This window comes from Hyla sarda, chromosome 2 (genome assembly GCF_029499605.1).
Source record: "Hyla sarda isolate aHylSar1 chromosome 2, aHylSar1.hap1, whole genome shotgun sequence".
NCBI lineage: Eukaryota > Metazoa > Chordata > Amphibia > Anura > Hylidae > Hyla > Hyla sarda.
The window spans coordinates 368,137,869-368,209,957 of record NC_079190.1 but is presented as its reverse complement, the minus strand read 5'-3'; the positions used below and the strand labels follow the sequence as shown (position 1 = coordinate 368,209,957).

At 42.1% G+C, this 72,089-nt stretch overlaps 2 protein-coding genes across 3 annotated transcripts; both read left to right on the top strand.

The window, feature by feature from the left end:
* The first annotated feature begins 4,080 nt into the window (after window positions 1-4,080).
* On the top strand, window positions 4,081-15,778 carry LOC130356625 (60S acidic ribosomal protein P2-like). The gene is made up of 5 exons (XM_056558397.1): window positions 4,081-4,239; window positions 7,730-7,853; window positions 9,604-9,652; window positions 13,438-13,530; window positions 15,675-15,778. The coding sequence occupies exons 2-5, from the start codon at window positions 7,731-7,733 to the stop codon at window positions 15,743-15,745; spliced, it is 336 nt and encodes a 111-aa protein (XP_056414372.1). The 5' UTR covers window positions 4,081-4,239; window position 7,730; the 3' UTR covers window positions 15,746-15,778.
* A 6,775-nt stretch (window positions 15,779-22,553) lies between these two features.
* LOC130357962 (omega-hydroxyceramide transacylase-like) lies at window positions 22,554-69,745 on the top strand. Of its 2 annotated transcripts, XM_056560748.1 has the most exons (6): window positions 35,739-35,799; window positions 36,950-37,513; window positions 48,271-48,503; window positions 60,554-60,619; window positions 64,900-65,109; window positions 68,443-69,745. In XM_056560748.1, the coding sequence occupies exons 2-6, from the start codon at window positions 37,324-37,326 to the stop codon at window positions 68,623-68,625; spliced, it is 882 nt and encodes a 293-aa protein (XP_056416723.1). In that variant the 5' UTR covers window positions 35,739-35,799; window positions 36,950-37,323; the 3' UTR covers window positions 68,626-69,745. The 2 variants fall into 2 exon arrangements, with proteins under 2 accessions (XP_056416724.1, XP_056416723.1); XM_056560749.1 differs by lacking the exons at window positions 35,739-35,799; window positions 36,950-37,513 and adding an exon at window positions 22,554-22,601.
* The last annotated feature ends 2,344 nt before the right edge of the window (window positions 69,746-72,089 follow it).

The window sequence follows — 72,089 nt, the reverse complement described above, 5'->3', positions numbered from 1 at the left end:
AGGCTAAGACCATTGATACTGGCCTTCCCCAGCCTAAATAACGCCAGCCTGTTACCGCCTAGGCCCAAGAGCATCATTTTTGACGCTCCGGGCCCCAAGAGTGTCATTTTTGACGCTCCGGGCCTGTTGGTACCGGCTCTTCCCAGCACCCCTGGGGCAGTGGGTACCGGGGTAATAATTGGAGGTTAGCGCTAGCTGTTTTTGTGGCTAACACTAAGCCCCGTCTTAGTGATGGACTCCGTCTATAAGACAGCTTCCACTACTAAGCTTGCAAAGTAACTAAAATAAAAAAACACAGCACGTTAATTAAAACTTTTATTTAAATAAAATACTCCCCCACAAGCCCCAAGGACCATTGTTACTGTCCCTCCCCAGCCTAAATAACGCCAGCCTGTTGCCGCCTAGGCCCAGGAGCGCGATTTTTGACGCTCTGGGCCTGTTGGTATTGGCTCATCTCGACACCCCTGTGGCGGTGGGTACCGGGGAAATAATTGGGGGTTAGCGCCAGCGGTTTTTGTAAGACGGTTTCCACTACTAAGCATGTCAAGTAAATAGAAAAAAAAAACAGAAAACGTTTAAAAAAAACTTTAATTCTAAAAAACACTCCCCCACAAGCCCTCGTTAACCATTTTAAGAAAAAAATAAATCTGAAATAAGAAAAAAAAACACGGAAAATAGGTTAGTACATTTATTGTCCCCCGCCCGCACATCTCCCGCCTGCTCCGCATGACTACAACTCCCAGCATGTCCTTACTGTAAGGGCATGCTGAGAGTTGTAGTAATGCGACGACGGGCTGGTACTACAACATATCTCTAATATACTTGCATTATTTATTTTTATTTTTTCATGGTGAAATTTACGTTTAAAAACCGGCCACTAGGGGTCACCCTCCTAGTGGCCAGCTGCAGCCTGGCGTGACGTCACGCCAGAAAAAGGACTGTTTTTGGCTGGGCAAAATCAGTCCTTTTTCTTTTCGGCTGTGCTCGCTCCCTGCCTGTCAATCAGACAGGCTGGAGCGAGCGCATTAAACGCCGGGGCTGCGCGGTTATAGTCGGCAGGTGTCTGTAGCTATGCAGGCTACTCCTATACTCCTCCTCCCTGGGTATCACATGTACAGATAAACAGGGAGGAGGAGACCCCGGAGCAGCCTGCCATGCGATTGGCTGATCATCTATGCGCGCTCCCGACGCGAGCGCAGCATAGATGAAGTGAGGGCGGAAGTCTTTGCCTAGCAGGTGTCAGTGACGTGATGCCTGCTGGGAAAGCCGGCTTCCGGGAGAGGAAAGAGCAGCAAGCAAGAAGACCAGAAGATGACCGCTATGTAAGTCCCCAAAAATGTTTTAAAGGCAGGGAGGGGGTTAGGGATAGATTACCTATAGGTAGGGACAGAGTAAAATAAATATGAGATGGTGGGAGCTACTCTTTAACAAAAGAATGGGAGAAAAGCCAGGGAGAAAGGGGGAGAGCTATGATAGGTGACATCCGCACAGCAGCCAACGCTGGTCACTGTTTTAAAGTGGTGCTGCTGATCTTTTAACAAGCAGCCGGCGCTGCGGCCACTTTTTATCAGTGACCAGCGGACTTATCGGCGTATAACATGCAGGCAGGGTTTTTGCCTGTTATTTTAGCTTTAAAAGTGTGTGTTATATGCCGATAAATACGGGTATATGACGGAGTCCAGGGCGGCTGCAGAGTGATGCCAGCACGGGCTCCTTTTAACATTCCACACCGCCACATAGTTTTTCAATCCCCTACTGTAATATCAAATTTCCCGCCGGGTCCCGTGATTGACTGCACGGTCCTGGACAATCATGTGACTCAGCGGGAAATGTGAAATTACAAGAGGGGGTAGAAAAACTCTGCAGCGTTGTATGTTAAAAGGATCCCGGGCTGGCATCTCTCTGCAGCCGCCCAGGCTCTGTCATATTTTCTCCCCGCTATCCTCACTTCTAATGATGGGACAGTGATTAACATCCCCCCCCCTCCTTGTCTTCCACCCGCCCGCACCGCACATCTAATGCGCCCACAACCTGCTACAAGGCTACAACTCCCAGCATGCCCTCACTGTATGGGCATGCTGGGAGTTGTAGTCTTGCAACAGGTAGCAGACAGATGGGAGATGTGCAGGGTGAGCGGGTGTGTTAGACAAGTAGGGGGATGTAAAGCAGTGTCCCCGTCATTGTAAAGGTAGCGTCGATAATATATGACAGAGCCTGGGCGGCTGCAGAGTGATGCCAGCCCGGGCTTCCTTTGTACAGTTGTAATACCATATTTCCCGCTGGATCACGGCTGCCAGCGGAAAATATGAAATCTGCTCTCCAAAGCCGTTTTGTAAGCAAGGTCCGGGCTGGCTTACATTTACAGAGTTTTTGAGGTGTTGCGACTTTTTGTGCGACTTTTGCACTTGATAAATCCCTGACCACAGCAAAGTGAAAAATGAAATTCACTTTCGCAGGCTCTTTTGTAGCTTTTTGCTTACAGCCAAAAGTCGCCCAAAAATTTACTTAGGTGCTTATGCGACTTTTTATGCGACTTTTGTAAGCAAAAGAAGAGCTCTAAATCCCTTGTTAAATGTCCACCCCATGTTTTCCTATTAAAAATGAACCCTAACTTTAAATGGGAACTCTCATTAAAGAGTAGCTCCCACCATCTATATATATTTTATATTTCTGTCCCTACCTATTGCTAATCTATTCCTAACCCCCTCCTGCCTTTTACATTTTTTTTCCTACCTTCTAAAGTGTTATATTGCTGTCTCTAATCCTGCCCACTGAGGCCGAGCAAGAAGCCGACTTCCCCAGCAGGCACAACATCACTGATGCCTGCTGGGCGCCGACTTCCGCCCTTACCTCATCTATGCTGCGCTCCTGTGTTTTCCTAACAAGCTGCCTACAGCTGTTTCACAACTACAACTCTCAGCATGCCCTGACAGCTATTGGCTGTGAGGGCATGCTGGGAGTTGTAATTGTGAAACTAGAGGCAGAATCTTAGGAAAACACTGAGGGCAGGTATATATATATAGTTTAGCATATAATTTGGCCACAGAATCATCTGAACAACCCCCCTCCATGATAAATCCTATTTGGTAGACTTTATTCATTTCCCCAAGTGAAATAAGACCTCAGATCAGACTTACCCGTACAGGACATGTACAGTGCGCATGCTACCTCCAGACTGTACATGCCGGGGGTGGGGACAGCCGGCGAGTGAGGCCAGTGAGCCAATGCGCACAGCCCAGGCGTTCACAGCTCTCGCTCCCACCTGTCTGAGCACATTTCCCCCTATCTCTTGCACAGACTTTGGACTCCTGCTGGCCTGGCAGATGTCCAAAATCGTGATAACAAAATTTAACAAGATCATGAGAGGTACTCTTTAAAAAAAAAAAAAGTTATGGATCCCGTAATGTGGCGCCACTAATTACTATTTTTTTAATGTGTCTAATTTTGCAATGTAGTAAAAAAATATATATAAAAATAAATGTGCTATCGCTGTAACTGCAATGACCCACAGAATAAAACTGTAATGCTATTTTTACCGTATGGTGAATGGCGTACATTTAAAATGCAAATAATGAATGACAAAATCATATTCTTCTATATGACCAGCAAAAAAAAAAACATTGGGAAAACGAAAAAAAATTGCTTTGGCATCAAGGCCCCAAAAGGCATGCCAGATAAAGGGGTTAAAATCAGCACATGAGAAATAAGACAAAATATTTTGCAAATGAATTAGTTTCTTATATAAACATTATATGGAAAGCTAAACATATAGGGCAGCTCATAGACGTCCTTTTCATATTTTGTTATACATTATTCTAGACATGATGCACTCTATACTCACTATCCTAGCGCCACCTAGCGCTTATTGGCCACTACACCACGCGGTCTCAGTGTTACTGAAGATTTCGCGCATGCGTAAAAAACACCTTCCCTCTCGTGACGCAACATAGGAGGTTGAATCCCCGTACTGCGCATGCTCTCCGTCAATCGCCGTCCTCAGTTCACAGAGTTAAATAAAAGTAATATTTACGCGAAACTCTTACCTTTGGTTAAAAAATTTGATGAAAACACAGAAAACGCCACTTTATTTAAAATATGACACGGCGTTCGCAATTGACCTTTGAACTGGACGGCCCCCTGATTGTTTGACGTGGAAACCCCGTGCGTCGCTCTCTCTTTCCCTCTCGGAGTCGAAGAACAGGAGCGTGCACATCGTTTCGTGTCTTATACAGACTTAAAGTGAGTGGTGTATGCGGCTCCTGGTTCGCGCCAAAGCTAGCGTTCGTGTGTGAACGGGGCAGAGGAGCTGCGGTTTTATAGACAGGCTGCAGGGATGTGATATATTATTATTCTAAGTATATAGTGTGGACTGGCAGCATGGTCACCAGCATGGGGAGAGGGAGGCCATGTTCTTTATGAAAATGCTGCATTGACTGGACAATCCCTATGTTCCCTGTTCACATAGATCATGGGTTATAGCCGCACTCTCCAGCTGTTGTACTAGAACTCCCAGAATTCCCTCACAGGCTGTCTGGGCATGCTGGGAGTTGTAGTTTTATAAAAGCTGAAGAGCCACAGGGAAGAAATCACTGGAGTGTCCACCTCTTAAGTGTTTCCCAACCAGTGTGCCTCCAGCTGTTGTAAAACTACAACACCCAGCATGCCCGGACAGCCGAAGGCTGTCCGGGCATGCTGGGTGTTGTAGTTTTGCAACAGCTGGAGGTGCACTGGTTGCAAAACTCTGATTTAAGGATACAGCCAGTATACACTTTTACATTCCTTTTTTTCCTCCTTGCCTTCTAAGAGCCATAACTCTTATATTTCCATCTGCAGTTCATATTTTTCCGAGGACCTCCTTGTATGTATTTATACCATCCTTCATTTTACCATAAAATTTTAAACAAAATGACTGTTGATCAATACCCCCTAAAAAACCCAGAATTTTGCAACTTTTCCAGGGGTTCTACCATTCACCATGTGGTAAAGCTGGCAGTGCATGTGAACTCTCATGTTTTGCCCAGTGATCTGTATATATATATATATATATATATATATATATATATATATATTTAATTTTTTTAGTACCACTTCAAGGTGTGTGTTTTTATTTATTCTTTTTTTTTTTTGTGATGTAAGATGACCAAAATCTGCAATCCCCCCACTAACCCATCATTTATCGCTGTTTAAAATAAGATGTATGAATTTTATTTTCATTTTGACTCATTTGGATGGGACAGTTTCCCATCATCAGACATCTCCTTCATCTGGTGTCAGACTGGAGAATGTGTCTTGCTTCACAATTACGGTAATAAAGGCCGGATGCTTGTATTAGATGCGGCAGTTTTAGGCTGAGTTTGCTGACTTAAGGGGGGGGGGGGAGATATCTCTTCTTTTGAACTTATGTTACTTCACTTTTTTTTATTATTTTTTTTATTTTTTGACAACCAAACAGCACCCCACAATTGTCTGGCACAATTGTATGTTGCAGTCTCAGCTCCTGAGCTCGCTACATATTCCCTGAATTCGCCAGTTTTTTATTAATTGGGTTATTCCAAAATTACTTATCCATGGGGGTCCGCCCAGTGTTTGAATTGGGCACCACACATGTATGCATACTGCCACTTCAATCAAACTCTATGGAATTGCCATAGATGGCAGAGTACAGTGCTTTGTTTAGTCCCTAGGACACACAGAATGTACATGTATGCCCTGGTACATGGGGCACTAGGTAGTACTTGTACGTCCTAAGTCTCATCCAAACTGTGAAGCAGCCAGGGACCCAACACTAATGGTGGACAAAAGTGATCATGCTGATAACCACCATTAACCAATACTGATCACAGCATCTCAAGTATTGGGGTACGTTCACAAGTGCAGATTTTGCTACCCATTGAAGTCAATGGGCGGCAAAATCTGCAACATCAAATCTTCAGCAGATCTGCATCAAAAATACGCACGTGCAAACGTACCCTTGGGGGGGCTTTAGGAGACTCCTTGGTAGGGATCGATCTATTATAGGTTTGGCCGATATTATTGTCCGATAATCACGATTTTGGGCATTATCTGTATCAGCAATTACCTTGCCGATAATGCCCTGCCCCATTGCCTCCCCTGTTCCCGGGGTCTGCGCTACTTCTGGCTTCTGCGGCGTTACGCTGTGCGCTGCGCAATGACGAGTGACGTCCTCAACGCAACGTCACAGTCAGTGCGCACAGTGACGGCTCAAGACTCTGCCGGAGCCAGAAGTAGCGCGGACCCCGGGAACAGGTAATTATAAATCTGGGGATGGGACAGCGGCAGTGGTTAAACTCAGGACAGGCAGGGGGAGAGAAACGGGTGGGGGCCCCGAAAAAGCCGCTGCAGTTTATTGATTTAAATCATTGATCTGCAGCGGCTGCTGGGGGGGGTGGAGTGGTGAAGTAGCCGATAATTTATACTGGAATATCGGTATAAGTTATCGGCTATCGGCCGGAAAGTCCACAGATTATCGGTATGGCCCAAAAAATCTATATCGGTCGATCCCTACTCCTTGGACCAACTGTGGCACAATGGGTGGGGGGAGGGGGGGTCTAGTGAGTAAAAATGGTGTCCAGAGTTCAACTCACAAGCTCCAGGTCTGCTTCGGGGGTCAACTTGTATGGTGGACCCCCCAAGTAGTTCCCTGATATCACTGAAGTAGGTCACTAATATCTCTGATCAGTGCTGTGCCTATGCATAGCACTGAACGGTATTTGCTATGAATATATTGCTATAAATAGATTTTTTTGTTGCATCACATCCCAGAAAAAAGGAATAAAAAAATTAGATATATGCAAAAAATGATACCAATAAAAACAACAAATCACATTGCAAAAAACGAGCCTTTATACAGCCCTATATAAGGTTATAGGGGGGTCAGAATACAGCAACTTTAAACATGCCTATTTTGTTTAAAAATTTTTATTTGAAAGCAGTACAATGATAGAAAACTGGTACGTTCAAACTAAGGAATTTCCAGATAGACATTCTGTCCCTAGATTCCGAGTGTGTCCAGTGCTGACTGAATCAGGACTGTATGGTTATTGCTGTCCCCCAAAGACTGCAATGTCTGTGGCACGGATTCCGCATAAAGAATGAGCGAGTACATTTTTTTATTTATTTATTTATTTATTTTTTGTGGTGGAATTTCAACAGCAGAATATCTGCCCATAAGACTCTATAGTGGGCACTGTGCTCGAAATCCCTTTGCCAGCAATTGAATTCTGTTGCTCCGAAATTCTGTAGTATGAACCTAGCCTAATTGCATTGACCCACAAAATAAAGAAATATTTTTTATTTCCTGCCACAAATAATTTCTTGGGTACACCATATGTCTTATGGTTAAGTGAAAGGTGTCCTTCCATTACAATTGATCACACAAAAAACAAGCCCTCATGGGTCTGTGAATGGACAAATAAGAATTTGCTTTTCAAAGGCGGTGAGGAAAAAAATGAAAATGCAAAAATGAAATTTGGCTGTCCTCAAGGGCAAAATGGGCTTTGTCAGTATGAGGATAAATAGAAGCTCTTGGGATCCTCCTTTTTGTGTGCAGTGAGAGTCGCTGTGGTTGTTCCATCACCAGATACTCCTCAACTAACTTTCCTGTGGATGTGCTATAATCTTGGGATAACCCCCTGAAGGTAGACATGTTTGCCTGTTATTTTGTGTTTTTTCTGCATGATACTCACCATGGTTTTCCTTGGAATTGCAGAATGCGTTACGTGGCCGCTTACCTGCTTGCCACCCTTGGTGGTAACAGCAGTCCATCAGCAAAAGACATCAAGAAAATCTTGACCAGTGTCGGGATTGATGCTGATGAAGATCGCGTCGACAAAGTGAGTCGATTACAATGTATTGGTTCATGTATGTTAGACTACTCCAGCTATGTAACTCAGCAAAGTGGTTTTCTGGCATATTCTGCTGCAATGCTATTCAGTTCAATAACCAAATGTAGCCTACTAGTTTATTGTCTTTCAGAATGTATACTGTTATTTTGTAAGGCCCAAAATTAGTTACAATATGTTATCTCAAATGAAAAGAACCTAGTCAATAGTAGAGTACGTTCAGTGCATTGAACTGAATGGACATGGTGGCGGTACACTATAGAACGCATTAGCATACCAGAATGGAGACATACATCTTGAATGCACATGTGAAGCCTACTAAACAAGGGTGAAACTAGCAAAGTGCATTTCACCCCTTGATGCAGTCTTGCATAAAATCTTATTTTTTTTATCATCTATAGTGTAGAATGCTAAATTATGGCGGCAGAATAATGCTATTGAAGAGCTGTTGTCCTAGCCTTGCAGGGACTGTGCACGCTAGGTTTTTTGGGGCAGTTTTTTGTTTTCGCTTGGTTGTCAGTGATATTATTTTTACATCTATAATTAAGGACGTAAAATTAAAAAGTACCTGTCACAAAATAAAATGTTTCTGAACTAACTCAGACTATGTCCCCTAACTACTCCTTACACTTCTCCCACCCTTAAAAAAAAAAAATAAAGAAATTCAGAGCTTTAAAAAGCTCTGTCATACCTTTTATTCTTGCTCATTTAGTGCCTGCTGGGGGACCATTCCTGCGCTCACATTGTTGCAGTGCTGTGATGAATAGAAGCCTTCAAACTATGCGCTGCAGCAGCTTTCAGTCTGTATCTTTCAGTGAGGCTCTGTGCAGCTGTCAATCAAGCTCATTGCAGAGAAGCACTTCCTTAGTTTGGTCTCCTGCCAGTCCGGGATGAGACCACACTCACTGTATTAATTGTGGCAGTGAACAGAACAGAGCCACCTAGTAGCCGTTTTTTCTCAGAAATTTTAAAGCTATTTGTGTTGAAATTTTTTGAAAGCAAGTGAATGGGAAAGTGTCTGCTAATTACTCAAGGAACACTATACTAAAAGTTTTTTATATTAAGTTTGTGGTGACAGGTACTCCAGCCCTAAGACATCTTATCCCCTATCCAAAGGATAGGGGATAAGATGTCTGATTGCAGGGGTCCTGCCGCTGGGGACCCCCGCAATCTCATGCAGCATCCACTTGTCAGCTGCACGCAGCACTGGAGGCTCCGTGTCTGAAACCTCACGACCACGGTAACGGAGTATCGTGATGCCACAACTCCACCCCCTTGTGCCGTCACGCCCCGACCCCTCAATGCAAGTCTATGAATGGGGCATGCGTTGAGGGGTCGGGGCATGACATCACAATGGGGCGGAGTCGTGGTCACAGTATTCCGGCCTTGTGGTCGAGAGACTCCAGACACGGAGCCTCCAGCATTGCATGCAACTGAAACAGGTGGGTGCTGCATGAGAGATTGCGGGGGTCCTCACCAGCATGACCCCTGCAAGCAGGGATAAGATGTCCTAGGGCCGGAGTACCCCTTTAAGTGTTAGAGACTTTGTTTTATTCCGAGATACAACTTGGCACTTATTCTTCAACTTAAACATCTTATTTACAGATGCCATATTTTAGGCTACAGGTTAAAAAAAAAAAAATCATTGGTCAAAAAGTTAAGATGGCCAGTGGGATGATCATGTCCCAGGGCTCTACTGTTCTTTCACTTTCATTTAATAAAGAGCGTTTTTCTCTTTTAGGTGGTGTCTGAACTCGGTGGGAAAAACCTTGATGATGTGATCAATTCAGGTATTTAGAAGTACTTCCAATAGCAATAAATAAGTATTTCTTTCTCATAAAGACACCGAATATTGGTAGGATATGCTATCACTTTGTGATTGATGAGGGTACAGCCTCTAGGACTGTACCCACAGAGAGTGAGAATAAAGGAGATGCAGCGCTGCTATGGGTCTGGCCTTTGTGTCACTGTGATTCCATTGTACCCAGCTGAGCTAAAAAATTTCGCTACCTTTACAAGCTGCTGGGCAGAGCTGACACTGTAGAGTTCAGTGCCGAGAGCTGAAGTGGTGTGTGCGGCCTCAGCCAATCACACTTTGATCTGCTCTTGGCTGTGTGTTCAGAGTCAAGCAAGGAGTTTACCCCAGTAGGTCTTCAGATGATGTCACGCCTGCTGGGGAATGCTCCTTTCCAGTCTGTGAAGCTCACTAAGACTGAACAGAAGATACAGAGCAATATTATATTAAGGTAGAAAACTAAAATATATTAAAAATAAAGGCATGAAATGCATGTTCTCCCTGCGCTCAGTTGACAGTGAAATGTCCGCATGGAATTTCCACCATGTGAACATAGCCTAAGAGTTTCTGTATGTTATGGAAGCACAGAGAGCTATATGAAAGGTACTGAAAGCTTCCTAATGTTTGTCAGCCATTTGGAACATTAATTGCAGCTGACAGATTTCCTTTTAAGGCCATGTTTACATGGCAGAATTTCGTAAATTCCACTGCAGCAGAGATTTCAATAGTATTCTGCTGCACTGTGCACGGGGTAAAATCTTCCACAGAAAACCTGATGTCTATTCTTTCTGCGTAAATCCAAATGTGTATTTCTGGGGATTCTGCACGGAAATGTATTGCTGTCTATAAGACTGATTGTAGAGCCTGCTGGAACATTCAAATGTGCAGAATGTCAGCCTGTGTTTTCCAGGCAGACAATTTGCACATTTTCGGTCCTGTGAACCCGGCCTAAAGGGGTTAACTGACGCATTGCTCAGCACAGTGTTATTAGTGCTTATCTGGCTGCCCATTTCATTATTTGTCCTAGAATCCTTTGTTGCAACATGTCTATAGCTCCATTACCCCAGTCTGTAAATGTATTTGACATATGTATTTGCAGCTGCCCAAAACTACAACTCTGGTTATTCCCTGCTACCTCTGCTCAGTACACTTAATCCCTCCCTTCAACACACTTCACTATTAAAGGGTTACTCCGCTCCCCAGCATCTGGAACTCAATGTTCTTTAATGGCCTCCGTGTCCATGCCCACCCCCTTGTGATTTCATGCCCCACCCTGTGACATCATGTCCCGCCCCCCCTCAATGCAAGTCTATGGGAGGGGGCGTGCCGGCCATCACGCCCCCTTCCCATAGACTTTCATTGAGTTCCGGACGCTGGGGAGCAAAGTAACCCTTTAATAGTGAAGTGTGTGGACTGCAGCCACATCGCCACATATACGCACAGCATTGTGTAGCAAGTTTGGTCTCTTGCACAAATATTTGATATGAGTGAGAGTAGATGGTTGGAAGTCTTTGATCTAATTGTAGGCATTAAAAGTTATGTTTTAATAATTAACTGGTGAATGGTAAATTTATAATTCTAGTGGTCACGGTAGTGACCAAATGTAAATAGGGATTGACAGACTGACGCCTGCTCAACTCTGAGCGCACTTCATAGTTCTGGCGAGAGACAAGGGCGTACATGTATGCCCTGTGTTCTTTAAGGGGTTAAAAAAAAAGTGCTTAGCAATGTACTGATCTAAAAGGTGTGTAAAATCCTCTCCTTTAACTCCTAGAGAACACAGGATGTACGTGCTAAGTCATTGGGGCTATGAAGTAAGCACAGGAGCTGCTAAAGGCAGACTTCAGCGATCATGCCGATGCCCAACATTAACCCTTCAGATCCTATGATAAATACTAATCACTAGGGATGCACCGAAAGGGAAATTTTGATCTGAAACAGAAAATTTATGCTGTGATTGGCCGAAAATGCATTGCCCCGCCCACTTTTTTCAAATATAGTGTTAATACAATTGTACTATCAGAATTTTTAAGTTACTGATGTACTGTACTTGAAGGTGACACCGGAACACATGCGGGGTGGCTATAGAAGGTACTGGCCCGGGCTTGGAGCCACAGCACTGCCACTTATATTGACTCCAGGACACACTATAGGGCTACATACCTATCTGGTTGCTATGGGCAACTACTCCATTTTTCCTCAGCACATTCCGATATATCTCCCCCTTATATCTTAAAAAAAAAAAAAACTCTTCTGACCCCTATAACTTTGTTTTTTCCCATATATGTGTTATAGGGGCAATTTTTTTGCGCTGTATCTTTTTTGTGATCTTTATCTTTATCAGCACCATTTTTATTTTGATGGGGACTTTTTGGATTCCTTTTATTTTATTTTTTTCCAGCTACATTAAGTGAACATAATTCTAGATGTTGTGTTTATTTATTTATTTATTTTTTTTACATTTCCGCCATGGACCATGCGGTTTCATTTAACATATTTTAATAGTTCGGACACTTATGCACACGGTGTTACCAAATATGTTTATTTTTAAAAAGGTGGAGGGGATTTAAACTTTTATACTGGAAAGGGGCTTTTAAATTTTTTTTTTTTTTTTTTTACACTTATTGCCTTTATTTTTTGCACATTTTTTTCACAATATTTTTTGTCCCCATAGGGCAGTGTTTTTTCTGTGTGCCTCCAGTTGCAAATTTACAACTCCCAGCATGCCCATGGGTCAGTGATGTCCGGCATTAGCCAGTGTGAAGCGAGCTCAGCTCCTGAGCTCGCTTCATACGGCTGCGCCATATACACACGGTGGTCAGCCGTGTAAGGGCTAAGTTACCTCCTCCCGGGACTCTGCACTGCTGGGAGGACTGACAGTGGGCCAGTAACGGAGGGGCAAAACTGCGCTGCACAAGACCTGGGGAAGAGCCTGGACCATGACGTAAGAGACCCGGGGGAGGGGGACCTGGACCGTGCTGCATGGGACCTGGGGGGGGTGTTCTGCAGCCTCACACCAGAGGGTATAAGGTTAAAGCCATGCCCCTATTTTAGGCCACTCCCACCAAAATTATCGGCAGGAAATCCCATCGGCCGAAAGGGGCATTTTCGGCGGCCAAAATTTCAGTGCATCCCTACTAAACACAGCATCTGAAGCATCGGGGGCGTGGTGTGAGAGTCATCAGGACACCCGCAGCAGGATTTCCAGCATCCGATGAGTCAAGATGGTAGATGGAGCACTGCTCTTCCACTACAGGGCCACTTTGTCAATCCTCTTGTATGATCTGCCTTCTGGCTGACTATACAAGTAGATCACCAATATCGCTGATCAGTGCTATGCCACATGCATAACACTGAACAGTAATCTCTATCAGTGATATCTATATATTGTCTATGGGGACTAAATAAATTGTTTAAGAATTTTTTAAATTGCTAAATTTGTATTCGTTTTAAAATAAAACTGACCATTGATAGCAGACTACTGTAAGGATAGAGGCTTGCTGGTATGTTAACACTTTAATGTGCATATTGACTCATGCAGGTGATGCAGTTCAGTCAGTCACATCAGAGGACAACTTAGATGTTACTGTTAAATAGATGCTCTTTATGTATAGACATTAATGTTCACAAATGATGCCATGTAGATAGTGTGGTGGACTTACACTACCAGTTTTCTTAAAAGCATAGCTGCTACATGTAAGTCTTTCTTGCTGTTGAAGAACTGGTAATCTCTGAGATAAGTTGGATTGGAAGATTAAAAATACTTTCTTTTTTGCTTAGGTCTTTCCAAGCTTTGTTCAGTACCATCTGGCGGCGCTGTGGCTGCTGCTCCTGCATCTGCTGCTCCAGCTGCTGGTGGAGCTGCCGCACCAGGTAAGATCAATATAGCTAAAGTATAAAAATTTTTGATATAGCATTTTCAGATACATTTTTTATTATTTTTTTTATTTATTTATTTTTTTTGCATATATTTGTCCAGATGGTCATAGTGAAAAGATTAAATTTCTGCTGACTGCAAAAAGTTAGCTTTTTATAGAACTTGGTAGTTTTACAATGTACATAAGTCATCAGGCACCTGAGCGCTCCATCCACATCTGCTTGTCTCCAGCTTATTTCAAAGCCACAAGTTGTAAAACAGCCCCCACCTATCTACTGAATTATGGAATATAACTGCAAGGAATCATGTCCATTTGGCCAAAAACACAATATAATTTGGGCTATAAAGCTTAGCTGGTAGTCACCAGTTAATTGTTGATGGCTTTGTGTAGGAATTACTGTTGCAAAGTTACAGCTAATGTGGTGTAATGTATTTATAATAGTGGCATCCTACAGCTCCATGGCTTTCATCCCTAGCATCTTGGGGACGCAGGGCGTATGCGTACGCCCTGGTCCCGCTAATGGGGTTAAAACCATTCTCACCAGCGGAAAACGGGTTACACCTGGTGGGTCCCGGTTGCTACGGGCAGCCAGGACCCACGGCTAATATCGGGCCGATGCCCAGCTTTAACCCTTTAGACGCCACAATCAAAGTTGATTGCGGCGTCTAAAACAAATCCAAAAGTATCCCGGAAGCTCAGTGGAGCTGATCGGCACTATGGCGACATAATCGTGATGTCCCGATCAGCTTACTGGACAATGGGAGGGTCCTCACCTGTCTCCTCATCGTCCGATCAGCTGCTCCAAGCCTGCTCAGCAGACTAGAGCAGCAGAGCGCCGAGAATACAGATCAATGCTATGCTATGGCAGAGCATTGATCAGTATATGCAATCAGATTGCATGGTATAGCCCCCTATGGGGCTAAAAAAAAAAAAAGTTCATTATCCCCTTCTCTATTCAAAGTTTTAATCCCATTTTTTTAATGAAATGATGTAATAAAAATAATCATATGTGGTACTGCCACGTGTGTAAATGTCCGAACTATTAAAATATAAGGTTAACTAAACTGCACGGTCGATGGCGTACACGTAAAAAATACTAAAGTTCAAAATTGTGCAATTTTGGTCACTTCATATACCATAAAAATATTTATTTAAAAGCGATCAAAAAGTCCCATCAAAACAAAAATGGGACTGATAAAAACTACAAATGATGGCGCAAAAAATTAGCCCTCATACCGTCCAGAACGCAGAAAAATAAAAAGTTATAGGGGTCAGCAGATGCCAATTTTAAACATACTAATTTTGGTGCATGTATTTAGGACTTTTTTTTTTTTTTTTAAGTAGTAAAATAAAACCTACATAAATTGGGTATCCTTGTAACCATATAGACCTACAGAATAAAGATAAGGTGTCATTTTTAACGAAAAGTGCACTTAGAGATGTGCTTTACTGCAAGCCCCAAGGCAAGAAGAAACTGAAGCTGTCACATTTAGAGGGTAAAGGTGTCTGAGCATTCTAAGTAGACTTTTCAGAGGTCACATTCTACAGGGAGTGGAGGCTGATTTGTGAGCAACAGCTATTGTGTGTACCTCTTTTATCTGTATATAGGTATAACCTTTCACTGTACTCCTGTTTGTAATACGGAGGGCACATCTGGGAAATATGTATGGAACAGGAAGCTTCAGCTTAGGTTTAGGTCTAGATAATAAAATGGAAAATTAGAAATACTCACCAAAAATTCATAAATGTTTTAACATAGAAACTTGATTTAAACAATAGGTTATTTTCTGATGAGACATTTCCTTTAAATCCATATATTTGCAGGCGTTCTGGATAAGTGTAGCAGAAAAGCTCTGAGCAGGGGGAGCAGCCGCAATGTTTGTGAGCAAACTGCGTGTGTAACTTGCAGATCCCTGTGTGTCTGCTTGTAGCGGCAGATTGCTGCTATGAGGAGACAACGCGGGACACACTCCCACAGCAGGAGGCTCACTCTGCCGACAGTCATCCGCAGCATCAAATATGTTGCGGATGTGCAACGTGTATGACCCTACCCTAAAGTAACGTTATGTCCTCATCAGTCTTCAATGAAAAGTGTTTTGGTTTTTGTCATCTAAAGTTTTCATTTTTAAATCCTTACAGAAAAGAAAGAAGAAGTAAAGGAAGAATCTGAAGAGTCCGATGAAGACATGGGATTTGGGCTCTTTGATTAAGTAAATCTTACAATAAAGGAACGTTCCATCAGAGTTACCGAGTTGTCTATTACTAAAGCAAAGTATAATTAGAATAATGCTTTATTTTCCTAAGGCCCTATATTAAATTTTATAGTAGGAGTTGGGTTCTGTAGGAGCTAATAGCTTTCATCGAAATCCCGTGTGATTTTTAGTGTTACTTTCATATAGAAATGCCTTTGACATGTCTTGCATACACCCCAAAATCTCAACGGCGTCAAACAATGTAGAAAAAAAGTTTAATAATCCATCCAAGGTGCAAAAAACTTAATTTCAGCCTGCAATAGGCCTTTATTAAGCATGCAGTTAAAAATATAATGATATAGATAAAAGAATTTGTGCAAACATGAATCACATTTTAAAACCACCCCCACAGACACAATGACCCAGATTTAGCAAACTGTGTGAGAGAAAAAGTGGAGTGATTTCCCCACAGCAACCAATCACAGCTCTCTTTCACTTTACCAGAGCTCGTTAGCTGAGCTGTGATTGGCTGCTGTGGAAAATCCCTCCACTCTTTCTCTGACAGTTTGATAAATCTGGGTCATTGCTTCCATCACAATACTGACATCAGTGTAACTGATCAATCATGTATTAAAGGTGGCTAGCCAACTTCTCATTATATATGTCTGTGCTAATTCCTCCTAGTAGGGTCTTAGAGGGTGGAAAACATGCTACACATGTGCCGCCATGCCTGACAGCTCAGTGCCCATCACTGCTTTGTATAGAATTCAACCAATCAGGTCAACTTTCCAGGAGTCACACGCATCCTTAGCTTGCTGTGCCCAACCGCTCTTTGCATTTAAACATTTGCCTGGTCTCTAGGAAGGAATGCACTCCAATCCATAATACAAACTAAAGCACATGGCTAGTCCTATGTTGCTCTAAGCTAATAAGAGCTAGACCTGCCCTGTTCTTGGATCGCTCCATATCAAACACTTAAGCAATCTACCTATCGGGGGACCGGTAACGTGTGCAGAAATGAGGCTAAGAATCAACCTCTAAACGTATCTGTAGTGAATTAGTGTATACTATGTACTAAGGTGGTTAATTTCAGGTAACTGCCACATATGACTGCATATAGAAGTGGACTCTCACCAGGACATGAGTGCCCCATGTAGATGTCAAGTATATTAACTGAATTCTACAATAAAAGTGGAGGACTGTGGAGTTCCTGTTCTGTGGAGACATACGCCATGTAAGGACAGGCATGCCTGAAAGTGTCAGCTGCTTACCGCTTCTGGGCCCTCAAAGGGCTTTACCTTTATGTTACTGCACCAAACATTGCGGGCCCCTGTCATTTCCTCCAGAATTTCCTAATGCTAATTGACTGGTTTGGTTCATCAGGTCTCATCATGTAAATACTTGTCAAAGAAAGAAATGCAGGAAGATAGGAGGCACTCGTGGTACTGTAGAAATGCAGGATTCTTTATTTCTAGTGCCCAAGTTCAGCTGACTGCAGGATGCCGAAGCGCAAACAGGTCAGCATGGTGCTATTTTGTGCTTAACAGAGCGTTTCTGGAGAAGTGGTAACGGTCCATGTCAGGAGCTCTCCAGAACAGGAGCAAATCCCCATAGCAAACCTGTTGTGCTCTGGACAGTTCACGACACAGACAGAGGTGTCAGCAGAGAGGACTGGTCAGACAGAAAAGAAATTCAAAAAGGAAAGAACTGGAAGGATCAAGATTTTTAAATAGAATTTGCTTACAAATCTGTTTAACTTTCTGGCAGTTTATTTAAAAATAAAAAGTTTTTCACCAGACTACACCTTTAACACATAATGGCCCTCATTTACTATTGCCAAACCGACAGCATTTGTCGGGTTTATGTTGTCGCACATTGTCTGCGCAATGGCGCAGACAATGTGCGACATGTTGCAACACTAATTCCCGAACCACCCGACTCGGCTTGCTGAAAAGCCTAAAAAGGGGCGTTCCCCGACAAAAACCTTACTTTCATACATATTTACCAATTTTCCCGACCACATTACTCGGGTTTTGTGTTGTTTTTTGACCGACAGCTGCAAGCTGTTGCAAAAAACGTGTTCAAGTTTGTGCAAACTATTTCCCAACCAGGGTGCCTCCAGTTGTTGCAAAACTACACCTCTCAGCATGCCCGAACCGGCAAAGGAGGTCCGGGCATGCTGGGAGTAGTAGTTTCAAAACAGCTGGAGGCACCCTGCTTGGAAAACACCGAGCAAAGTGTGCAGGGAGAAAAATAAAACATTAACATTGTGCTCACCTAGTCCCGGTCCCTGCAGATTTGTCTTCGTGTGTTTTGGAGTTTCCTCTCTTCTTGGTACAGTAGGACCTTTCCCTTTTCAGCCAATCACTGGCCGCAGTGGTGTCACGTGTCAAGCCAGTGACTGGCTGATGGGAGAGGTCTTGTTCTGCAGTAATACACTAGGTTTTCCAGGTCCCATGGAAGATTTGAAATCCGCCCGGGTATTAAACCCAGTGTATTACTGCAGTACAAGAATGTGACAGGAGGAGGGGGAGAGGGGAATGTGACAGGACGGAGGGGGTTAGGGAATGTGCTTTCTGTTTGCTGCAGCCATAATCTCCAGCAAACAGAAAGCAGTTCTTTTCTCACACTCCCGCGCTCCTGAGTGGAATGAATTCTGACAGGAATCTTGTCAGAATCCGAGAGGGATTCTGCTGCGACACTATAACTCGTATGCGACATTGTGCGGCACTCACATGCGACACATTAATAAATATGTGTGAAAAGCCCTAGCTATCAGTGGGGAAAAAATACAACCTGGAAAACTTAGTAAATGAGGGCCAATATCGTTATTACCTATTGCTTTTATGGTACCAACATATTTCCTAGCACAAAGATTGGCACTCACAACCATCCTCCTGTCACCAGTGGGGCTCTAATTTGCTTTCTAATCAGCACATATATGCTGTGGCCTTTCAACCCCTTAAGGACCCAGCCCATTTTCACCTTAAGGACCCGGCTATTTTTTTGCACATCTGACCACTGTCACTTTAAGCATTAATAACTCTGGGATGCTTTTACTTCTCATTCTGATTCCGAGATTTTGTTTTTTCGTGACACATTCTACTTCATGTTAGTGGTAAATTTTTGTCGATACTTGCATCATTTCTTGGTGAAAATCCAAAATTTGAATTAAATAATTGTAAATTTTGCATTTTTCTAACTTTGAAGCTTTCTGCTTGTAAGAAAAACAGACATTCCAAATAAATGATATATTGATTCACAAATACAATATGTCTACTTTATATTGCCATCATAAAGTTGACATGTTTTTACTTTTTGAAGACATCAGAGGACTTCAAAGTTCAGCAGCAATTTTTCACAACATTTTCAAAATCGGAATTTTTCAGGGACCAGTTCAGTTTTTAGGTGGATTTGAAGGGACTTCATATTAGAAATACACCACAAATGACCCCATTATAAAAACTGCACCCCTCAATTTATCCAAAATGACATTCAGTAAGTGTCTTAACCCTTTAGGTGTTTCACAGAAATAGCAGCAAAGTGAAGGAGAATATTCAAAATCTTCATTTTATACACTCACATGTAGACCCAGTTTTTGAACTTTTACAAGAAGTAATTAGAAAAAGTCCCCCAAAATTTGTAACCCAATTTCTCTCGAGTAAGAAAATACCTCATGTGTATGTCAAGTGGTCGGCGGGCGCAGTAGAGGGCTCAGAAGGGAAGGAGCAACAATGGAATTTTGGAGAGTGAATTTTTCTGAAATGGTTTTTGGGGGCCATGTCATATTTAGGAAGCCCCTTTGCTGGCAGAACAGCAGAAAACCCCCACATGGCATACCATTTTGGGAACTACACCCCTCAAGGTACGTAACAGGGTCCAGTGAGCCTTAACACCCCACAGGTGTTTGACGACTTTTCGTTAAAGTCGGATGTGTAAATGAAAAAAAAATTTTTCACTAAAGTGCAGTTTTTCCCCCCCCCCCCAAATTTACCAAAGGGTAATGGGAGAAAATGCCCCCCAAAATTTGTAACCCCATCTCTTCTGTGTATGGAAATACCCCATGTGTGGACGTCAAGTGCTCTGCTGGCGAACTACAATGCTCAGAAGAGAAGGCGTCACATTTGGCTTTTGGAAAGCAAATTTTGCTGAAATGGTTTTTGGTGGGCAGGAAGCCCCTGTGGTGCCAGAACAGCAAAAAAAAAAAAACATGGCATACTATTTTGGAAACTACACCCCTTACGGAACGTAACAAGGGGTACAGTAAGCCTTAACACCCCACAGGTGTTTGACGACTTTTTGTTAAAGTTGGATGTGTAAAGGTATGTTCACACTGCGAAATCCCAGCGGAGTTCCATGAGTAAAAGTCCGCACAGTGAACATTACCATCAGTGTGAATGGATCTTCCGCGAGACCCGTTCACACTGTGGAATTTCAGCGGCGGACAATTCCGCTGCTGAAATTGTTCCGCGCAAAGAAGGAACATGTTCATTTTTTGCGTGGAAGTCCGCGAGCACTGCATAGCCGTCAATGGTGACCGCGCAGTGCTGTGCGGTCCTACCACTGTTGCCGGCTGCCAGTCTGAATGTAGTGTGAACATACCCTAAATGAAAAAAAAAAATCACTAAAATGAAATTTCCCCCCCCGAATTTTACATTTTCCAAGGGGTAATAGGAGAAAATGACCCCAAGATTTGTAACCCCATTTCTTCTGAGTATGGAAATACCCCATGTGTGGACGTCAATTGCTCTGCTGGCGAACTACAATGCTCAGAAGAGGAGGAGCGCCATTGAGCTTTTGGAAAGAGAATTTGTTTGGAATGGAAGTCAGGGGCCATGTGATTTTACAAAGCCCCCCCGTGGTGCCAGAACAGTGGACCCCCCCACATGTGACCCCATTTTGGAAACTACACCCCTCACAGAATTTAATAAGGGGTGCAGTGAGGATTCAAACCCCACTGGCGATTGACAGATCTTTGGAACAGTGGGCTGTGCTGTGCTGTGCAATGGGGGGGGTCCATTGTTCTGGCACTATGGGGCCTTTGTAAACACACACCTACAATTCAGGACAAATTTTCTCTTCAAAATCCCAATGGCGCTCCCTCTCTTCTGAGCATTGTAGTTCGCCCGCATAGCACTTTACATCCACATATGGGGTATGTTCTTACTCAGAAGAAATGGGGTTACAGATTTTGGGGGCCTTTTTTTTCCTATTTTCCCTTGTGAAAATGAAAAATTTAGGGTAACACCAACATTTTATTGAAATTTTTTTTTCATTTTCCCATCCAACTTTAATGAAAATTCTTCAAACACCTGTGGGGTGTTAAGGCTCACTATACCCCTTGTTATGTTCCGTGAGAGGTGTAGTTTCCAAAATGGTGTCACGTGGGTATTTTTTTTTTTTTGGCGTTTATGTCAGAACTGCTGTAAAATCAGCCACCCCTATGCAAATCACCAATTTAGGCCTCAAATGTTCATGGTGCACTCTCACTCCTGAGCCTTGTGCGCCCGCAGAGCATTTTATGCCCACATATGGGGTATTTCCATACTCAGGAGAAATGTGTGTTACAAATTTTGGGGGTCTTTTTTGGCTTTTAGCTCTTGTGAAAATAAAAAGTATGAGGCAACACCAGCATGTTAGTGTAATTTTTTTTTATTTATTTACACTAAGAGGCTGGTGTAGACCCCAACTTTTCCCTTTCATAAGGGGTAAAAGGAGAAAAAGCCCCAAAATTTATAGTGCAATTTCTCCCGAGTACGGAAATACCCCATATGTGGCCCTAAACTGTTTCCTTGAAATACGACAGGGCTGAGAAGTGAGAGAGCTCCATGCGCATTTGAGGACTACATTAGGGATTGCATAGGAGTGGACATAGGGGTATTCTACGCCAGTGATTCCCAAACAGGGTGCCTCCAGCTGTTGCTAAACTCCAAGCATGCCTGGACAGTCAGTGGCTGTCCGGAAATGCTGGGAGTTGTTGTTTTGCAACAGCTGGAGGCTCCGTTTTGAAAACACTGCCATACAATACATTTTTCATTTTTATTGAGAGGGACAGTGTAAGGGGGTGTATATGTAGTGTTTTACTCTTTATTAGGTGTTAGTGAAGTGTAGTGTTTTTAGGGTACATTCACAATGGCAGGTTACGGTGAGTTACCCGCTAGGAGTTTGCGCCGCGGTGAAAAATTTGCCGCAGCCCAAACTTTAAGCAGAAAACTCACTGTAAACCCGCCCGGGTGAATGTACCCTGTACATTCACATTGGGGACAAACCTCCAGCTGTTTCAAAACTACAACTCCCAGCATGCACTGACAGACCGTGCATACTGGGAGTTGTACTTTTGCAACAGCTGGAGGAACACTGGTTGGAAAACCTTCACTTAGGTTTTATTACCTAACTCAGTATTTTCCGACCAGTGTGCCTCCAGCTGTTGCAAAACTACAACTCCCAGCATGTAATGATCGCTGAAGGGCATGCTGGGAGATGTAGTTATGCAACAGCTGGAGGTACGCAACTACAACTCCCAGCATGCCGAGACAGCTGTTTGCTGTTTGGGCATGCTGGGATTTGCAGTTTTGCAACATCTGGAGGGCTACAGTTTAGAGACCACTGCACAGTGATCTCCAAACTGCAGCCCTCCAGCTGTTGCAAAACTACAAATCCCAGCATGCCCAAACAGTAAACAGCTGTCTGGGCATGCTGGGAGTTGTAGTTTTGCAGCATCTGAAGGACTACAGTTTAGAGACCACTGTATAGTGGTCTCAAACTGTAGACCTCCAGATGTTGCTAGGCAACTCACTAGCTTCCGTAGGGTAAAGTGAGCCAGCCACACGTCATTGCCGCCCGCCGATCACCGTCGCCCGCAGCCTCCGGATGGGTAAGTGGATCTTCTGCCGTCGGTCCTCTGTCGGTTTCCCTGTTCTGCCCCGCCTATTGTGGGTGTGCAGAACAGGGAAACCGAAAGTTAACCCCCCTGCCCCCGATCTGCTATTGGTCGTCGCTCCTTGACGACCAATGGCTGGGATAGGAGGGGTGGCACCCCTGCTACCTCACTCCTATCCCTTCAGGGGGATCGTGGGTGTCTTGGACAACCGCGATCCCCCTTTTATTCCTGGTCACCATAGACCCATAATGACCCGGAATCGGCGCTAATCGCCAGTGTGAATTTACCGGCGATTTGCTTCGATCGCCGACATAGGGGGGGGGTCTGATGATAGATATCAGCAGTCACCACGGTACGGTCCCCGCCCGGCGCAAGGCGGGGACCAAAATTCCCATGGGAGTATGGATACGCCCTGGGTCCTTAAGTACCAGGAAGCCAGGGCGTATCCATACACCCTAGGTCCTTAAGGGGTTAAAGGGGCTTCAGGGAAGCAGAGAAGGTCCTACCACTTCTGCTCCCCGACAATGTGCTTCCGCTCCCTGTTTGTCTGGAATGTATAATGTTCAGAGACAAGAGGGAGCGTCTGCTTGTCTCGATCATTGTGCCACATTGGTAACATCGGAACTAGCAGGCGGAAGTGATGTGTCGGGAAGTAGAAGAGGTAGGACCTTTTCTGCTTCCTGGACAACCCTCTTTTTGTATAGTTTTAAAGGGGTTCTCCACTGCCCTGCCTTCTGGAGCTCCGCTCGCAGTGTCCGGAAGTTTATTACTCCGAACTCTGTGTGCGGCCTTCCGTGTTCGAGGCCGCCCACTTGTGATGTCACCCCCGCTGCCACGCCCCCTTCCCATAGACTTTTGATGAGGGGGCGGGCGTGACGTCACGAGTGGGCGGGCGTGATGTCACGTGGGGGCGGCCTTGAACACGGAAGCCCGCACACAGCGTTCAGAGTAATAAACTTCCGGACGCTGCGAGCGGAGCTCCGGAAGGCAGGGCAGTGGAGAACCCCTTTAAAGTGTGTGCGGGAACTGGAGTATCTAGATCAGTGTTTCTCAACCAGGGTGCCTCCAACGGTTGCAAAACTACAACTCCTGCTGTCCGGGCATGCTGGAAGTTGTAGTTTTACAACAGCTGGAGGCACTCTGGTATGGGAAACGCAGATCCATAGAAAGCTTACACAGGAAAAATATACTACTTACAAACTCTGACTTTTGTTTTATTTTATTTTAAATATTTATTATGAATTTTAGTTTGAGGTTTGTCTTAGGCTGGGTTCACACCACGTTTTTGCAATACAGTTCCCATATAAGGTTTTTGATTAAAAAAAAAAAATTTAAAAAAAATGGATTCCTCAAAACCTGACTAAACTTTATCAAAACGTGTGTACAAATTGTAATCCTTATACCATATACGGTTTGAAAAAAGATGTCCGGTTCCATCCGTTTTTAAGAAAAAAAAGTATATGTTTTTAACTTTTCACTCCATTATAAATAAAGTTTTCACTTGTTTGATTCCAAGAAATTTCAAGAAAAAAACTGTGCAAAGTCAAAAACCATATGGTGAAAACCAGATGGAACCGTTCACACATACGGTTCCCATTGACTCCCATGTTTAAAAAAAGAGTATACGTTTCAATGCGCTTTTTCACCTGGACCAAAAACCATGGTAGGCTATGATTTTGGGTACAGGAAGAAACTGACAAAACCGTACAAGATGCAAAACGAATGCAACCGGATGCCTCTTTTGGCATATGGTTTTCAATAGTGTTCTGATTTTCAAATTGAAAATGTATACGGGAACTGTATTGCAAAAAACGTGGTGTGACCCCAAGCCTTACAGCTGCTGAGCATTGTACAACCACTATCCATGGCACATGTCCTCTACCAACCAGCTGACTGTCAGCGTCCTGCAGCCAGAAGTCCCCCATACCCCCAATCTGCTTTTGATGTGGACTGTGTAATGCATTGACTAGGTTACTTATACAGAAACTGTAAACAATGTCATATGACTGTTTGATGCTGATATTGTCTCCACCTAAATTATCTTAATCCTTAATGCCATTATTTCCACTACATGCACCAGAGCGTAGATCCTGGTAGTTGGCATTTCGTGAAAAAAAAAAAAAATAATTTTTTTTTATAGTATTAAACAGTTTGAGTCACAAGAATTAAAAGGGGATTTTATTTATAAAAGGATAAAAAATAAAGTGAGTGCTGCTGGGCAGAGGGCACTGCCTGTTACAATTGAGGTAAGCTTACTGACCTGATCTCTTGCCCTAATGAAAGCATGAGCATGTCAGGCATGTAGGATAATACAGTGTAAGGCTGCATTCTCATCTCGTTTTTGCAATACGGTTCCCATATCAGGTTTCAGTGAAAAAAATTGCAAACCGTATGTATAGACATTTCATAGAAAACCGTATGCCAACTGTAGCATCCGGTTGTGTACGTTTTGCATCATTGACGATTTTATCAGTTTTTTTTCCCGTACACAAAACCGTAGTCTACTATGGTTTTATGTCCGGGTGAAAAACCGGATACAACCCGTATACGTTTTTTTTTCAAATGGTTACCGTACTGAACTGTATGTGCGCACGGTTCCATCCGGTTTGCACAATACGGTTTTGCAGTTTGCACATGTGCAGTGCACGCCGAAAGTTCTTCCCACAAATAGAACTAGAAGAACTTTATTTAATTAAGGACAAACATAAAACTGTATCCGTTTTTTTTTTTACTTATTAAACCGTATGCAACTGGACATCCGTTTTCAAACTGTATTCGGTTTAAGGGTGCGTTCCTACAGGGCGTATACGCAGCGTATTTGACGCTGCGCAAAATTTATGGCAGCAGCGGGAAATACGCTGCGTATCCCTTGCTCACTATACACACAGGGCTTTCCGGCGGCAGCCCTATGTGTGCAGTGAGTTTTGGAGGCGGAGCCGCGCGTCACAGACACGCCGGCATATGGCTCCGCCTCCAAAACTCACTACACACATAGGGCTGCCGCCGGAAAGCCCTGTGTGTATAGTTGCCCATAGCTACCAATGGTGCAGTTGCCCATAGCTACCAATCAGATTGCTTATTTCATGTTTTAGAGGCCTTTTATTAATGAAAGAAGAAATCTGATTGGTTGCTATGGGCCACTGCTCCATTCTTCCTCTACACAGGTTTTGATAAATCTCCCCCATGGTCTCTGGGGGTGTGTGGCTATGCTGCAGTAGGTGGGTGAATAGCATCACTTTAGTAAATCTGTCTCAACCTGCTATTCATCTAGCCACTGCAGCAGCTCCCCCCCCCCCCCGGAGACCATGTGATTTATGACACATCAGCCACCCCACCCATTGAAATAAAAGACCTGTGGTTTTCAATCAGGGTGCCTACAGCTGTTGCATTAGTTGCAGATTGATCTCTCTCCCACCGAGCGATCGCTCCACCCATTGAAGCAGACCGGCTCCCTGTCATCAGCTGACTAGTGAGTCAGGTCTCGGCCGCATTGCAACCTGGGAAAGATCTGAGACCACAGTCATTTTGTATGCGGTTAAAAATAAATAGTGGGGTGAAAATCACAGAAAAATTGTGAGAAAACCGTCACACACAGGTACAGACACTATATTATGAACTACACTAACTTTACAGCCCCTGTAGAATAGTCAAATAAAAAAAAATCCTGGAATACCCCTTTAAGTTAATTCTGAAAACTTCTCTTTACATGAAGTAATCATTCATTTATAATTTGCAATATTTTAAAAATACGCAAAATTATAATGCAATAGGTGAAAAAAAAAAACACAAACATAGACCACCCTCAGTGCTGCTTTAGAAACTTGCTTTACAGAGTGAGAAATAATATTTTGAAGTCATTTTGTTAGTTTTGGGGGACTTGCGCATTATTTATCACACATCATGAAACAATATGATAAATTATGGGCATGTCCGCCAAAAAAACTGTAAAAAACGTGGTGCAAAGTGGTGTATGGAGTTAATAGAAGCATATTACACTGTATTTTAACTTAGCATCATGAGAGGGTGTGTCCTAAGATCAACACCCTATATAAATGTGCACATAATTATTAGGCAGCTTCTTTTCCTCTTGCAAAATGGAACAGAAAGAGATTAAACTGACTAAAAAATTAAGTATTGGGGTTGGGTATTTATGAATAATGGCTGTGGTATGTGTTTTTTTTTACTCCTTTCTCATGGGTGGTTTTTTTAACTCACTGCACCAAATTTACAAAAAGGCGCAAATCATGCTTTAAATTTGGTGCAATTTCAGAAATGACTCATATGTGTGAATTTACCCACCTTTCAGGTGATAGCTCCAGGAAGCTTTTTCAGAGGTTATTCATTATGTGTTACTGCAGCTTCATTGTGAATGTCCTTTATTTTACATTTAATTTTACATCTTTTCATTAGCTCACAGGGTTAAAAATACAATGAGGGGAGGGGGGGGGGGCTTGTACCTACCTTGTGGTGGTGGGATGTGATTGGTGCACCTGCTCATGCAGCCTTGTCCATGAGTCATCTCTTGTCCATGACTCATGGACAAGCCTGAGGCTGGTTAGTGTCCCAGTATGGGGACCCCTAGTGGTGGGATTCTGATGAGCCGTTTTCTTGATAAACTACTAGAACATTTGGAAACATATTACAACAGGTGTCTAATTTGCATCCATAAAAACTTAGTCATTTTAATTTTATATAATAAAATATTGATAACAATATTCATTATATATTAAAGGGGTTATCCAGGAAACATTTTTTTTTATATAGCAACTGGCTCCAGAAAGTTAAACAGATTTGTAAATTACTTCTATTAAAAAATCTTAATCCTTTCAGTACTTATGAGCTTCTGAAGTTAAGGTTGTTCTTTTCTGTCTAAATCCTCTCAGATGACACGTGTCTCGGGAAACGCCCAGTTTAGAAGCAAATCCCCATAGCAAACCTCTTCTAAACTGGGCGTTTCCCGAGACAGGTGTCATCAGAGAGCACTTAGACAGAAAAGAACAACCTTAACTTCAGAAGCTCATAAGTACTGAAAGGATTAAGATTTTTTAATAGATGTAATTTACAAATCTGTTTAACTTTCTGGAGCCAGTTGATATATATATATATAAAAAAAAGTTTTTTCCTGGAATACCCCTTAAAGTAATAATTTGGATAAACATGTAAACACGTTTGTAAACTTAATCTATTTCAAATGGCAAGGTGCTCTGCTTATATTAAGTAATTTCAACAAATTTTTGTAATGTGTGTTTTTTATGCCACTTTTTATGGTGGTGATTTGCACCATTTTAAAGGGTTTTGTGGCAGATTTTGCGCCTTTTAAAAAAAAAAAAATAGCATTTTCATAAATTCCTGACCACAATAAAAACCTGGCTCAAAACACGCGTACCACAGCCAAACACAGGAATGTGCATATATGAAAAGTCGCAAAAAAGTCACAAAAACACACTGCACCAAAATATTGAGACAATTTTACCAAAGAAAATAAGGGGTAAATGCTTCATAAATACCCCCATAAGGTGTTCAGTGCTCAGAGATATGGCCAAGGTAAGGAAGGTTGAAACCCGACATCAAGACTGGGCCAAGAATTATCTGAAGGACTTTATGGACTAATAAGATGAGAGTGACTCTTGGCGGTCCAGATGGATGGGCCCGTGGATGGATCAGTACCAGACACAGAGCTCCACTTCAAGCTAGATAGACTCAAAATAAACTCCCAAACTGTCCGTTTTTAGAAGACACCTTCTTCAAGCAGCAGTACAGAAAAAGTCTGAATCTTTCAAGATGACCTTGACAATGCTCCCATCACATGCATCGAAGTAGTTCACTGCATGGCTATCCAATAAAGGCGGTAAAGATGAAAGAATAGGGATATGACCCCCTTTCTCATCTGACCTAAACCCTATTGAATATTTGTGGACCCTCCTTAAATTGAAGATTTACGGTGAATGAAATAAGTACTCCTCTCTGAACAGTGTCTTAGAGGCTGTGGTTGCCGCTGCCGAAAAAGTTGATTGTCAACAGATCAAGAAACTAACAGGCTCCATGAATAGAAGGCTTATGACTATTTTTGAAAAGAAGGGCATCTATATTGGTCACTGATACTTATTTAACCCCTTCATGACCCAGCAATTTTTTTTTTCTGGCTCATGTTTTTTTCCTTCTTACCTTCTAAGACCCATAACTTTTTATTTTTTGACTGACAAAGCTGTATTCATGCTTATTTTCTTTGTGGCGAGTTGTGCTTTCCAATTATGCCCCCCCCCCCCTTTTTTTTATCTTACAATGTATTACAAAGCCAGAAAAAATTACATGTACGGCAAAATTAAAAAAAATATGGAATTCCTTAGTTTTGTAGAGCAATAATTTTTTCGTAGTTCAAAATACAGTAAATCTGACATGCCATCTTTATTCTATGGGTCAGTATGATTACAATGATACCAAACTTAAATAATTTTTGTTTTGTTTTATGGTTAAAAAAATTTTTTAAACCTTGTAAAATAAAAAAAACTTTGTTCAGTACCATGTTCTCACCCCTATAACTTTTTTTTTTTTTTTTACCTACGGAGCTGTTTTAGGGTTTGCTTTTTTGCGCCATGATATGTAGTTTTTAACGGTATCCCTTTTGTGTAGTTCTGGCTTTTTGATCACTTCTTATTTAGTTTTTGGGATGTAATGTAACCAAAAATCAGCTATTTTGGCTTTTTGAATTTTTTTGCATTTATGCCGTTCACCGTGCAGGATCAGAAACATAATAATTTGGACAATTACACATGCAGCGATACCAAATATGTGTAATTCTTCTTGTTTGTTTGTTTTTTCCCAACTTTTTGCCCCCCCCCCCCCCTAGGGGCCTATCATAAGCCATCATGGCTTACATAGATCAATGTAATGCATTGATCCATGGAATCTGTGCTCGATTGCTAAGGGCTGCCAAAGGCAGCCTTAAAGGGGTTATCCACCATAAGGTTATTTTAGTTCGTACCTGGCAGACAGTAATGGACATGCTTAGGAAGGATCTGCGGTTGTCTTGGGGCTAAATGTTGTGTGTCCACCATAACATTGTGGCTAGCTTTTTGTGAACTGGTATTTCCTGTTTGAGTTTTATTTTTTGCCTATAAATCCCATAATTAAATTTTCCTCCCTCCCACACATCAGCCACCCCACCCATTGAAACATTAATGAGCTGCATCAATTCAAAAGACCTGTGTTTTTCAATCAGGGTGCCTACAGCTGTTGCATTAGTTGCAGATTGATCTCTCTCCCACCAAGCGATCGCTCTACCCATTGAAGCAGACAGGCTCCCTGTCATCAGCTGACTAGTGAGTCAGGTCTCGGCCGCATTGCAACCTGGGAAAAATCTGAGACAACAGTCATTTTGTATGCGGTTAAAAATAAATATTGGAGTGAAAATCACAGAAGAATTGTGAGAAAACCATCACACAGGTACAGACACTATATTATGAACTACACTAACTTTACAGCCCCAGTAGCATAGTCAAATAAAACAAATTCCTGGAATACCCCTTTAAGTCGCCGAGGACAAGGTAAGGCCTCGGCCTTCCCTAGCAACCCATAGCCACCCAAACCCCCTCCCTGCGCGATTACATTACATAGGGGGGGGGGGGGGCGATGGGACCACTATACACCAGGGAATAGCGGCATTTAATGTTTAAATGCAGCGATCTGTATAGATAATGGTATTTAAACAGTTAAATGACAGACATCGGAGCGATCTCCGATGTCTGTCATTTCCAGCAGATGTCAGCTGCTGATAGCAGTGGACATTTCCCAGTCATGACGCGGACCTGACCCGTGGGCCCCCGTCATGTCTGCCCACCTGATGTCATGGGTCAGGAAGGGGTTAATTGTTGAGTTGTTTACTCTAACTTTACCGATGAGCATAGACAAATGAAATGTAAACATTTTCTGCACACTAATATTTGGACAATAATTGTGCGCTCATAGATTTTCTACTAAGGCCATGTTCATATGACGGAATGTCTATGCGGAATTCCGGCAGAATATTCGGTATGGACAGTCCCATTGATTTCAATGGGATTCTGCTGCACTGTGCACATGGTGGAATTTCCGTGTCAGATTTTTCGCCGATATCCTGATTCCCGAGGCCGCAAAAAAAAAAAAAAAACTGGGGCTGGGGCTTAGCATCGAACTCAATAAGACTCTGCTGCAGCAGAATTTCCAAACAGAATATTCCTGCAGAATTCCACAGGAAATTCAGCCGTGTGAACATAACCAAACTGCTACTGCAGTTTTTAAGCCAGAAGTGTATTCAAAAGGAATAGAAAATATAAAAGAAGGGTTTATACTTAAAAAAAAAACTCCAGAAAAAACCTGTGTACGTCAAAGATTCAAACAAAAAAAAAAAAAAGAAAGAAAGAATACCAATAATGTACCCTCCCCCTCAAGCCTGCACTGGGTGTGGAATGGTAAATGTTGCCTGGATTGCTTCTTCTGAGTTCCCAAAAATAGAACCTACAACAGTGCCAGCCACATGTCACCCTTCCTTCCCCAGTAGTGCCAGGTGCTCAAAACTTTAATCTGTAGGAGAGTAAATAAAAATGTGTAACCAAAATAGGGGAACCCATGTGTCTGTTCAAATACCTGTGGTAATATTTCTGATCTGAGCAGGACAGTGACAACGTAGTTGCCATTAAATTATGCCACTCCTTTCTTTGCATCACAAGGAAACAAGCAAGATGGTTTTGGGCTGCACAGAACAGAATTATAGGCCTTCTTTACCAAGGGTTTAGCTATATGTGATGCAGAGGTAGCAGTTGCATCTGGGCCCTAGTATCAGAGGGGCTAGAAAGGTCTCTCCCACATAAGAAGAATTATATATCTAATCTCTTATCATTTCATGCATGTTATACAAGAAGACAACAGAACAATTCAGATGCAAAAAAATAAGACAGAAAACGAAAAGTAAACCCAAAAAGGGAGGACCTTTCCACTTTTTCAACTGGCTCTTAAAAAGGTTATATATACAAGTCATCCCCCCCTCCCCCCCAAGAAATCCCCTTTACTAGTCCTGTAGAAACAAACGTAACCTTATCGTGACGCCAGGGCGTGGTTGACCTATACACCACCTGAGGTAGGCCAGCTTCACCTGTGCCAAGCACGGGGCAAATAATCACTCCGATGCAAAGATATGGTTAACTGGCTTGCTTTACTGAGTTTGGAAAGATGGTACAATCCCTTACAGCTCAGATCAGCATGAAGGAGTTGCAGGCTGAACTTAGGGAAGCTTATCGGCCTGTTGGGACTTATTGTTGATTGTGCTTGATATGACTGACTTGACTGCTGTTGCAGCCCACGCTAGACTTTAGGGATTGGGACTTGACTATCTTGACTGAAGTAATCCCCAGACTGTGAGGCTTACCACAAGGCTTTGACTTTCACCTTGGTATTGGGGTTAACTGGTAGTAGATGTGTGGTTGCCGGAGTAGGCCTCCGTTCAGATCCATCTCACAGACAGACTTTACTCCTCACCAAACTACCACAGCAAAGACTTAACTGAACTCTAGCTTCAGTATATAAGGGGACAATTTAGAGACTTCCCATTGGGCAGAAAAGTCACATGTTCACCACTGCATACTCCCCTTAACAACAAGGTCCTTAGCAACAGGATATTTAAGGCAACAAGTGCATAGATAATGCAGTACATTAACCCTTATATGACAGTATATTATATAGTGCATTTTAGAGAGTTCTAAGGAGAGTGGGCCCAAGATGGTGATTGAAGCAGCATCTGCCACACAGGATGGGAGGGAGTACAGAAGAACATGTGATTCTGTACTGGGTCACCACAGAATTATAAATGGCACACAGTAGGTGGGGCCCTAGAGACATGTACTAGAGACAGGTATAGGAATATCATTGCAGTCACATGGGCAGTAAGGGGTAGGCATACATACACTCTTACCCGACTAGCAAAGATATATACGCAGGCTGCAAAGTCCACCAATAAAAATTATTCTAACTTATTCAAATAAAAAATTACATATTCCAATCATGCCAAATAAGTGTTGATCATAAATATTTGCACACACAGCAGTAATACCCTATAAAATACATACTGTACCTTCCTACAATTCCCCTACATCCACTACTTGTAGGTAATGCACGCACACATGTATTTTTTTTATGCAGGAAAATAAACCTATGGAAGTGTATAAGAGGGGAAAAAACCCACATCTAGCACATGCTGCATTTTTTTTAAATTGCAACAGCCACAAAATGCACTCAGCTATATCCTATGCCTGCACACAGACACCTCAAATAGGCACAGCATCTACCACACCCATTTATACTACGTACAAACATTCTTAAGCCATATTCACACGTCAGAATTTCCGCATCTTTCCGCATCTTTCTGAATATAAGTGGAATTCATATGGAAATTCTGCATGAATTCTCCATGTATGAAAAATATGGCTTTTCTTTCATTGCTTTGGTTACATTTCGTTCGGAATCCGCACAAATTCCGCACAAAATTTGCATCAATTCCGCATTTGGGTGGAGAAAAAAAAGCTCCATTGACTTCAATGCGATTTTGCATTTAGGGTAGGAATGCGGAAAGACCGATGCAGAAATTCTACTGTGTGAATGGGACAGCGGAATCCCATTGAAGTTTATTGGCTCAAAATTTATATGGAGATCCATCCGGAATTTCCATCGTGTTAACATAGCATTGGGCTAGGTTCATACGTCAAGAATTTCAATGCAGAATTCCACATTGGAATTTGCATGAGATTCTGGAGCAGTTGAGTCCCATTGTATTCAATGGGATTCTGCTCTGCTGTGCACACGTCCGGAATTTCCGCATCAGACTTTCTGATGCAGAAATTCCGCATTCCGCATAAAGAAAAGTCATGTCCTAAATTTGTGTAGAATCCTGATGCAGCATTTTATTGAAGTCAATGTTTTTTTTTTTCTCTGCAAAATGCGGAATTGATACAAATTTTGTGTGGAATTCGCACAGAATTCGTGCGGATTTTGCACGCAATTTAATAAAAGCAATGAATGAAAACCACCTTTTTTTCCGTGCACAGAGAATTCATGCAGAATTTCCGCTTGAATTCCGCATATATGCAGAAAGATGCGGAATTCTGCGTCCGCATCATTTGGCCGTAATACCGCATTCCTGACGTGTGCGGAATTTCCTGCTGTGTGAACATGGCCATAGGGCTCATTCACATGGTTGATTTAATTGCAAGATAGCAGCATGTTTCCTGCTGCAAGTTTGAATCAGGACAATATTTGGTGGGTCCAGAAGGGGTTAATTGATAGTAGTTTAGGCTAGGTGGGACGTATTGATTGCTTTTTATTGTAAGGATAGGGTCACATGTGCGGTATTTTGCTGCTGTGTATTTTCCTATTCATTGAAGTCAATAAGTAGCAAAATCAACTGGGTATTCTGCTACCCATTGACTTCAATGGGTGGGAAAATACACAGCAGAAAATATAGAGAAAATATGGAATGTATGACTCTACCCTAAAGGGTTATACAGCATAAAAAACTAAAACAAAGCTGATTTCTTAAAAAATAAAAAAATAAATAGCGCATCACCTGTCCTCAGGTTGTGTGTGGTACTGCAACTCCGTTCCATTGAAGTGAATGGAGATAGTTGAAATACCACACACAACCTGAGGACAAGTGTGGTCGTGTTTTTGGAAGAAATTAGCTCAGTTTTTTTCTATTTCTGGATAGCTGTTCTTGAAACATACACTGCAAGGGAGTACCTAGTGACTCCTTTCCAGTCATATTCGCTATTTTAAAAGTACAACAGCAACTGCTTTTGAGTCTGCTTAACGCCTTAAGGACGCAGGGTTGTTCCGTTTTTACACTCTTATTTTCCCTCATTACCTTCTGAAAATCATAACGCTTTAAATGTTGCACATACAGACACATATGAGGGCTTTTTTTTTGCGCCACCAATTGTACTTTATAATGACATCAATCATTTCACCACAAAATTTACGGCAAAACCAGAAAAAATATATTTGTGGGGCAAAATTGGGAAAAATACGCCATATTGTAATTTTTGTGGGCTTCCGATTCTATGCAGTGCACTTTTCTGGATAAATGACACCATGGGGGAGATTCATCAAGACCTGTGCTGAGGAAACGTTGCCCAGTTGCCCATGGCAACCAATCAGATTGCTTCTTTTAGTTTTCAGAGGCCTTTTCAAAAATAAAAGAAGCAATCTGATTAGTTGCTATGGGCAACTGGACAGATCTTGATGAATTTCCCTCCATATCTTTATTCTGTAGGTCCATATGGTTACAAAGATAATTTTGTTTTATTTTATTTTACTACTTTAAAAAAATGATAACTACATGCACCAAAATTAGTATGTGCAAAATTGTCATTTTCTGACCCCTATAACTTTTTTTTATTTTTCCATATACAGGGAGGGCTCTATGATCTGAAGTTTTTATCGGTACCATTTGTGTTTTGATTGGACTTTTTGATCGATTTTTATAAATTTTTTAGAGTATACAAAAATATGCAATTTTGGACTTTGGAATTTTTTGACGTGTTCGCCATTGACCGTGCGGTTTAATAAACATTATATTTTTATTGTTCGGACATTTACCACATGGCGTTACCACATATGTTTATTTTTATTATGTTTACATATTTTTTATAGGAATTTTGGAAAGGGGGGTGATTCAAACTTTAAATATGGAAGGGGTTAATGGGTATTTTTAAAAACTTTTTATTCAACTTTGTTTTTTTTACACTTTCAGTCAGGACTTTTAGGAGGAATCTTTAGCTTCCTCATACAGATTAATGTGGTGCTCTGCACTTGATTGATAAAGCCTGGTTCAGCCAGGCTCTATCATTCTCAGAGCTGGGACCAGCATAGGAGCAGAGGTAAACCCTCTGGCTATCTCCACAGTGGATCTCCCACCAGAACCCGCCCCCTCGATACGTCCCAAACTATAGGGGAGATTTATCATAACCAGTGTAGATAAAGCGTGGTGCAGTTGCCCATAGCAACCAATCCGATTGCTTCTTTCATTTTTTACAGGCCTCTTTAAAAATGAAAGAAGCAATCTGGTTGCTATGGGCAACTGTACCACTCTTTCTCTGCACAGGTTTTGCAAATCTCCCCCTAAGTCACTAGCTTTAGAAGAGAATAGGGTCGGCTGCTCCCATTAACGGTATTTGTTGGCATCCTGTTTTCAGACCTAGTCTAGGGGTGCGTTCACACCAAGCTTAGTCGATACGGGGACCCGGCCCGCATCTCTTTTATTTGAATGAGCCGACCGGAGACAGATAGTGACCCCGATCAGTTCATTTTTGCCCCGTATCTGGTTTTCTGACTGGACCTAAAACAGTGGTATACTATGTGGTATCTGACTCTGGTTGGCTCATTCAAATGAATGAGATGTGGGCAGGAGTGCCCGGTTTTCTCTCCCCCCAGCTGGATCCGGTCCCCATATTGACTAAACATGGTGTGAACGCACCCCTACACTTGCGTTGGCACTCATCCTAAACTTGTCTTAAAGGGTACTCCGGCGCTTAGACATCTTATTCTGTATGCAAAGTAAAGGGGATAAGATATCAGATCGCGGGGGTCCCGCTGCTGGGGACCCCCGGGATCTTGGCTGCAGCACCCACCTGTATGGCTTCCGGCAAAGCTGGAGGCTTCGGATCTCGACCACAATGGTGGAAGAGTGTGACGTCATGACTCCGTCCCGTGTGATGTCATGCCCCGCCCCCTCAATGCATGTCTATGGGAGGGGGCGTGACAGACTTGCATTGAGGGGGCGGGGCGTGATGTCACACGGGGCGGAGTCGTGACATCACGCTCTTCCGCCAATGTGGTCAGGATCCGAAGCCTCCAGCATTGCCGGAAGCCGTACAGGTAGGTGCTGCAGCCGAGATCCCGGGGGTCCCCAGCAGCGGGACCCCTGCAATCTGACATCTTATCCCCTATCCTTTGGATAGGGGATAAGATGTCCAGGGTCGGAGTACCCCTTTAAACAGTTGCTGTTGGATCGCTGCTTAAACGCAGTGTGGACCAGCCCTAAGTGTAATAGGGGTGTTACTTGTGAAGCTGTTACATATATTTAGAGTGCCCAAGGACAAACATTTTTCATACAGAAGTGGAGGAACAGGTCAGAGCTGGCTCAGAGCAAACACCTATTTTTATATTCTGCAATATTTCAGGGCATGTCTAGAAACCTTATCAAACAAATTGTAATTAAATACATTTTTACTATAACGTAACCTCAATATTTTAATATGGACTTAAAAAAAAAACACACACACAACCGCATAGGTCAATGTGGTACTTTTTTAACTCAGTTTGACCTATACAAGTAACGTGAACCTAGACGAAGGAAAATCAAGTTTGTCGAAAGATCTGACAAGAGCTTCAATTACTGTGCTGGGAAGGCAGCACTATGGACAATGTGAACAGCCTGGAACCAGAAAGTCCGCCTGTCAGTCAGCTTATGTAACCTGCAGACCTAACAGGGTATTTAACTGATTGGTTACTACAAAGGGACTCTTTGTTGACTGCAGACTTTTTAGCCTAATCCTACAGGGGGTCTGAGAAGGGGCTGCTGCCTTATTTTTACATTGCATAAATCCTGCAGCATAAATTCATGAAGACTCAGTAAGGAGTTTATTTCCTGGACACAGTCTCAAGGCAAGGACACAGCAGCTCTCTTAATGCCATGGAATTTGAGGCACTCTTTGGAAAGTCTCTCTCTTTCTCAGGCAGTGGTTTTCTGGCTTTATACCAGATTGGAGCAGTGAAAGCCCTGCTTGACCTGGCCCCCGAAATATTGAAGTCAGCCCCTAAGGTGTATGGAGCTTCAGCTGGGTCTCTTGTTGCAGCTGCTATAGTCTTCCAAGTAAATCTAGGTAAGGATTGCAGTACTTTATTTCTTTGCATTTCTGATACTTTAATAGATGTTTTATAGTACAGACGCTGCGTAGATCATTGAACTTAATTCTGGCAAATTTTACTATTAGACTTGTGCAGACGTTATCAAATTTTTTTAATTTATTTTTTTACCCCCTTTTATATAGTGGTCCCTCAAATTACAATATTAATTGGTTCCAGGGCGACCATTGTATGTTGAATCCATTGTATGTTGAGACCATAACTCTATGGAAACCTGATAATTGGTTCTGAAGCCACCAAAATGACGTCCAAAAAACAGGAAAAAGTGAGGATTAAAGATAAATAAGCAGATAAATAATTCAGATAAAGCAAATCCTTACATATAAAAGTAAAAAAGAGCTGCTGGGAGATGTAAATCACTGTCTATTTCAGTGTTTCCCAACCAGGGTGCCTTCAGCTGTTGCAAAACTACAACTCCCAGCATGCCCGGACAGCCAAAGGCTGTCCGGGCATGCTGGGAGTTGTAGTTTTGCAACAGCTGGAGGCAACCTCTTTGGGAAACACTGGTCTATGTAGAGGACAGAAGCTTCTTCAGGGTCCTGTACAGAACACGCAATGTCCTTAAAAAAAAAAAAAAAAAAAAAAAAAAAAAAAAAAGTTCTGGTCTCAACTAGAGATGAGCAAACTTACAGTAAATTCGATTCGTCACGAACTTCTCGGCTCGGCAGTTGATGACTTTAGTCTGCATAAATTAGTTCAGCTTTCAGGTGCCCACCGGAGCACCTGAAAGCTGAACTAATTTATCCAGGATAAGTCAGCAACTGCTGAGCCGAGAAGTTCGTGATTAATCGAATTTACTGTAAGTTTGCTCATCTCTAGTCTCAACATACAATGGTTTCAACATACAATGGTCGTCCTGGAACCAATTAATATTGTAACTTGGTGGACCACTGTATACACGTATAGCTTTATGTATGAATACATAGAGTGATATATAGCATTATTTGGTGGTGCAATAAAAATATAGAACTGTTGCAGAAAAGACAGAAACCAAATCATGTAAAAAAAAGACATTTTGGTCATAGTTGTAGAAAATGTTTGCAGAACTGATGTGGAACAGGGTACGTTCACACAGGCGGATCTTCTGCGAGTTTCCTGCTGCAGATTTTCCATGGCGAATTTAATTGACTTAAATGGCGTCTGCTGCATGTTTTCTGCTGTGGAAAATCCGCCGCAGTTATACCCGCAGTGGGAAAGTTGCAGAAGATCCACCCGGCACTACGGAATTTTCAATGTGCAATGGCACTAGGATCACGTGCACCTGCACTGTTCTCATTGAGAAAATCTGCTGCGAACAGCCGAGAAGAGCCTGCCCCCTTTCAAATAAGCAGCTGAAAACACGCAAAAACAAAAAGCGTGTGAACGCACCTTGACACACACATTTTTTCAGTGCTTCCAAAATACCAAGGACTTCAAGCCTTTTTAAGACTATGTTCACACCGTGATAACTTGCAGTTCCCCACTGCAAATTTTACTACCATTAATTTCAATGGATCAACAAGCAACCTGGAAATCTGCCGCACTTACGTGAAGTGAATAGTACCAAAACAATGCAGGAAATCCGCTGCAAGTTTATCAATGTGTGAACGCATTCTAAGGGTACGTTCACACCCGCGGATTTTTTTGTGAGTTTTCCGCTGCGTATCTGTAAGTGGGCGGGCTCTTCCCGGCTGTCCGCAGCAGATTTTCCGTGGCAGAATGTAAAATCTGCCACAGTCCCTACTGACTTCAATGGGACTTGCGGCGGATTTTCCGCAGTGTACATTCCGCCACGGAAAATCTGCTGCGGAAAGCCGAGAAGAGCCCGCCCACTTTCAAATACGCAGCGGAAAACCCACTAAAAAATCCACGCTTGTGAACGTACCCTAAATGTGGAAGCATGCATACAGTTTTTCTAGCAGTTTTTTTTTTTTTGGGGAAGTTTTATAAGCCAAACTCGGGAGAAAATACAAAAGAAAGGAGATGATTTCAGATTAGCATAATACAACCACATTGTTTCAGTCCCGACCCCCGCTGTGGGTCTAATGATTCTGTGGATGCAAAAATGTGGTCATAATATACCTGTCTGAAATTATAGTAACATGCACTGGCAAAAAAAACTTTTTTTCATGTCAAATGTTTAAATCTGTCAGGATCTGGGTGCTCCATTGACTGCCATAACCATTCAACGGAAATTCAGTGACATGAAGTTAAATGGACACTCATTAAAACAAATTTTTGCTTTTGCACTCTTAATGGTAAATAAAAAAACTTTTCTAATATACTTTTGTTTAAAAAATAAATAAATAAAGTTTTCTGTTTTATTTGTGCTTTAAAAAAAGCTGCCACTAGGTGTCTCCCTACTTTTGCACAAACTTTCGACTCCTGCTGGCCTGGCAGAAGTCCAAACACAGGAAATGCAACCTGGAGTGCTGAGGAGTGTGTGTAGCCTTAGCCAATCATAGCTCATCTCACACTTAACTGTTGTATGCTGTTGGTTGCAGAGTAAGGGAGGAAGTTCTCCCCTGTATGGCTTCAGATGATGTCACACCAGCTGGGTAACGCCCCTTTCCAGTCTGTGACGCTGAACCTGAGGCTGAGCAGAAAATACAGAGCAATATCAAGGTAGAAAACTAAAAAGCAATAAAAATAAAATCAGCGGTGCTTTATATTGATGGGGGCAGTGAACTGGGAGGATTATAACCTTTATCAAGTTAATGAGAGGTACTCTTCAACATTGTGGAACTTCCGCTGTCCCATTCAAATTTCCGCTGTGAAACTTTCACTGTGGAAATTTAGCATTTCAGATTCTGCAAAAAGAATGAACAATGTCAATTTTTTTTTTTCCGGAATTCCGCAGCTTCCTATTGAAATCAAGCTGCCAGCTTGGCAGAATGGAATCTAAACGGAAACATGGAAGTTCTGCCATGTAAACATAGCCTATGTGTATTCTCTGCCAGCTCTATGCTCGTGGCCAAGACAGTCTCCTAATATATAATACCATTTTGTGTTGCATGCACAGAGGGGAGAGAAGTGGTCAGTCGCACGCTTCTCCTCGCTGATTCTAGTGTCTAGTGAGCAGTCACGGTCTGAACACCCAGACCAAAACTTTTGATGTGGAACATGTGACTCTATGACATGTCAAAAGTATTTTTTAAAGAGACAGGTACACTTTAAAGGGGTATTCCAGGAAAATAACTTTTTTTTATATATATATCAATTGGCTCCAGAAAGTTAAACAGATTTGTAAATTACTTCTATTAAAAAATCTTAATCCTTTCAATAATTATCAGCTACAGAAGTTAAGTTGTTGTTTTCTCTCTGGCAACATTGCTCTCTGCTGACATCTCTGCTTGTCTCGGGAACTGCACAGAGTAGAAGAGGTTTGCTATGGGGATTTGCTTCTAAACTGGGCGGTTCCCGAGACACGTGTCATCAGAGAGCACTTAGACATAAAATAACAACTCAACTTCAGCAGCTCATAAGTACTGAAAGGATTAAGATTTTTTTAATAAAAGTAATTTACAAATCTGTTTAACTTTCTGGAGCCAGTTGAGATATATATATATATATATATATATATATATATATATATATATATATATATATATATTATAAATTCCTGGATAACCCCTTTATGGCCTCTTTTACACAGCTCTTTTTGACATGGAAAAACAATACAAAAAGCAGCAAAATACAATATACATTTGCACATAGAGGAATAAAACTACTATTGGGGGGAGGGGCTGCAGGAGAAAAAAAAACACCACAAACTGATTTAAAACCCATGGTTTAACCCCTTAACGACAATGGACGTAAATGTACATCATGGTGCCGTGGCACTTAACGCACCATGATGTACATTTACGTGCCGCCATGACAGCTAGCATCGGAGCGGTGCTCGCGTCATGCGCAGCAGGTCCCGGCTGCCATTAGCAGACAGGGACCTGCCGGTAATGGCGGACATCCGGGATCGCGCAGATGTCCGCGATTAACCCCTCAGATGCCGTGATCAATACAGATCACTGCATCTTCGGCAGTGCGGTACTTTGAATGGATGATCGGATCGCCTGCAGCGCTGCTGCGGTGATCTGATCATCCAGCATGGCGGCCGGAGGTCCCCTCACCTGGCTCCGACGGTCTCCCGTGGGTCTTCTGCTCTGGTCTGAGATTGAGCAGACCAGTGCAGAAGATCACTGATAATACTAATCAGTGCTATGTTCTATACATAGCACTGAACAGTATTAGCAATCAAATGATTGCTATAAATAGTCCCCTATGGGGACTATTAAAGTGTAACGGAAAAAAAAATGTAAAGTAAAGAAATTTGAAAAATCCCATCCCCCAATAAAAAAGTTAAACGTCAGGTTTTTCCCATTTTACCCCCAAAAAGCGTAAAAAAAAAAAACATATTTGGTATCGCTGTGTGCGTAAAAGTCTGATCTATTAACCCCTTCCCGCAGAATGTCATATATAAACGCCGGGTTGTGCAGTGCGTTCGCGCATCCCGGCGTTTATAAATGACATGCAGTTAACCCGGCGATGCGCAGCATCGCACGGGTTAACTGGCAGAAGTCCCGCTGTTTCCAGCAGGGGACAACTTCTGCTTCACCCCCAGGACCATCAATTGATGGTCCTGGTCAGCGATCACTGTGATTGGTCCCTGTGGACCAATCACAGTGATCTGGGGTGAAAGTTCAGATCCCCCGCACTGCCCGCCCCTGGAAGTCGGGCAGAACGGGGGACGAAGGCTGCGGGGGCTCGCGGGGACCTGCGGCATTCGGGGGGAACACGTGGGGACCGGCGGACTTACCTGATCCAGCGGCGGGACCGAGGAGCAGCGCGGGACCGGCCACGTGGACGAGCAACGACGGGTAAGTATGTAGTCCTCAGAGGCAGCAGTGAAGATCTTCACTGCTGCTTCTAGGAGTCTGAAAACTACAACTCCCAGCATGCCTAGACAGCCTTTGGCTGTCTGGGCATGCTGGGAGTTGTAGTTTTGCAACATCTGGAGGGCCCCAGTTTGGAGACCATTGTATAATGGTCTCCAATCTGTGCTCTTCCAGCTGTTGCAAAACTACAACTCCTAGCATGCACTGACTGTCCAGGCATGCTGGGAGTTTTAGTTCAGCAACATCTGGCCCTTCAGATGTTGCCGAACTACAACTCCCAGCATGCCCTTCAGCTTTCTGGGCATGCTGGGAGTTGTAGTTTTGCAACAACTGGAGACACACTGGTTGGGAAACATTGTCTGTTTCTAACTCAGTGTTTCCTAACCTGTGTGCCTCCAGCTGTTGCAAAACTATGACTCCCAGCATGCCCCCCCCCCCCCCCCTGTGAATGTACAGGGTACATTCACATGGGCGAGGCTTTTACAGTGGGTTTCTCGCATCTTGAGATGCAGCAAATTTTGCGCTGGGAAACTCGCTGTAATCCCCCGCCCATGTGACTGTACCCTAAAAACACTACACTACACTAACACAAAATAAAATAAAAAGTTAAAAACACTACATATACACATAGCCCTACACAGCCCCCCTCCCCCAATAAGAACGTCCGGTACACCACTGTTTCCAAAGCAGAGCCTCCAGCTGTTGAAAAACAACAACTCCCAGTATTGCCGGACAGCCGTTGACTGTCCACGCATGCTGGGAGTTTTGCAACAGCTGGAGGCACCCTGTTTGGGAATCACTGGCGTAGAATACCCCTATGTCCACCCCTATGCAAATCCCTAATTTAGGCCTCAAATGCACATGGCGCTCTCACTTTGGAGCCCTGTCGTATTTCAGGGCAACAGTTTAGGGTCACATATGGGGTATCGCCATACTCGGGAGAAATTGCCTTACAAGGTTTGGGGGGCTTTTTCTTCTTTAACCCTTCATGAAAAGGAAATGTTGGGGTCTACACCAGAATGTTAGTGTAAAAATTTTTTATTTTTTACACTAACATGCTGATGTTGCCCTATACTTTACATTTTCACAAGAGGTAAAAGGGGAATAAAGCCCCCCAAAATTTGTAACGCAATTTCTCCCGACTACAGAGATACTCCATATGTGAGCGCAAAGTGCTCTGGGGGCGCACAACAAGGCCCAGAAGGGAGAGCGCACCATGTACATTTGAGGTGATTTGCACAGGGGTGGCTGATTGTTACAGCGGTTTTGACAAACGCAAAAAAAAAAAACCCCCACATGTGACCCCATTTCGGAAACGACACCCCTCACGGAATGTAATGAGGGGTGCAGTGAGAATTTACACCCCACAGGTGTCTGACGGATCTTTGGAACAGTGGTCCATGAAAATGAAAACTTGTACAGCCCACTGTTCCAAAGATCTGTCAGACACCAGTGGGGGGCAAATGCTCACTGTACCCCTTGTTACGTTCCTCAAGGGGTCTAGTTTCCAAAATGGTATGCCATGTGTGTTTTTTTTTTTTTTGCTGTTCTGACACCTTAGGGGCTACCTAAATGCGACATGCTCCCCGAGCAAAATTTGCTCTCAAAAAGCCAAATATGACTCCTTCTCTTCTGAGCATTGTAGTTCGCCCATAGTGCACTTCAGGTCAACTTATGGGGTACCTCCATACTCAGAAGAGATGGGGTTACAAATTTTGGGGGGTATTTTCTGCTATTAACCCTTGCAAAAAGGTGAAATTAGGGGGGAAACACACATTTTAGTGGAAATTTTTTTTTTTTTTTTTTTTTTACATATGCAAAAGTCGTGAAACACCTGTGGGGTAATAAGGCTCATTTTATTCCTTATTACATTCCTCAAGGGGTCTAGTTTCCAAAATGGTATGCCATGTGGGTATTTTTTGCTGTTCTGGCACCATAGGGGCTTCCTAAATGTGACATGCCCCCCGAGCAAAATTTGCTCTCAAAAAGCCAAATATGACTCCTTCTCTTCTGAGCATTGTAGTTCACCCATAGTGCACTTCAGGTCAACTTATGGGGTACCTCCATACTCAGAAGAGAAGGGGTTACAAATATTGGGGGGTATTTCCTGCTATTAACCCTTGGAAAAATGTGAAATTTGGGGGGAAACACACATTTTAGTGAAAAAAAATAAAAAATTTTTACATATGCAAAAGTCGTGAAACACCTGTGGGGTATTAAGGCTCACTTTATTCCTTGTTATGTTCCTCAAGGGGTCTAGTTTACAAAATGGTATGCCATGTGAGGGTTTTTTGCTGTTCTGGCACCATAGGGGCTTCCTAAATGCAACATGCCCCCCAAAAACCATTTCAGAAAAACGTACTCTCCAAAATCCCCTTATCGCTCTTTCCCTTCTGAGCCCTCTACTGCGCCCGCCGAACACTTAACATAGACATATGAGGTGTGTGCTTACTCGAGAGAAATCAGGCTACAAATATAAGTATACATTTTCTCCTTTTACCCCTTGTAAAAATGTAAAAATTGGGTCTACAAGAACATGCGAGTGTAAAAAATGAAGATTGTGAATTTTCTCCTTCACTTTGCTTCTATTCCTGTGAAACACCTAAAGGGTTAAAATGATGACTGAATGTCATTTTGAATACTTTGGGGGGTGCAGTTTTTATAATGGGGTCTTTTGTGGGGTATTTCTAATAAGAAGACCCTTCAAATCCACTTCAAACCTGAACTGGTCCCTGAAAAATAGTGAGTTTGAAAATTTTGTGGAAAATTGCTGCTGAACTTTGAAGCCCTCTGGTGTCTTCCAAAAGTAAAAACTCGTCACTTTTATGATGCAAACATAAAGTAGACATATTGTATATGTGAATAAAATAAAATAAATATTTGGAATATCCATTTGTGTATATGTGAATAAAAATTTTTTTTATTTGTAATATACATTTTCCTTACAAGCAGAGAGCTTCAAAGTTAGAAAAATGCAAAATTTTCAAATTTTTCATCAAATTTTCGGATTTTTCACAAGGAAAGGATGCAAGTTACCAAAAAATATTACAACTACGTTAAAGTAGAATATGTCACGAAAAAACAATCTCGGAATCAGAATGATAACTAAAAGCATTCCAGAGTTATTAATGTTTAAAGTGACAGTGGTCAGATATGCAAAAAACGCTCTGGTCCTTAAGGCCAAAATGGGCTTGGTCCTGAAGGGGTTAAAATATATTGTTAGTTATCCCGTACGGTGAACGACGTAAATGTAAAAAAATTAAAATATGGTATTTAATATTTGATACAAATGTCCCTGCTAGAGTTAATAGAAGTATGCATTTCCTGCTATGCTACTCTAGCCAGTTGTCATGTATCTGGTGCCAATGACCTGTCTGTGTAAACCAAATCTTAACTAATGGTCTAATAATCCAGAACCTGAAACAAAGCCAGTGCTTTAAAATTTCAATTAGTAGAAGCGTTTCTACTAGACCATAAAGTAAAATTATCCTGACTATACTATAATGAAATAAGCTTTAAAGGTTGCCTTATACCTGGTTGCCTTATACCTATAATGTTGGGTTGCTTATTTACATGCTGTTACCTGTAGCCTGGTATAGGAACCTGCTGGTGCTAAAGAGTGCCACACCTGTCCCCAGGTTGTATGCAGTATTACAGATGTGGTGTCCCAGCACCAAAGGCTGTCCTGTGGGCTGAGAATTTCCTTGGGCATGCCTGCTGTACATGTGTTGGTCTCACTGTAAAAGCTTCTGTTATGTTCATCATGTTAATGCACTTTATTATATTTTCTATATTCACTGTGTATTATGTAATTTATTTACTGTACCTTTTAAGAGTATGAGGAGCAGTGTAAACCAGGAGATCCTGCCTGCCCAATGGGAACCCCTAAATTGTCGTGTATATAGGATAGGGGGAGGGTAGGAGGAGGAGTTGCACCAGTTTTGTTCTAGAATTCATGCTGAGTACAGTGTGGAAAGAAGGAGGAAGTCGTGTGTGGAGAATCCTGAGGGAAGCCTAAGAAAATCTCTGAATCAAGTCAACCCCGCTATTCTGCAAGTGTTCTATGTACAGTAGTGAGTCAAGCCCTGGTGATGATAGTGATTGGATCTTGTCAGAACCCAAGTCTTCGTGGGAGATCTACAGTCTCTAATCTCAAGTCAGTATTATTCAAATGGGTGAAAAGCACCATAAGTCCAAGCAAGGCAACAGGGCTCCCAAGGGTTACACTGCATCCCTTCTTCTCTGCTCCGTACTGTGTGTAATACCATCAGCACCTGCTCAGTAAAAGGCAGTATCCGTAACCCAACATAGTTTTTTTTTTTTGTTACTCCCCATGTCTGGCCCAGGAGAAGCTGTTTCTACCTCAGACCATGTATAGGCTAACAGTGCACTGGCATCACGAAGTGATAGAATAACATAATTTATTCATCAGATTATCAGTATTTAGGGGCAACATAATAACTATGTATAAGTCTATCAGTGGGGAGTACAGAGATCGCTCCCATGATCTATTTATACTCAGAACTGTATCTAAAACAAGGGGGAGTCCTCCATGTCTAGAGGTAAAAAGATTTCTACACCAGCACAGGCCGGGGTTCTTTTCTTGAGACAATGGAAATTCTCTGCCAGAGAAAGTGGTTATGGTGAACTCAATAAAGGAGTTTAGAGGCCTTGATAAATGTCTCAATAGTAATAACATTACAGGCTATGAATACTAGATTTACAGGGGAATAACGTTGATCCAGAGATTTATTCTGATTGCCAAATTGGAGTCAGGGAGGATTTTTTGTTTTCTCACTTAAAGGGGGAAATTGGCTTCTACTTCATTATTTTTTTCCCCCCTTCTCTGGATCAACATACATTTGTATGTATGTCTTTTTTTCAGCCGTACAAACTATGTAAAGCATTTCCCCTCCCTCTAATTGCATGCTAAAACACTGGCCCTTTAAGATAGGAAGACTAGATGAGTGGACAACAGAGAGGTTTCACTAATTTGACAGCTCTGCAACTTCCTGCTTCATAAACTGGGTCCACAAGATTCACAGTTGTACTAATTTACCAGGTTTGAGGTTCTCTTTTGGCAAAGTTACAAGAATAATAGATAAAATGATGTCCCCATTATACTCTGGTCACAATATACTAGTGACATCACCAAATACAAAAAAACGCAAATAGATTTGCTCACTCCAAATCGGGCCCAGATCTGAGCAATAGGGTGGAGATTTATCAAGCTGACTTATAGGAAGATTCTCTTTGTTGCCATAGCAAGCAAAGATAGCTGGATGACCCTCCCCCGAGGTTCCCTTTTGCCAATCAGATGCTGTATAGAACATATAGTAGCTCCCAAAGAAGAAAAATAAGAAAAAGTAAAGAGGGAGCCCTGTGCCCTCCTCACCTGGTTGAACTGTATGGGCCTGACAAAAATGGCAGAATACAGTGCTCAGTTATCTTTGTCAGACAGAGTTAAATGGAATGGCAGGATGCATGTCTGACCATGTTTAATAAAGGGCCACCTATTCTTGTTGATAGGTGATATTTGTGGGAAAACTCCTTCAAGTGTCCATGAATCTTAACAGATCACTTTCTCCTGTCTTAATATAGGTTCCTTCTGTTATTGGTATGTAGCCTTACTGCATATAAATAGGCATACAGTGCCCAATTACAGGCATACAGTTTGGTGCCCAACTGATGCCATAGGTAGGCCAAAAAATGCTTACGGTACATACATTTGGTAAATCTGCTCACCATCATTTCAGAATGCCTAGCATAATACTTTACCTTACTATAGTATGTTTTATGATTATTATTCTAAACTGTCTTGATCCTTTTTTCTATCATTACAGGTGCGCTAAAGAAAATAATCTTAGATGCAGCCAATGAAGCTAGGAAAACCATATTTGGGCCATTTTTTCCAACTTTTAATTTATTAACCATTTTACGGAAAGGTATTCTCAGCCTTTTGCCTGACAATGCACATGAGGTTGCAACAGGAAGACTCAGTGTTGCTCTCACGCGTCTATCCGATGGAAAAAACCAAATGGTTTCTAATTTCAAGTCCAAAGAGGAGGTTGTGCAGGTAGAATATTGTAAATTTAACTGTGTAAGATGTCGTGTTTATTTATTTTTTATTCTTTTTTTTTTGATTGGCCATTTTGTACTTGATGCACTAAACTTTGCACTACTTTTCACCCAACACGTTATTTTGGGCTGAAATCATGGCTTGTCAACAATAAGTAACTCTATGGGATATTTTTAAATGTGATTTTATTTTTATAATTATTATTACATTTTTGGGGGATTGTATGTTTCTGCATTGTATACCAAGTTAAACTTGGCAAATTGACAACTTTTTGTACAAATGCACATAAATATGCACCAAATTTTAAAAGACCTGCATCATTTTCATTTATAGGAAGCCACATATAGGCGGGGCTGACATCCAGATTGTCCGACATTTTCCATTTATTCCCCCCTTTGTATGTGAAATAATTAATTCAAATACAGATTATTCAGGTACACTTTATTTTGTAATATACAATCTGTTCCAAATTATTATGCAAATTTTATTTTTCCCATTTACCTAAATTATTGATGTAAATAACAGTCAGCATAATTCTCATGTTATCAACTCTTAAGAGTGGTTACTTCCAATTTTATTGAACAACCCTTCTAATGATAACAGTATTTTTTTTTTTAAAACATAAAAAACTTACAATGCACTGCTCCAAATTATTAAGCACATTAAGTTTCAAAACACTTTATAGGTTATAAAGAACTTATACTCAAACTCAAACTTTTAACAACCTTTTAACAGGTCACGTTGCCATTTACATAGGACCCCTTATTTGATAGCAGCTTCACAAGTCTTGCATCCATTGAACTTGTGAGTTTTTGGACAGTTTCTGCTTGAATTTGTGTTTAAGATGTCAGAATAGCTTCCCAGAGCTGCTGTTTGGATGTAAACTGCCTCCAACCCTCATAGATCTTTTGCTTGAGGATGCTCCAAGTGTTCTCATTAGGATTGAGGTCAGTGGAGGATGGAGGCCACACCATGACTTTCTCTCCTCTTTTTAACCCCATAGCAGCCATTGATGCAGAGGTATTCTTTGCAGCATGAGATGGGGAATTGTCATGCATGAAGATGATTTTATTATGGAAAACATAGTTCTTCCTTCTGTACCAGGGAAGAAAGTGGTCAGTCAGAAACTCCACATACTTTTCAGAGTTCATCTTTACACCTTCAGGGACCCATGATTCTGGCCAAAAAAATCCCTCCACCATCGCCTTGCTGATGTTGCAGCCTTGTTGGAACAGGGTGGTCGTCCACCAACCGTCCACTACTCCATCCATCTGGACCATCCAGGGTTGCACGGCACTCATCAGTGAACAGGACTGCTTGAAAATTTGTCTTAATATATTTTCTGCCCAATGCAGCTGCTTCTGCTTGTAAGCATTGGTTAGTGGTGGTCAAATAGAAGGTTTATGCACAGTTGGAGGACTCTACACCTTGACTCTAGAGGCACCAGCAGTTGCAAATATCTGTTTGCTGCTATGTAATGGTATTTTAGCAGCTGTTCTCTTGATCTGATGCATGGATCTGGCAGAAATCTTCCTCAATTTGCCTTTACCTGCACATACCTGTATGTGCTCTGAATCAGCCACAAATCTCTTAATATTGTGATGATCATGCTTAAGTTTTCATGAAACATCTAATTTTTCATACCTCATCCAAGGCATTGAACTATTTCACTCTTTTCAGCAGCAGAGAGATCCTTTTTCTTCTCCATATTGCTTGAAAATGGTGCTCTGCTTAATAATGTGGAACACCCACCTTCAGTAGTTTTTCCTTAAATTGGGCTCACCTGGCAATCTAATTATCACAGGTGTACGAGATTGTCTTCTGTGATCAAAAGAGCCCTGATATAATACAACAAAATTCCTTGGGGAAATGAATCCCCTTAGGGATAACCCTGACTAGAGGCACCCAAAATAATGTTAAGGCTTAACTTTTGAAAAAGCCAGTCAATGTCAAAACGTCAGGCAGGAGGGAGATAAATTTTAGCTCAGCACTGTGACATAGGTTTAAAAAATTGTATAGGGAATGCTGAACAGCTAGCTGGCTGTAGAATCTTTACAACTAGCCAGCCAAAACACACCAATGCTGGATGCTTGGTAAAACTATAGTGTAAACATTGGCTTTTAACCCCTTAAGGACATAGGGCGTATCCATCCCCCCCCCCCCCGTTTCCAAGTCCTTAAGGACCGAGGGCGTATGGATACGCCCTGAGCATTTCTGGCCCTTGCCGCTAGCCGGAGGGGAGCCGGGGCCGGATGCCTGCTGAAATCGTTCAGCAGGCATCCCGGCATATAGCCCAGGGGGGTCATTATGTCCCCCCATGTCAGCGATTGCCGCAGATCGCTGGACAATTCAGTCCAGCAATCTGCGGCGGATTCCGGGTCAATCGGGTCTCCAGTGACCCGATGACCCGGAATTACTGGCTGATCGGGGCCATCAGAGATGGCCCCGAACAGCCAGAGCCAGCAGGGGTGAGGTGGCACTGGTGCCACCTCACGATCGCCCTGATTCGTCGGCCGGATTCCCTGTTGGGATCAGGGCCGCAGGAGCGACGGCGGAGGCGGGACTGACCTGTTCCCTGAGCAGTAGCAGGAGGTGAATGACAGCCTCCTGCTGTTGCTTAGCAACAGCTCCCAGCATGCAAAAAGGGCATGCTGGGAGCTGTAGTTATGCAACAGCAGGAGGCAGACCACCACAACTCCCAGCAAACCAGTGTGTCTCCAGCTGTTACATAACTACAATCCCCAGCATCCCCAGCCAATGTAGTATGCCTCCGGCTGTTGCATAACTACAAGACCTAGCATGCCCTTCTGCTGTCCGTACATGCTGGGGGTTATAGCTTCTGCAACAGCTGAAGGCACATTGGTTGCAAAACACTGAGTTTGTTACCAAACTCGGTGTTTCACAACCTGTGTGTCTCCAGCTGTTGCAAAACTACAACTCCCAGCATGCACTGATAGACCATACATGCTGAGAGTTGTAGTTTTGCAACAGCTGGATGTTCCCCCCCCCAATGTGAACGTACAGGGTACACTCACATGGGCGGAGGATTACAGTAAGTATCCGGCTGCAAGTTTGAGCTGCAGCAAATTTTCTGCCGCTGCTCAAACTGCCAGCGAGAAACTACTGTGAACCCCCCGCCCGTGCGACTGTACCCTAAAAACACTACACTACACTACCACAAAATAAAATAAAAAGTAAAAAACACTACATATACACATACCCCTACACAGCCCCCCTCCCCAATAAAAATGACAAACGTCTGGTACGCCACTGTTTCCAGAACGGAGCCTCCAGCTGTTGCAAAACAACTACTCCCAGTATTGCCAGATAGCCACTGACTGTCTAGGCATGCTGGGAGTTTTACAACAGCTGGAGGCCCCCTGTTTGGGAATCACTGGCGTAGAATACCCCTATGCAAGTCCCTAATTTAGGCCTCAAATGCGCATGGCGCTCTCACTTTGGAGCCCTGTCGTATTTCAAGGCAACAGTTTAGGGCCACATATGGGGTATCGCCGTACTCGGGAGAAATTGGGCTTCAAATTTTGGGGGGTATTTTCTGCTATTACCCTTTTTAAAAATGTAAAATTTTGGGGAAAACAAGCATTTTAGGTAAAAAAAAAAAAATTATTTTTTTTACATATACAAAAGCCATGAAACACCTGTGGGGTATAAAGGTTCACTTAACCCCTTGTTACGATCCCCAAGGGGTTTAGTTTCCAAAATGGTATGCCATGCGTTTGTTTTTTTGTTTTTTTGTTTTTTTTGCTGTCCTGGCACCATAGGGGCTTCCTAAATGCGGCATGTCCCCAGAGCAAAATTTGCTTTCAAAAAGCCAAATGTGACTCCTTCTCTTCTGAGACCTGTAGTGCGCCAGCAGAGCAATTTTCACCCCCATTTGGGGTGTTTTCTGAATCGGGAGAAATTGGGTTTCAAATTTTGGGGGTTATTTTCTGCTATTACCCTTTTTAAAAATGTAACATTTTTGGGAAACCAAGCATTTTAGGTAAAAAAAATATATTTTTTTTACATATGCAAAAGTCGTGAAACACCTCTAGGGTATTAAGGTTCACTTTACCCCTTGTTACGTTCCCTGAGGTGTCTAGTTTCCAAAATGGTATGCCATGTTTTTTTTTTTTTTTTTGCTGTCCTGGCACCATAAGGGCTTCCTAAAGGTGACATGCCCCCCAAAAACCATTTGTCGCTCCTTCCCTTCCCAGCCCTCTACTGCGCCCGCTGAACAATTAACATAGACATATGAGGTATGTGCTTACTCGAGAGAAATTGGGTTTCAAATACAAGTAAAAATTTTCTCCTTTTTTACCCCTTGCAAAAATTCAAAAATTGGGTCTACAAGAACATGCGAATGTAAAAAATGAACATTTTGAATTTTCTCCTTCACTTTGCTGCTATTCCTGTGAAACACTTAAAGGGTTAATAAACTTACTGAATGTCATTTTGAATACTTTGGGGGTGTAGTTTTTATAATGGGGTCTTTCATGGGGTATTTCTAATATGAAGACCCTTCAAATCCACTTCAAACCTGAACTGGTCCATGAAAAATAGCGAGTTTGAAAATTTTGTGAAAAATTTCATAATTGCTGCTGAACTTTGAAGCCCTCTGGTGTCTTCCAAAAGTAAAAACTCATACATTTTATGATGCAAACATAAAGTAGACATATTGTATATGTGAACCCAAAAAAAAAAAATTATTTTGAATATCCATTTTCCTTACAAGCAGAGAGCTTCAAAGTTGAAAAAAAAGAAAATTTAGCATTTTTCTATCAAATTTTGGGATTTTTCACCAAGAAAGGATGCAAGTTACCATAAAATTTTACCACTAAGTTAAAGTAGAATATGTCACGAAAAAACACTCTCGGAATCAGAATGATAACTAAAAGCATTCCAGAGTTAATAAAGTTTAAAGTGACAGTGGTCAAAATTGCAAAAAATGCTCTGGTCCTTAAGGTGAAAAAGGGCTCGGTCCTTAAAGGGTTAAGCCAGCTAACTGATTAAAACAAAATAAAAACAAAATACAATCAGCTAATGAACCTATACATAGCACAATTAACACACACAAATATCCTTGCACTGTGCTGTAATTTTAATACATCACTGTCACCTACTGGCCACTGAGCACAATTTTCTTTATAATTTTGATATAAATAAAAGTTAAGTTTCAACATTATTTTGGGTGCCTCTAGTGAGGGTTATCCCTGAGGAGATTCATTTCACCGAGGAATGTTGTTATTATATTAGTTGCCCAGAGACCCCCAAGGGGAACCTTTTTTGGTAGGGTTGCAAAAGAGCCCTGAGACACAATACCATCCATGAGTTAAACTGAAAACAAAATATTTAATCTTTGTAAAACTTAATTAGAATTTGCATAATAATTTGGAACAGGGTGTAGCAAAGTTCTATACAGACAGTTGTTTGCTTATTTAACCCCTTAAGGACTGAGGGTGTACCCGTATGTCCCGTTTCAGAGTCCTTAAGGACTGAGTGTGTACAGGTACGCCCGTGGGAATTTCGGTCCCCGCCGCTAGCCGGTCGAAATCATTCAACAGGCATCCTGGCACATTGCTGAGGGGGGTCCTGAGACTGCGGCGATTCCGGGTCATACTGGTCTCTGGTGACCCAGAAAATAAGGGGAATCGGGCTGTCCAAGACACCCACGATCCCCCTGAAGGGATATGAGTGAGGTGATAGGGGTGCCATCCCTCCTATCCCTGCTATTGGTCGGTCAGAAGCGACCGACCAATAGCAGATCGGGGGCGGGGGTTTAAAGTTCAGTTCCCCGTTCTGCCCACCCACAGTAGTCCAGGCAGAACGAGGGAAAGGTCACTTACCATCGGCGGCAGCAGGCGGTGATGATGTGCGGATGGCTCCCTGCTGCAGACTACAGAAGCTTGTGAGTTGCCTAGCAACATCTGGAAGACTACAGTTTGGAGACCAGTATACAGTGGTCTCTAAACTGTAGCCCTCAAGATGTTGCAAAACTACAACTCCCAGCATGCCCAGACAGCTGTTTGCTGTTTGGGCATGCTGGGATTCGTAGTCTTGCAACAGCTGGAGGGCTACAGTTTGGATATCACTGTACAGTGGTCTCTAAACAGTGGCCCTCTAGATCTTGCAAAACTACAACTCCCAGCATGCCCACACAGCAAATACCCTTGTGTGACCCCATTTTAGAAACTACACCCCTCACGGAACATAACAAGGGGTGCAGTGGTCCCTCAACATATGATATTAATTGGTTCCAGGAGAACCATCATATGTTGAAACCATCATATGTCAAGTACATATGTCTATGTAAAAATAGTAATTGGTTCTGGGGCCTCGGAACCATTGTATGTTGAATACATATCTCTATGGGAAACAGCCAATTGGTTCTGGGATGACCATTGTATGTGGAGTGTATGGGGAGTGTTTAACAAACCAGGGTGCCTCCAGCTGTTGCACAACTACAACTCCCAGCATGCATGTACAGCCATTGACTGTATGGGCATGCTGGGAGTTATAGTTTTGCAACAGCTGGAGGCGCACTGATAGGGAAACATTGATGTATGGGGTGTATAGTGTGTATATGTATTGTATGTGATGTGTGACATCGCATACAGTACTGTACAGTTCTTTAAATACCTTCAGGGGGGGACAGAATGTCCTCCATTACGATCCTGCCGACTACAGCTCTATAGGAAAGGAAGGGGAGCAGCTCATTGGATGCCTGCAGCATGATGCTGCAGGCTATTGGCTATGGCTGCACTGGGGGGCGGGGCTTACACAGAGCTCACAGTGGAAGCCTCCGTAAGCTAGCAGGACAGCATGTGAGTAACAGGAGGCAGAACGGGGCACACGGGGCACATTAAACAACTATCTGTCATTTGCTGAAGTTGTCAGCGCTGTCAGATAGCTGTTTGTACGATGGCCCCGACACACAGCAGCATCATATGTCGAGGCTGCCTTCAACATACGATGGGCTCTGAGAGGCCATCATATGTTGAGATGATCATATGTCGGCGCCATCATAAGTCGGGGGATCACTGTATAGTGAGCCTTAACACCCCACAGGTGTTAGACATATTTTTGTTAAAGTTGGATGGGAAAAATAAAAAATAAAAAAAATGTTTTAACTAAAATGCTGGTGTTACCCTAAATTGTTCATTTTCACAAGGGAAAATAGGGGAAAAGCCCCCCCAAAATTTGTAACCCGATTTCTTCTGAGTAAGAACATACCACATATGTGGGTGTAAAGTGCTCTGCGGGCAAACTACAATGTTCAGAAGAGAAGGAGCGCCATTGGGCTTTTGGAGAGAAAATTTGTCCGAAATTGAAGGCCACGTGTGTATACAAAGCCCCCATATGGCCAGAACAATGGACCCCCCCCCCCCACATGTGACCCCATTTTGGAAACTACACCCCTCACGGAATGTAATAAGGGGTGCAGTGAGCATTTACGCTCCACAGGTGTCTGACCGATTTTTGGAACAGTGGTCCGTGAAAATGAAAAATTTAACTTTTCATGTTTACAGCCCACTGTTCCAAAGATCTGTCAAACGCCAGTGGCGTGTAAATACTCACTGCACCCCTTATTAAATCTCCAAAAGCCCAACAAATTCTCTTTCTAAAAAATTAAAATTCTCTCTCCAAAAGCCCAATGACGCTCCTTCTCTTCTGAGCATTGTAGTGCGGCAGCAAAGCACTTGATGTCCACATGGGGTATTTCTATACTCAGAAGAAATGGGGTTACACATTTTGGGGGACATTTTCTCTTATTACCCCTTGTAAACTTTAGGGAAAAAACAGCATTTTAGTGAAGAGAATTTTTTTTTTTTCATTTACACATCTGACTTTAAGGAAAAGTCGTCAAACACCTGTGGGGTGTTAAAGGGGTACTCTGGTGCTAAGACATCTGTCACACCCCCTCCCATAGGCTTGCATTCTGATGTCACATGGGGGCGGGGCCGTGATGTCACAATGCTACGTAACTGGGTGTAATTGTAACTGGGTGCTGCATACAAGATCACGGGGGTCCCCAGTGGCGAGACCCCCATGATCAGGCATCTTATCCCCCATCCTTTGGATAGGAGATAAGATGTCTTAGCGCCAGAGTACCCCTTTAAGGCTCACTGTACCCCTTGTTAAGTTTCTCGAGGGCTGTAGTGTATTTTTTTTCTTTTTTGACACCATAGGGGCTTCCTAAATTCGACATGCCCCCCCACCCCCCAAAAAAAAAAATATTTCAGCAAAATTTGCTTTCCAAAAACCAAATGTGGCTAATTCTCTTCTGAGCATTGTAGTGCGCCAGCAGAGCACTTGACGTCCACACATGGGGTATTTCCATACTCAGGAGAAAATGCCCCCCAAAACTTTTAACCCCATTTCTTCTATTACCCTTTGTAAAAATGTGAAATTTGGGGGGGAAAAAAAGCATATTAGTGAAGAAAAAATTTCATTTACCAAATTTTAACAGTCGTCAAACACCTGTGGGGTGTTAAGGCTCACTGTACCCCTTTTTTATGTTCCTTTAGGGTTATAGTCTCCAAAATAGTATGCCATGTTGTTTTTTTTTTTTTTTTTTTTTTTGCTGTTCTTAATGCAACATGCCCACCAAAAACCATTTCAGCAAAATTCATTCTCCAAAATCCTATTGTCGCTCCTTCCCTTCTGAGCCATCTAGTGCACCCACAAAGCATGAGGTATTTCCTTACTCGAGAGAAATGAGGTTACAAATTTTGGAGGGATTTCTCTCCTTTTACCCCTTGTAAAAAAAAAAATAAAAAAAAATAAATGGCTCTACAAGAGCATGCGAGTATAAAAAAAAAAAAAATAATAAAATAAAATAAAAAAAATGGCTCTACAAGAGCATGCGAGTATAAAAAAAAATAAAAAAAAAATAAAATAAAATAAAAAAAAATGGCTCTACAAGAGCATGCGAGTATAAAAAAAAAAAAAAAATGGCTCTACAAGAGCATGCGAGTATAAAAAAAAAAAAAAAATAATAAAATAAAATAAAAAAAATGGCTCTACAAGAGCATGCGAGTATAAAAAAAAATAAAAAAAAAATAAAAAAAAATAAAAAAAAATGGCTCTACAAGAGCATGCGAGTATAAAAAAAAAAAAAAAAATGGCTCTACAAGAGCATGCGAGTATAAAAAAAAAAAAAAAAAAAAAAATGGCTCTACAAGAGCATGCGAGTATAAAAATAAAAATTAAAATGGCTCTACAAGAGCATGCGAGTATAAAAAAAAAAAAAAATGGCTCTACAAGAGCATGCGAGTATAAAAAAAAAAAAATTTAAAAAAATGGCTCTACAAGAGCATGCGAGTATAAAAAAAAAATAAAAAAAAAAAATAAAAAAAATGGCTCTACAAGAGCATGCGAGTATAAAATAAAAAAAATAAAAAAAATAAAATTAAAAAAAATGGCTCTACAAGAGCATGCGAGTATAAAAAAAAAATAAAAAAAAATATAAAAAAAATGGCTCTACAAGAGCATGCGAGTATAAAAAAAAAAAAAAAAAAAAAATGGCTCTACAAGAGCATGCGAGTATAAAAATAAAAAAAAATAAAAAAATGGCTCTACAAGAGCATGCGAGTATAAAAAAAAAATAAAAAAATAAAATAAAAAAAATGGCTCTACAAGAGCATGCGAGTATAAAAAAAAAAAAGGAAGAATTAGGATTTTCTCCTTCACTTTGCTGCTATTTCTGTGAAACAACTAAAGGGTTAAACGTTCTGAATGTCATTTTTAATACTTTGAGGGGTGCAATTTCTATAATGGAGTAATGTATGGGGTATTTCTAACATGAAAGCCCCTCAAATCCACTTCAAACTGAACTGGTCCCTGAAAAATTCCGATTTTGAAATTTTTGGAAAATTGATGCTGAACTTTGAAGCCCTCTGGTGTCTTCCAAAAGTAAAAACATGTCAACTTTATGATGCAAAAATAAAGTAGACATTTTGTATATGTGAATCAATATATAATTTATTTGGTATGTCTATTTTCCTTACAAGCAGAGTTTGTAAAGTTAGAAAAATGCAAAATGTTTTAGAATTTTCATGAAATTTGGGGATTTTTCACCAAGAAAGGATGCAAGTAACAACTGAAATTTACCACTATGTTAAAGAGGAATGTCACAAAAAAAACACTCGGAATCAGAATAATCGGTAAAAGCATCCCAGAGTTATTAATGCATAAAGTGACAGTGGTCAGATGTGCAAAAAATGGTTCAGTCCTTAAAGGGAACCAATCATCACTTTTTACCCCCTGTAACTATTAAAAACACGTCCTAGAGCATGTAACCATTGTTCCTACCATGTTTCTGTAGTGCATGGCAATGAATGAAAAGCTCCGAAAATCAACTTATAAAATGTCCCACGCTGTATGTTAATTTCTGTAAGTAGTCACTTGGGCGGTGCTGCATTCCTATTTAGTCACCGTGGCCAGAGCTGAAATCACGCCCCTCCCGTCCTAAACACGCCTACATGGGCGTGATTAACAGCCCGGCCGCAGTAGAATCAGCCTCTTCTCTTCTGTCAGCTCGTGCAGAGAAAGGAGCGTGTGAGTCTGCAGACTGCTGGAGTGCCGCTGGGTCCTAGTGCCAGCCGGATACATACTCTCCTGCTGTCAGTGGAGAGATCAGAGCAGAACATCTAGAGATCGGCGAGGGACACATAGGACATATTGTACTTCAATCCTCCTGTCCACCTGTCTTCTTGGGTAGATTACTAAATGTTAGTTAGGTGTATGTATTAAATTATGTTATACACTGAAAAGAGTGGTGGTGGTGGTGGTGGGGGGAGGGGATTCGATGATCACTAGTACAATATGTCCTATGTGTCCCTCGCCGATCTCTGGGTCTGGGGAGTGGGCCGTCACTCCCCAGACCAGTTAATCTCGGATGGTGGGGGCTGAATTACTTAAAGGTAAGAAATGGGCCCCATTCTGGAGATCACGGGGAAATCCCAGCAGTCAGACCCCAGCAATCACACTTATTCCCTATACTGTGGATAGAAGATACATTTTAATAACCAGAGAGCCCCTTTAAATTTTAGAAGGAAACCCCTAATAGAGATTTAAAATCCTAAGATTTGAAAACCCAAAGAGCTTGTTTTGCCCTTGCTTCCTGCCGAGACAGAGGTTTAGGCTGTGTTCACATGTTGTGGTGTTGGTGCTCTAAGAGATCTACCGCTCCAGCACTGATCTGTGTGGGCACTGGAAATCGGTGTGATTAAGTTGACATAGCTGCTAGCCATACAGTGAGGAGGGCTGGTCAGCTTACCAGTGTGGCAGGATGCCAATCAATCAGAGCTCTAGCTCAGGATCTACTAGCCATACAGTGAGGAGGGCTGGTCAGCTTACCAGTGTGGCAGGATGCCAATCAATCAGAGCTCTAGCTCAGGATCTAATATTGCTGCTCTGTGCCGTATTTAAAGACAACCTGTTTGCAGTCCAAAAAATAAATATTCTTTTTTTGTATAATATTATATCCTCTGGTGCCCCATTTCTAACTTTGTTTTTACCTTCTTGCTCCTCCCTCCTGCCCCCTTAGAGTAAGTGCCTGTGGTTCTGATTCTTCTGGTAATCTCCAAACTCCTTTATTCTGCATTAGGCAAGGCTCACATTGCCATTTTGCTCCAACCAGTTGTGTTCATTCGAAACTTGTTGTTGTTGTTGCGCTGAATGAACCCTAAACAGGTTGGAGAACAACTAGCACCACAGAGTCATGACTGATCCTATTGACTGGAATGGGGTTCATCAGGTGTATTTTTAAAGGAGTTGAGTGGAGAAAAAAATAGGACATAGCACTACCGTCTTTCCAAAGTACTGACCAAGAAAGCTCCCTTTAGCGGAGCACTAGTATTGAAATCCCCTTTGAGTTCATCAAGCTATCATTCTACCTGAAATCTATGTATGTACAATGTTGTTTCTGTAATTGCATCAAAAACCATGTAACATATGAACACAGCCTTATAGTCTCTTTCTATTTCAACTAATGATGTTAAGAAGCTGATCTTGTATTGATGTATTGTATTGTGTCTTCACAGGCTCTTATCTGCAGTTGTTTTGTTCCTTTTTATTGTGGCTTTGTGCCACCTTTATTTCGAGGAGTGGTAAGTAAAGCTAATTCTTATGTAACATTTACAGTATGTCCTAAGATGTGGGATTTCCCTTCTGCTCAATAACATCAATTGAGTTGCAATATCAGACACAACCTGGGGTCTGGTATGGCACGGTTTCCGGTGGCGGGACTTTTACTGCCCCTATTATTGTTTTCGAAGTTGTTTCATTTATGTTTATGAAGTGCAGATCATAAGGGGAGTTAATGAAAGTATTGATAAGAGTGCAAACCTAATCTTTTCAAGGGGGAAGTCCACGCTCCTATTAAGTTCATATCTGTCAATATTTAGGCTACGTAACAGTTGGTCTTTAGTTTATAACACTTTTTCCTTTCTATACGGAAACTCTACAAAACCTACCCTGACTTCATGGTCAGCTTCTATTTATATGTAAACATACTTGCAGTGTAAAGCCTAGGGGACATCCTGAACAACTGCCTGAGCCACTGATGTGAGATGGTGTAGATTTCAGACAGATGTTGGCAGCATAGCTAAGATGAAGTCAAATAACACAACCCAGTCCTCATGGACCTAAGAAGAAGCTCTCACGGTATTGTCCAAAGACTTATCCAATGAGGGAGGTTTACTGAGAAGCAAAATATGCCATAATTCTGGCTCAAATTGTACAATACAAAGCAAACGGATGTACATGCTTTGTACCACATTTGTGTTTTAAGATTTTTTTTTTTATGCCTCACTAAAATGCACCAGGAATATTGATGGCATGTGTCGTTATTTTGCAATAAGAAAGAGAAAAGCGTCTTAAATGTCTAGTAAGAGGCACCAAATCATAGAACATGCGTGGCTATTATATATTTGGTATTTTGTCTACCTGTCTCATATAGTTTTTAGTGTTTGTATTACCCCCATCACGGAACAGAGTCTGTTCCATGATGGGGGTTGTAGTAGAGGGGCTGAGGGATTGAGCGCACCGGGTTTCACTTCTTAAGCAGGGGAGCGGGGGAGCGGGTGGCATGGTCCGCAACCCTGCGATGTATAGTGTGTTTTAACTTTCATTTTTGAATCCCCCACGGGGGCCCTGAATGGCCGTTACTGAGGAGCAATTCAGGGCTCTCAGCGGGAGATTTATAAACATTGTGAGTAGCAGGGGGGCCATATCTATATTAAAAGCACTGCACTGGTGGGGGCAAGATATATAGCACTGCCGGGGGGGGGGGGGGGCGCAGACATATAGCCTATAAATCTAGCCCCCAGTGCATTTATAATATGCCCCCTGCAGCGCATTAATAATGATATGACCCCCGCCGGCTCATTTATAAATACATACCCCCCGCCAGCGCATTTATAAATATATACCCCCCCGCAGCGCATGTATAATGTACCCCTCGCAGCGCATGTATAATGTACCCTCCGCAGCGGTACAACAACAGTTTTGCCACAGTGGTCTCTTAACTGTGGCTCTCTAGATCTTGCAAAACTACAACTCCTAGCATGCCCACACAGCAGTTTGCTGTCTGGACATGCTGGGATTTGTAGTTTTGCAACATCTGGAGGACCACAGTTTGGAGATCACTGTGCAGTGGTCTCTAAACTATAGCCCTCCAGATGTTGCAAAACTGCAAATCCCAGCATGCCCAAACAGCTGTCTGGGCATGTTGCGAGTTGTAGTTGCGTACCTCCAGCTGTTGCATAACTAAATCTCCCAGCATGCCCTTCGACGTTCAGTACATGCTGGGAGTTGTTTTGCAACAGCTGGAGGCACACTGGTTGGAAAATACTGAGTTGGGTAACAGAACCTAACTGAAGGTTTTCCAACCAGTGTGCCTCCAGCTGTTGCAAAAGTACAACTCCCAGCATGCACGGTCTGTCAGTACATGCTAGGAGTTGTAGTTTTGAGGTTTGCCCCCCCCCCATGTGAATGTACAGGATACATTCACACGGGCGGGTTTACAGTAAGTTTCCTGCTTGAAGTTTGAGCTGCGGCAAATTTTTCGCCTCAGCGCAAACTCCTAGCGGGAAACTCACTGTAAACCTCTGCCTGTGTAAATGTACCCTAAAAACACTACACTACACAAACATATAATAAAGGGTAAAACACTACATATACACCCCCTTACACTATGCACTGCTAATAGATATACTTTTCATTCATAGAGCTGCCGAGGTATATGTATATAGATGCGCTGGGGGGGGCAGACATATAGGGTTATCTGCACCCCACAGCGCATCTATATACATATGCCACCGCAGCGCTATGTATGAAAAGTATTTCTATCATCAGCATCGGGCCGACTGATGCTGCTGCTAGAATGCTTTTCACATGTAGCGCTGCAGTGGCATATGTGTATAGATGCGCTGTGAGGGTATATTATACATGCGCTGCGGGGGGTATATATTTACTAATGCACCGGCGGGGGATATATATTTATTAATGCACCTGTGGGGGGTATATATGTCTTAATGCACCGGCGGGGGTCATATCTTTATTAATGTGCTGCAGGGGGCATATTATAAATGCGCTGGGGGGCTAGATATATGGGATATATGTCTGCCCCCCCGAAGTGCTATATATCTTGCCCCCCACAGGGCTTTTAATATAGATATGGCCCCCGCTGTTACTCACAATGTTCATTTTTAAATCTCCCGCTAAGAGCCCTGAATGGCTCCTCAGTACCGGCCATTAAGGGGCTACCCGCGGGGGATTCAAAAATGAAAGTTAAAACACACTATGCATCGCAAGGTTTCGGACCATGCCGCCCGCTCCCCTGCTTAATAACTTCAGATCGCATCTGTTCTCAGAAGTGAGACCCGATGCGATCAATCCCTCAGCCCCTGTACTACAGCCCCCATCATGGAATAGACTCTGTTACATAATGGGGATAGTAGTACAAACACTAATGTGGCCTCCCCAGCCACCAGCAGACTCCCGCAGCCAGGGAATTACTACTACCATCATGGAAAGAAGTCTGTTCCATGATGGGAGTAGTAGTAGTCCCGGCTGTGGGAGTCTGTAGGCAGAGTTAATATGGCCATACAGGAGGAATGTTATAACGGGTCATAACGGATATTCATCCCTTAGCACCCGTTATTTCATCCGTTATTCTACATCCTTTTTTAACACAGAAAACGGATGTTTAATAACGGATGAATGCTCATAGTGTGAAAGGAGCCTAAACCAGGTGCAAGGGGATAACATAAAGGCTCATCCGTTTGCCATAGACTTCAATGTTAAAAATAATGGGCGTTAATTTATCCGTTTCATGTGATGGAAGAAAAATTTGTGCATGTTCCGTTAATTGTTCCGTCACAACTAACGTGCGTTAGTCATGACGGACTATAACGGGTCATAATGGATAATTAAAAAATCCCATAGGCTTTAATGGGATTTTGTAACGGACGTTTATAACAGATCTTTTAACGGATGAATTTTATATTGTTTAAACAGCCTAAGGCTGGGTTCACACTGCGATTTTCTATACATTTTTTTTTTATCAGGTTTTTGATAAAAAAAACGGACTCCTCAAAACCTGATTAAACTGTATCAAAACGTGTGTAAAAAGTTTTATCTGTATACGGTTGAAAACCGTATACGGTTTGAAAAATGATGTCCGTTTGCATCCGTTTTTTAAGAAAAAACTTATACGTTTTGAAATTTTCACTCCTTTATGAATAAAGTTTCACTTGTTTAAAAAAACAGTGCAAAGTTAAAAACCGTATGGTAAAAACTGGATGGAACCGTATGCACATACAGGTCTGTACGGTTCCCATTGACTCTCATGTTAAAAAAAAAAAAAAACGTATACGGGTCAATACGGTTTTTCACCTGGACCAAAAACCGTGGTAGGCCACGGTTTTCTGTCCAGAAAAAAAAAAGTTAAAAACCGTGTGGTGTGAAAAACGGAGACAACTGTATGCAATATGGTGCATACGGTTTTGAATGGAAAGTCTATGGCCACGGTTTTCTGTACGGTTGCATACGGTTTTTTGAAAAAAAAAGTATCCAAAAACTGTATAGAAAATCGTAGTGTGAACCCAGCCTAAGACTGTTTTAATAAATCTCCCCTACCTAATATGTTTTATGTGAAACAGGTGTATAGCTATAGATTCAGCAGATACCCATGCCCTGGTACTTGAGGAGGCTCAATATCTCCTCTGCCACATAGGAAGTCACCATTATTATAAATGGTATATGGCAGGTAGTGAGGAGGTGATGGGACAAATTATTCATTGGGGCCCAGAAGCTTTAGGTTATGCTTTTGAAAGTACATGCATGGGTACTAATTCTTCTCTTTTTGTTTGTTGCTTTACTATAGAGATACATTGATGGTGGATTTACAAACTTTCAGCCATTTTATGGTTTTAAGTCGGTAACAACTGTATCCCCCTTCACAGGGGAGATAGACATTTGTCCCAGAGATTGCCCTGTCAGCCATCTATGCTTTCAAGTTTTCAATACCAGCTTCCAGCTCTCAATCGGGAACCTGTGTAGACTGAGCCATGCTTTATTCCCACCACCAACCGTAGTAAGTATATTTTCTTTAGTTATTGAATGATATTTAAATTGGCGCTATGGAAAAATGACTCCTAATGTAGGTCTATAGAGCAGTCCGGGCCTCACAGATGCGGAACAGGGAGGGTAGCTCTGGGAATGTTAGAACAATACAATCTCTAATAGTTGTATAGTCTGTGACTGACAAATACTGTAGTACTAGAAATCTTAAAGCTGTGTTCACACAGAAAATGTTGAGTTCTATGGAAAGATTCCTCACCAAGAAGTGACAGGTCACTTCTTTTTTTCCATGTGAAAAAAGTTCTATATAAACATTCTCCATTATGTTCTTTTCTAGCCCTGGATCTATCACACCATGATGTATGTATGTTCAGTGTGACTGCAGAAAAGAAAACCAAAACTCCAAAAATGACCCCTGGGGGGGCTATTGAGGCCAAAAGTCAAACCTAAATTCCTAACCCCAAGGCCGTAGCCCGGGGTGCAAAAACACCTCTAATTAACCCCCCCTTTAAAATTAAACTTTTATTAAATATACTCTTAAAAATTAAAATAACAATAACCCAGCAAGGTGATGATTAAAATTGGGATGTCAGGTAGGATAGTATAAATGTGATTAGAGCAGTATGGCTTCAAAGTCAAGGGCTCTGCAGCAGCCCAACATTCCTACACTGACACCAAATTAAAACACTAAATTGCCGCCTCTACATGTTTCGCCGTCTCCACAGCGTTTTCAAGAGGCAAAATGTGGCACATTTTGCCTCTTGAAAACGCTGTGGAGACGGCGAAACATGTAGAGGCGGCAATTTAGTGTTTTAATTTGGTGTCAGTGTAGGAATGTTGGGCTGCTGCAGAGCCCTTGACTTTGAAGCCATACTGCTCTAATCACATTTATACTATCCTACCTGACATCCCAATTTTAATCATCACCTTGCTGGGTTATTGTTATTTTAATTTTTAAGAGTATATTTAATAAAAGTTTAATTTTAAAGGGGGGTTAATTAGAGGTGTTTTTGCACCCCGGGCTACGGCCTTGGGGGTTAGGAATTTAGGACTGCAGAAAAGAGACATGGGTTGCTAAGTACCAGCAATGAAATAGACATACCAAAGGTGCTTTTTTGCAATGGTTACTGTAACAGTAAATGGGGTACAGTAAAGGTGTCTTACATCTGAACCCGGATAAGATTGTTTGTAGAAGATGGATAGATTGGGACCTTAAAATGACTTAGATTGCCGGCAACCATACTCTGGCTGCAACATTTAAATGATATGTACATTGTTGCAATTTTTTTAATGTAATTTAAATAAACAATAACGCATATTTGTAAATAGTCTTGGTTAGCACTAGCCCATTACTATGTATCTACTTGAGCTACTATGGAAACCTATGTGCCTCCATGATCACAGACTGTAACTATTCCACTGTTCCTTTGCATAAGGTTTGATAATTCTCCTATTCCCCCCCCCCCCCCATAGTTCTTCATTAGAACAGTATGAACAAAATATTAAGACATTTTTAACCAATGTGCTTTGCATTTTCCTATTCTTTTATTGTAGAACTGATTAAAAATGTGTTATCTGATATCAAGATACATATACAGGGTATTCAGAATGTCTTCACACCCTTTCACTCTTTTCACATTTTGTAATATTTTTTTCCCCATCAGTCTGCCTCAATATCCCATAATGAGAATGTAAAAACTGAATTCCTGCAAATTTATTTTAGTTTGTCCTTTTTAATATTGACATGTGTATTCAGACCCTTTACTTATGTGTATTCGGACCCTTTACTTGGTAATTAGCTGAAGTACTTAGCAATTACAGCCTCCAGTCTGGGTATTGTATGATGCTACAAGGTTTGCTAACCTGGATTTAGGGATTTTCTGCCATTCTTCTCTGCTGATCCTCTGATGCTCTGTCAAATTTGATGTGAACCATCGGTGGACATCCATTTTTTTGTTTTCAGACATGTTAAGGGCTCTGGCAGAGTCACTAGAGCTCACTCTGAGGGCCAGAACAGTCTGGATCAGGATTATCTACCCCCCAGTAGGTAGGTAGATAATCCTCCTCCCCGTAGATAGGTAATTCTCCCTCTACCACATTAGATAGATGCACCCAGTAGATATGTAGGGAATCTTAATAATAGATATATGGGGATACCCCTTGGTGGGAAGGTAATGGCCCCCTGGTAGGTTATGGCTCCTGGTAGGTAGATAATGCCCCCTGGTAGACAGTGCCGGTAGGTAGAGAGTGAAGGTAAGTAGGTGTGTAAGCAGTTAGGTAGGTGTGCCAGGTTGCCAGGTAGGTAGGTAGGTAGGTAGGTATGCAGGTAGATAGTCCAGGCAGGTAGGTGAGCAGACAGGTAGATAGGTATGCAGGCTGGTAGGTAATCCCCCCCCCCCCTTTTTTACATAAAAATCATACCTTCCCTCTGATGACTCATATACACCAGGGCTTCCTCTTCCTCCAGAAGTGGGGTGCCGCCTTTGAGCCGAATCCCCTGCCAGTGGCTGGGGATTCAGGTTTTTGTTTACCCCCCCCCCCCACCACCACCACCACCACCACGACACTAAGGCAACTTTCATAGCGGTCCTATGGTAGCACCGGCCCTGCTTGGGAACTTTAAATACAGAAAAAAATGTTTACCCTTCACTAGACCCTTCAGAGACAATTTATGTCTCTGAGCTCTACATACAGTTATTTCCATCTCATGGTTTAGTGTTTCCTCTGATATGTATTGTCAGCTGTAAGACCTTATATAGACAGGCTGTGTGTTCCCAAGTCCCGTCCAATCAACTAACTTTACACAGGTGACTCCAATCAAGGTGTAGAAACATCTCAGAGATGATTGATGAAAAAGGTGAAAGGGTATGAAAACTTTCTAAATGCATTATATGTACTGTATGTATATATACAGTGGTTTGATTGTGTGTGGTACAAGTGCTTTTTTACAGAAGTGAATGAAGAAAGGTAGCCCAGCAGTCCCTTAAAACGTAGATCCTTTATTGCACTTTTCTTTAAAAATACAGAGCATGCACGTTCTTGATCACCACGTGATCAAGTGATCAAGAACGCGCGTGCGTTCGAAACGCGTCCATAGGAGTAGTTTTCTGACCAGGTGAAGGTATATGGTGTGTGCTCTGTATTTTTAAAGAAAAGTGCAATAAAGGATCTACGTTTTAAGGGACTGCTGGACTACCTTTCTTCATTCACTTACAAGTATCAAGCCTGGCCGGGCTCGAGTCCTTGCAGACCGTGGAGGAGGTGAGCTGAGAGAACTTTATTTCTTATTTCTTTTTTATAGAAGACATAATTCATAGTGTTCTACATTTTTATTTTGCACCCATAGGTACTCAATAACTTTTACTGCCAAGGTTATAAAGATGCTGTTTTTTATCTAATTTCCAATGGAAAATTCCAATGGCGCCTTGCATATCCGATCTCTGAGAAATGCTTCACCAACCATAAGAGTTTTAAAAGAAGAATGCAAGAAATTATTATGGGAAAATATCCTGTGGAACTGCGTATTTAAGCTTCAGCATTTACTGGAAGAGAATTTTGGATACGTCAGGATGCATAACTTTTACATTACAATCACAAATTCAGGTGTTAATATATTTTATATTCCACTACCGGTGCTACTTTAACATGCATGTTCTATGCAAGCCAGGAATACAAAGTGGTCCAGTTGCTAAGCTTTTTAATATAGGTGCATACCTCAGATATGTATTTTGGTCCGGTATGCATCTTGTTTTTTACAGTGGTAGTCAATGGCAGATGTATAACGTTACTGTTTAAGCATACAGTTACATATATGTGATATGTATATTGGGGCGCGCTCCTAAACATTTATGCTAAGCCCTACAACCAGCAGATTTTTAAGTCTGTTTAATTTATTTCCCTTTCAAAACTAAACCTGGCTTCCAGCAGAGGGAAAAAGGAAAGCCAAAGGGATGGCTTTCTTACTGTCAGAGGAAACGGGAGCCAAACATATTGCATTGATGGTTATGTTGTGCAAAAACTGCAATGTACTTAGACATTGGGGCAGATTTATTATTCCAAATGAATTCTGGCTCAATTTGTGCCAAAGAACCAGCATGCCTTGCACCACTTTTATTATATGTTTTTAGATGTTTTTTACACCTCTCTCAGCAAGGAGACATGGCGTAATTGAAAGACCTGCAACTTGAAACGCCACACTACATAACACAACTTTGGTGCAAAATATTGGAGTAAAGTTAGCCAACCAGTGGTTGGTATAATATTAGACAAAAGTGTCTGAAAATGTTTTCGATTTGTCATAAAGTGTAAGCCACTGTGGTAAATTTGGTGCATGTTCAGACTGTCTGAGCTAAGGGGGTGAAGTTTATCAAGACCGCTGCTTCATACAATGGTCTAGGAAAAATAATGTGCTGTAGTAAGATACACCATATTTTTCAGAAGGCACTCACCTTTTGCAGATTGATATGTTCCCCGCTGAGGATTAGAATGTCTTCTCCAATCTTTTGTACTATATTATCTTATTTGTTCTCCATGCAAATAATATCTGTTCAATGTTCCTCATGGCATCCTGTGTACACATACCGATACTATGATCTTGATATGATATTAATATTCATTTGTGACAGAACTGATGTTGCCTTTAAAATCTATAAACTATATATTAATTTATCACCATTTGTCTGAGTACCTTATTACATACAGTACAAGGCTGCAATATTTATAGATATTGGGAGTATGTTGAATGAATCTCTGCTTGCTTTTGAGAAGATAAGTTGTTTCTTAAAGGGGTACTCCGCCCCTAGACATCTTATCCCCTATCCAAAGAATAGGGGATTAGATGTCTGATCGCGGGGGTCCCACCACTGGGAACCCCCGTGATCTCTCCTGTAGCACCCCTATCATCTGGTGTACGGAGCGAGCTTCCCTCCATGCTTGATGACTGGCTATACCGGAGGATTGTGACGTCATGGCCCTGCTTCTCATGGCGTCACGGCCTGCCCCTCAATGCAAGTCTATGGGAGGGGGCGTAACAGCCACCATGCCCCCTCCCGTAGACTTGCATTAAGGGGAGATGACATCACGAGGGGGTGTGGCCATGACATCACGATCCTCCGGCCCGGCATTGCCAGTCATCAGGTATGGAGCAAAGCTTGCTCTGTGCACCAGATGATAGGGGGTGCTGCAGGGGGAGTTTGCAGCGGTGGGACCCCCGCGATCAGACATCTTATCCCTATCCAAAGGATAGGGGATAGGATGTATGAACGCAGGGGTCCCACCGGTGGGGAGCCCTGCGATTTCTGTGCAGCCCCCGGTATTCTGTGCAGGCCACTGCCTCTGAAATGGGGGCGTGGCCGTGACATCACGTCCCCGTCTCCGAGTCAGCGCCTGGCACAGAATGCCGGGTGCTGCAACAAGCTTGTTGAGGTCCCCAGCGGCAGGAGCCCTGCGATCATACATCTTATCCCCTATCCTTTGGATAGGGGATAAGATGTATAAAGCCGGAATACCCCTTTAATTTCTTTCTTTTTACATTCTCCTTTTTACAGAAAGTGTGGCTTATAAAAAAAAAAAAGACCACTAGGGGTCCCCATACCATCCAGAACTTAATCCTGTATGATAGCCGCATAAGCTTTGTCCTAAAAAAAGCATAGGCAGGGCAAGACTAGCACTCCTCTGTGCTCACTGCTGTGCTGTCTGTCAGACTGCAGCATGAAAACAGAGAGGAGGGGGTTCCAGAGCAGCAAGCAGTGATTGGTTGAGACCCAGCACTGCACTGCAGACTCAGGGAGGAAGTGAATGCATAGTGAGTGAGGATGGGCTCAGTGCTTGCCCCGGACACGAGCAGTGGATTTCAGAATGAGTGAACAGTAAATCGGAGGAAATTGTGAGCCAAATACAGTAGCTAAAGACATAAAAAAAGACATATTGTAGGTCAAGACTATAGGTCAAACAAATCAGCAAAAGTAAGGGGAAAAGGAAACTACTATGAGTTACTAGAGGGGCAGTTATTCTAGTAAAAGACAAGGGGGAAGATTTATCAAAACCTGTGCAAAGGAAAAGTTGCCTAGTTGCCAATAGCAACCAATCAGATCACTTTTTTCATTTTCCACAGGCCCTTTTGAAAATGAAAGAAGTGATCTGATTGGTTGCTATGGGCAACTGGGCAACTTTTCCTCTGCACAGGTTTTGATAAATCTCCCCCAAGGAGTTTACCTATAAGAGGAATAAAGAATCTGAAAATGGAACTGACAGAGAATTTTGTAAAATGACACAGAAGAAGGCAAAACCTAGTATAAATGCTGCTAAAGCTTTAAAAGAGGAAAAGACCAAATCTGTGGAAATGTTTTCCCAAACAACGGTTACACAGCTGTATTTGCCAGTGTTGTGCCCATGAAAGTAGTAAAGAATCCTATACTTACAGTACAGTTTACCATCTGTAGTTTATAAATATGGACCAAGATTATAATTTCATACGTATAATCTAATTGGACATTAAAAAAGATAATCCGGAACTGTCTATTTCTTAGAGTAAACTCAAAAAGAAGATAATCAATACAAAACATTTAAAACCTATTACTTGTTGTTCCCAAAACAGCATGGCTTTACCGAGGGCAAGTCATGGCGGACTAATTCATTTACGGTGTCCATATTAGGACATCATCAGGCGTCAGCCAAATAGCCATCATTCCTCCTCCCTCATACTCAAAATCTGTCCTCCATCAGAGTAATGTCCTTCATACATCATGTTCTCTGTCATTAGCTTCCCCTACTACAAACAAAAATACATAAATCTTTTTTTTTTTTTTTCATTTAAGGGCTAATGACATATTTATTTAAAGGGTACCTCTCATCAAATAAACTTTTGATATATTTTAGATTAATGAATGTTGAATAACTTTCCAATAGCATGTTAATGAAAAATATGCTTCTTTCTATTGTATTTTTCCCGATCAGTCCTGTCAGCAAGCATTTCTGACTCATGCTGGAGTCCTA

Excerpts from the sequence above, each read along its gene's own strand:
- LOC130356625 (XM_056558397.1), top strand. The coding sequence starts at position 7,731 with ATGCGTTACGTGGCCGCTTACCTGCTTGCCACCCTTGGTGGTAACAGC. Across the intron at positions 9,653-13,437 it reads TGATGATGTGATCAATTCAG|GTCTTTCCAAGCTTTGTTCA; the intron begins GTATTTAGAAGT and ends TTTTTTGCTTAG. Across the intron at positions 13,531-15,674 it reads TGGTGGAGCTGCCGCACCAG|AAAAGAAAGAAGAAGTAAAG; the intron begins GTAAGATCAATA and ends AAATCCTTACAG.
- LOC130357962 (XM_056560748.1), top strand. The coding sequence starts at position 37,324 with ATGGAATTTGAGGCACTCTTTGGAAAGTCTCTCTCTTTCTCAGGCAGT. Across the intron at positions 48,504-60,553 it reads CCAAAGAGGAGGTTGTGCAG|GCTCTTATCTGCAGTTGTTT; the intron begins GTAGAATATTGT and ends GTGTCTTCACAG. Across the intron at positions 65,110-68,442 it reads TATTCCCACCACCAACCGTA|GTACTCAATAACTTTTACTG; the intron begins GTAAGTATATTT and ends TTGCACCCATAG.